Source organism: Nycticebus coucang, chromosome X (assembly GCF_027406575.1).
Source record: "Nycticebus coucang isolate mNycCou1 chromosome X, mNycCou1.pri, whole genome shotgun sequence".
NCBI lineage: Eukaryota > Metazoa > Chordata > Mammalia > Primates > Lorisidae > Nycticebus > Nycticebus coucang.
In genome coordinates this window covers 29706212-29778300 of record NC_069804.1, presented here as the reverse complement: position 1 = coordinate 29778300, position 72089 = coordinate 29706212, and the positions used below count along the sequence as shown (strand labels likewise).

The following is a 72089-nucleotide window of genomic DNA, read 5'->3' as shown; positions in this document are numbered from 1 at the left end:
ACACAGGAAATGGGATTTCCTTTTCCAAGAGACTCTAGAAAGGGAGCAGGACTACAGAAATACAGAAATGGCTACACTGGGTATCTAATCAAATGGGACAGATCGATAGAGAATCACAGAGTAACCCAGAGACTAGAAAGAACAAGAAGACAAAGTCCTTGCACCCACAAATGGAATAGAAAGAGCCGAACTAAAGATGACTTACAGTTTGTAGTAGGCTGTGACACATGGGGACCGATGTATGTATTGGAACATGCCAGAGTACATAGATTACACAAGCCCTGGTCCCTTTCCTATGCCTTGGCAGTGCAGAATCTCACTGTCAATGATACTGAACCCTGAAAATAAATCAGAGATGGGAGAAACAAGTGAATGGCTTAAGATAAATTTCTACTACACACTAGAAATAAAAATAGATAAATAAATAAAAGAAATAAAAGTTCTGTTATCTTTCCAGCACACATGAATATGTGGACTTGGAATTTTACTGGGTACATCTGCTCCATCACAAAACAGATTAGTTTTATAGAAGAGGACTGCAAAGTTGCAAATTAATAACAATCAGCCACACATAAATCCACATTCTTCTTTCTAATGCACGATTGGGGTCTTCAGACTGGCATAAAACTAGAGAAACTTTAAGGAGTAATTATTTAATCCTAATTTTGAAAGGTAAGAATTTTCTAGTTACTTGTGTGTATGAATAGTGCCTAAATGTGCATAAACTGATTTATAAAGTCTCCATTTCTAAAATTATTTCATAGCATATGTTAAAGAAATGTGCTATACCTGCTTTGGTTCAAGCATCATACCTTTCTCAGATCCAAATTTTCAGAAAGAATGAGAACTGTTTCAGTAGCTAGCCCCAAAAGAACTTTGTGGGTACACCACCACAGAAAAGGGTTATTATAAAAGTTTTTAGCAGATATCATTTACTGAAAAGACTGATCTTCATTCCAGTTTGGAATAGGGTATAGCATATCCATATTCCAGTGATTAAATTTCCTTTCTCATCCCCATTGTAGGTCAGCTTTCTTCATGTCCTTAGATGCATAGAACTCTGTTTCTTTTCATCACAGTAATTATATAATGAAGGTCTTCACACCACGCAAGGCTATAATTCCATTAAAGAATGAGCCTTGTCTACTTGGAGTTGCCCTACCAACTCCAAGCCTAGCACAGTAAATATTTACTAAATGAATTGGTGCATCCATTAGCTGTTCATCCTATCCATTTGCTCTTCAAATATAGCACTCGGCAAGAAATTATTCTATCTCCACTTCTCCCCACATTCTGTGCCCTTTTATTCTCTTGGGGGAATAGTTGTAATGATGCCAAACTAATTCCTCAAACTTTTTGTTTTCCTGACTCATATTCTTCCTCTGGGCTAAGGAGCCAAAGTAATCAGAATAAGACAAATGTCTTATATCCCTGTCGATGCCCGTTATGAGTCTCTGGAAGCAGCCCTTTCTCTGATTGCTCTCTCAGGTGTCTTATTTTAATAATATGGTCATAGCAATGGTGCCCATGATGGAGTTCTGAATTTTAATGGTCATCTCAAGGTTGTACGGCAGAGTACAAACTCTACCACTTGTCTTAGAAAAGGACAGGAGTTCTCTGAGGGTCCAGATCTGATATTCTAAATTACTCCTGTCTGCCGGGCTAATGAAATAAGAACAGATCCCTCCATACTGATATATTGTAACATCTTTATGGTAGTGTGTCTACAGAAATTGCTCCTGGAGTGAACTCTTTATAATAATGCAGTAGAGGAGGCTGTGATAGCAGCTGCACGATGCTGAAACCAACCATTTGAAAAGTGAAAAACACATAGAAATACCCTGAAATCCAAAAGATGCATTTATTTGATTTCCCGAATCTGGTAAAAAAAAAAAAAAGCATGCCACTACCAGAAGACTTGGGTTGACTTGGTTGGTCAGTTCAGGCATAAAACAGAATAAAGCAAAAAATTAATTCAGCTTTTTTTCCCCTACTAAATTGCCTTAATGCACCAATGTTTACTGTTATATAAAAATGTATGTCCTAAAAGGTTTTCGATTCTTTTTCAAGCTCCATGCCTCTGATTTCTTATTTTAATGGAGTTATTCAGCTCTTTATTTAATGACCAAAATGACTAACTAGGCATTGTGTAAATGAATATACATGTATACACAGTATATACTATGTATATCTCTATGTATGTAGTATCAATTTCTAGCTCTATGTACCCATATATATCTTCCTATGTGTGTATATATATAATCTTCTTCTCTCCAAAGATTTGTGATTTAATTTAACTCCAGTGAGACTAGCCTATATCACAAAATCTCAAGACCAGAGATGTTGGCGTGGATGTGGAGAAAAGGGAACACTTCTGCACTGCTGGTGGGAATGCAAATTAATACATTCCTTTTGGAAAGATATATGGAGAACACTCAGAGATCTAAAAATAGATCTGCCACTCAATCCTGTAATTCCTCTGCTGGGCATATACCCAGAAGACCAAAAATCACAACATAACAAAGATATTTGTACCAGAATGTTTATTGCAGCCCAATTCATAATTGCTAAGTCTTTGAAAAAGCCCAAGTGCCCATCGATCCACAAATGGATTAATAAATTGTGGTATATGTACACCATGGAATATTATGCAGCCTTAAAGAAAGATGGAGACTTTACCTCTTTCATATTTACATGGATGGAGCTGGAACATATTCTTCTTAGTAAAGTATCTCAAGAATGGAAGAAAAAGTACCCAATGTACTCAGCCCTACTATGAAACTAATTTGGGGCTCTCACATGAAAGCTATAACCCAGTTACAACCTAACAATGGGGGAAGGGGGAAAAGGAGGGGAGGGAGTGGGGTGGTGGGTAGAGGGAGGGGGATTGGTGGGATTATACCTGTGGTGCATCTTACAGGGGTATTTGTGAAACTTGGTAAATGTAGAATGTAAATGTCTTGGCACAGTAACTGAGATAATGCCAGGAAGGCTATGTTAACCATTGTGATGAAAATGTGTCAAATGGTCTATGAATCGAGTGTATGATGCCCCATGATCATATCAATGTACACAGCTATGATTTAATAAAAAAAATAAATAATTACTAGTCCCATGTCTTCCTTCCCATTACCTGTAGGCTGCTGAATATTCCATCAAGGACTTTTATGACCCCTGTGTGGACCATTTAGGGAACACAACAGTGGCTTTTAAACATCTTGCTTCATTGCTCTCTACCAACTTTAGCCTGGGCATGGCGAAGCTTTGAAAGGCAGTTGGGTAACACCATCTGCATTCCAGTGTTAAAGTAATATCTGCATAATTTAATCTCCTCATTCTAAATGCCAAACCCCAGTCCAGAAGTTAATTGGTTTTTTTTTCTTTTTTTAACTTAAACGTATTAAAAGATTTTGTGTGCATTTTAATTTTCTTAGTTTTGGCAAGGTCCACATTTCAATTATAATTATTTGGGCTCACCACGGGATTTATATATTTTAAAGATTACATTAATTAGCTTTTAAGCAAAAATACATTTTATTGCTCATCAAGAGTATTATCAGCAAGCATATCCAAATGATTTTCAGACGGTTTCAGGGCATTTGTAATTCAGAGTACAGCCAAGACCATTGTATTTTTTCTTTTTTTAAAGACTCATTGCATTCACGTTAATTTACTCAATTTGTAAGAACAGAGATAATTTAGATCTAAATATACAGTCTCTGTCTCTCTCTATTTCTCTCTCTCAGGTAACATTAGCCTTAGCTCTAGAATGGCTATAAACTAATATTTTGAGGCTAAACTGTCATTAGGAGAAAAATGGGGTAACTCTAACTCCTATCATAAAAAACATTTGAACTTTAGCTCTCTATAAAGTCCTTCACTTGACCCAATTATTTAGGATCCCTTGGGGGTGTTTCAGGGGTACTCAGGCATTAGTGTGACAACACAGGAATATCTCTTCCCTGCAGTGATACCAGTTGCTGAAACCTCCCAGAATGTTCTTTCCTCCCATAGGAAGGAGGAAAGAACAACTGCTGTGTCACTGCTGCCACTGCCTTCTGCTGCCAACTCCAATGGACATGACTTATCACCCTTGTGCTGTGTTATTTGGCTGCCACATTGGATAAGGCCTCCCCACCGCTGAAGCAACTCTGGTGACTGTGGATTCCTAGCAGAATGAGGTGTAGTTCCTCTGCTGGAAAAGCAGGGATTCCTTCCAACTCCTAGCCTCACATCATGCTTTTTTATGAAGTAGTGTTTCCTGGGCTGCTCCTGATGGCTCACTGAGACTTTTGTGAGAAAACTGCCCCTTTGGCTTTTATCAATGGAAGCCTCTTTTTGCTAGGATCCCAATATCCATTCACAAGAAGCAATAAACCTTTTGCTCTGACTAGCAGTCTTCTCTCTCTAATGGTGGGAACGCCAATAGCAAAGCCAGCCTTTGTCCCCAGTTCTCTTACTTAGGATCTGCTCTTTTTTAATGAAGATCTCCAGATTTCTAAGGCTATTCCTCTAAAGACATACCTGATTATGACAGATGGCAGCCAGATGTGGCGGCTCACATCTGTAATCCTAGCACTCTGGGAGGCCAAGGCAGGAGGATCTTTCAAGCTCAGGAGTTTGAGACCAACCTGAGCAAAAGCGAGACCCTGTCTCTATTGAAACAGAAAAAAAAATGTGCAGCATGGTGACAGGTGCCTGTATTCCCAGTTAATTGGGAGGCCAAGGCAGAAGGATCACTTGGGCTCAGAAGTTTGAGGTTGCTGTGAGCTAGGCTGAGGTCACGGTACTCTAGCCTGGGCAACAGAGCGAGACTCCATCAATAAATGAATAAATAAATAAACAAACAAACTTTAAAATATCAATGCCTTACACATAAAAAGGGCTTTTCTTAAAATAATTGATTTTTATTCTGACATCTATACTTGTGGTATCTTTTTTACTTACTAAACACTATGTTGAATCTACACTATTTCTTTTACATTTTAAATTTGTAAGTACCTTATATCTCATTAATGTTATTTCAGAATGGTGAAGCCAGTAGAGCTAGGCTCAAGGTACATCCTTCTTTACATTAGGGAAATTGTGGAATATGTAAACTATGTTTCCATATTGTGCATGTGTGTATGCAACATGTCAGCAAGACAGATGGCTATAGTGTAGTAGTTCAAAGAATGGATTCTGGAGCCAGACTGCATGGACTCATATCGTAACTCTGTCATTTGCTAACTCTGTGAGCCTAGGTAGGTCACTTAGCCTTTCTATGCCACATGATTCTTATTATTTATTTATTTATTTATTTATTTATTTATTTTTGAGACAGAGTCTTACTATGTTGCCATCGGTAGAGTGCTGTGGGTCACAGCTCACAGCAACCTCAAACTCTTGGGCTTAGGTGATTCTCTTGCCTCAGCCTCCAAGTAGCTGGGACTACAGGTGCCCACCACAATGCCTGGGTATTTTTTTGTTGCAGTTGTTTAGTTGGCCCAGGCCGGGTTCGAACCCACCACCCTCGGTGTATGTGGCTGGAGCCATAACCACTGTGCAATGGGTGCTGAGCCGATTCTTATCTTTTAAAGTTTGAATAATTATAGTACCCTCTTCCCACGGCTGTAATGTAAAGAGACAAACTAATTCATGAAAAATGCTTTAAACAGAACCTGCACATAATAAGCGCTATGTAAGTGTTAGTGGTGATGACAGCAATAGTTCTCTGTGAGTGGTTCAATTATTCACGCTAGTCATCTAAGTAGCAGGGATATAGCTAGTAGACAAAGACCTCGACCTCATGGGAAGGGTATGACAATAATTCAAGAAGTAATAATGCTGGCTCTGTGCCTGTAGCTCAGTGTGTAGAGCACCAGCCACATACACGGAGGCTGGCAGGTTCGAGCCTGGCCCGGGCCTGCTAAACAACAATGACAACTGCAACCAAAAAATAGCTGGGTGTTGTGGTGGGCACCTGTAGTGCCAGCTACTCAGGAGGCTGAGGCAAGAGAATCACTTAAGCCCAAGAGTTAGAGGTTGCTGTGAGCTATGATGCCACAGCACTCTACCGAGGGTGACATAGTGAGACTCTGTCTCAAAAAAAAAAAAAAAAAACAACAAAAAAAACGAGTAATAAATGCTGAGAAACAAAAATTTTTTTTAATGAAATAAAAAGATAAATAAAAAGGTGATGAGGAGCACTGAAGTTGAAAGACATAATTTTGAAGCATTATTCAACAGGTGTCATATTTTGTTTTCAAAGAAATGATGTAATCATTTTTTCTTACATATCACCACTTTTTAAAATTAGATGTATTTAAAAATATAGATAAAACCCACTTTAAAAAGTAGTTTTAGTTTCATTAGGTCATACTGGAAAATCACAGGTCTGGCAATAAGGTTGTCGTTTGTTTCTTGGTGTAGTTCAGATAGTATAGAAAAATCAATTCCAGGGCAGCACCTGTGGCTCAGTGGATAGGGCGCCAGGGTGAGGGTGTCGGGTTCAAACCCAGCCTTGGCCCAACTGCAACAAAAAATAGCCAGCATTCTGGCAGGTGCCTGTAGTCCCAGCTACTCTGGAAGCTGAGGCAAGAGAATCACCTAAGCCCAGGAGTTGGAGGTTGCTGTGAGCTGTGTGATATCATGGCACTCTACTAAGGACGATAAAGTGAGACTCTGTCTCTACAAAAAGAAAGAAAGAAAGAAAGAAAGAAAGAAAGAAAGAAAGAAAGAAAGAAAGAAAGAAAGAAAGAAAGAAAGAAAGAAAGAAAGAAAGAAAGAAAAGAAAGAAAGAAAGAAAGAAAGAAAGAAAGAAAGAAAGAAAGAAAGAAAGAAAGAAAGAAGAAAGAAAGAAAGAAAGAAAGAAAGAAAGAAAGAAAGAAAGAAAGAAAGAAAGAAAGAAAGAAAGAAAGAAAGAAAGAAAGAAAGAAAGAAAGAAAGAAAGAAAGAAAGAAAGAAAGAAAGAAAGAAAGATCAAATTTTTAATTTTATTTTTTTAATTAAGTCTTTTGTACATAGATCATAAATACGTTTATGCCCATTTCAGTGTGTTGATTATTTGTACAGATTGGAGTGCTTACATCATACTAATCAGCATAGCTTTCATCTCATTTACCCATTTATAGCATTAGGACATTTGTGTTCTACACATCATAGAACCAACTTGTACTTGCAATGTGCTCCGTAGTTGTGGTCCCCCTACTATCCCCTACTATTCCTCCCACCCCCTCCCCATTCCATCCCTCACCCTCCCCTTCCCTCCTTCATCATAGCCTAAAGTTGTGTTTCATTTTTCATATGCAAGTGTGAGTTATTATAAATTGGTTTCACAGTAGTGCTGAGTACATTGGATACTTTTTTTCCATTCCTGAGATACTTTGCTAAGAAGAATATTTTCCAGCTCCATCCATGTAAACATAAAGGAGGTAAAGTCTCCATTTTTTTTTACTGCTGCATAATATTCCATGGTACATATATACCACAATCCATTCGTGGGTCGATGGGCACTTGGGCTTCTTCCATGACTTGGTAATTATGAATTGAGCTGCAATGAACAATCTGGTGCAAATATCTTTATTGCCAAATGATTTTTGGTCCTTTGGGTATAGACCTAGTAGAGGAATTGCAGGATCAAACGGCAGGTCTGCATTCAGATCCTGAGTATTCTCCAGACTTCCTTCCAGAAGGAATGTACTAGCTTGCATTCCCACCAGCAGTGTAGAAGTGTTCCCTTTTCTCCATATCCACGCCAACATCTGTTATTTTGGGATTTTGTGATGTGGGCTACTCTTACTAGAGTTAGATGGTATCTCAGAGTAGTTTTGGTTTGCATTCTCTGATGATTAAAGATGATGAGCAATTTTTCATGTGTCTGTAGGTCATGTGCCTGTCTTCTTCAGAGAAGCTTCTGTTCATGTCTCTTGCCCACAATGAAATGGGATCCCTTGTTTTTTGCTCAGTAATACGTTTGAGTTCTCTGTGGATTCTGGTTATTAGACCTTTGTCAGTAGTATAACTTGCAAAAATCCTCTCCCATTCTGAGGGATGTCTATTTGCTTTACTTAGTGTGTTCTTGGCAGTGCAGAAGCTTTTTATTTGATCAGATCCCAGTAATGTATTTTTGATGTTGCTTCAATTACCTGGGGTGTCTTCCTCATGAAGTATTCTCCCAGGCCAATTTTCTCAAGTGTTTCCCCTGCACTCTCTCTAAGAATATTTATAGTTTCATGTCTTAAGTTTAAGTCCTTTAACCAGTGAGAGTCAATTTTTGTTAGAGGAGAAAGGTGTGGGTCCAGTTTCAGTCTTCTACAAGTTGCCAGCCAATTCATCCAGCACCATTTATTGAATAGGGAATCTTTCTCCCAATTTATATTTTTAATAGGCTTATCAAAAATCAAATGATGATAGGTGTCTGGGTTCACCTCTTGGTCTTCAATTCTGTTCCATACATCTACCTCTCTGTTTTTGTGCCAGTACCATGCTGTTTTGATCACTATCGATTTATAATAAAGTCTGAAGTCTGGAAGCCTGATTCCTCCCAATTTGTTTTTATTTCTGAGTAACGTCTTGGCTATTCGAGGTTTTTTCTGTTTCCATATAAAACGAAGTACTATTTTTTCCAGGTCTTTAAAATATGAGAGAGGTGCTTTAATAGGGATCGTGTTAAATCTGTAAATTGCTTTAGGTAGTATAGACATTTTAAAAATGTTGATTCTTCCCAGCCATGAGCATGGTATATTTTTCCATTTGTTAACATCTTCAGCTATTCTTTTCTCAGAGTTTCATATTTCTCTTTATAGAGATCTTTTACGTCCTTAGTTAGATATACTCCCAGATATTTCATCTTCTTTGGGACTATTGTAAAGGGAATAGAATCCTTGATTATTTTTTCCCCTTGACTATTGTTGGTGTATATAAAGGCTACAGATTCATGAGTGTTAATTTTGTATCCTGAGATGTTACTGTATTCTTTGATCACTTCCAGGAGTTTTGTAGTTGATTCTCTGGGGTTTTCCAGATATATAATCATATCGTCTGTGAAGAGTGACAATTTGATCTCCTCTGGTCCTATTTGGATCCCCTTGATTGCCTTTTCTTGCCTGATTGTGGTGGCTAAGACTTCCATTACAATGTTAAAAAGCAGTGGAGATAGTGGGCATCCTTGCCTCGTTCCTGATCTGAGTGGAAATGTTTTCAATTTTACTCCATTCACTATGATATGGGCTATGGGTTTGCTGTAGATGCAGTTTAAGAAATGTTCCTTCTATACCTATTTTCTTAAGTGTTCTGATCAAGAAAGGATGCTGGATATTGTCAAAAGCTTTTTCTGCATCAATTGAGAGACTCATATGGTCTTTGTTTTTTAATTTGTTTATGTGATGTATTATATTTATGGATTTATATATATTGAACCATCCTTGGGACCCTGGGATGAAACCCACCTGATCGTGGTGTATAATTTGTTTGATGTGTTGTTGGATTCTGTTTGCTAGGATCTTATTGAATATTTTTGCATCAATATTCATTAGAGATATTGGTCTATAATTTTCTTTTCTTGTTGGGTCTTTTCCTGGTTTGGGTATCTGGGTGATATTTGCTTCATAGAATGAGTTGGGAAGTATTCCTTCTTTTTCTATGTTTTGGAAAAGATTAAGTAATATAGGTACTAGTTCCTATTTAAAGGTTTGGTAGAATTCTGATGGAAGCCATCTGGTCCTGGGCTTTTCTTTTTGGGGAGATTTTTTATAGTTGATGCTATTTCAGAGCTTGTTATAGGCTTGTTCAACATTTCCACTTCTTTCTGTCTAAGTCTGGGAGGGCGACATGTTTCCAAGTATTGATCTATTTCCTTCAGATTTTCATACTTCTGAGAGTAGAGTTTTATGTAGTATTCATTAAGGATTTGCTGAATTTCTGAGGAGTCCTTTGTTATTTGGCCTTTATCATTTCTGATTGACAAGATTAGGGATTTTACTCTTCTACTTCTGGTTAGGTTAGCTAATGGTTTATCTATTTTATTGCCCTTTTCAAAAAACCAACTCTTTGGTTGATCTGTTGTATGATTCTTTTGTTTTCAATTTCATTAAGTTATGCTCTAATTTTAGTTATTTCTTTTCTTCTGATGGGTTTAGGGTTGGAAAGTTCTTCCTTTTCCAGTTGCTTGAGATGACCCCTTAAGTTATTAACTTCCTCTCTTTCTGTTCTCTTGAGGAAGGCTTGCAACGCTATAAATTTTCCTCTTAGGGCTGCCTTTGCTGTATCCCAGAGGTTCTGATAGTTCATTTCTTCATTATTGTTTTGTTCCAAAAATTTGGCAATTTCCTTCTTAATCTCATCTATGACCCAGCTATCATTTAGCATGAGGTTATTTAGTTTCCATGTTTTTGTATGTGTGTGGAGATTCCTGTTGTTACTGAGTTCAGCTTTTATTCTGTGGTGGTCCAAGAAAATACAAGGAATGATTTCTATTCTTTTAAATTTGCTGAGTGATTTCTAGTCTTTTAAATTTGCTGAGGTTAGACTTGTGACCTAATATGTGATCAATTTTGGGGGATGATCCATGGCTGGTGAGAAGAATGTGTATTTGGTTTTGTTAGGATGAAATATTCTATAGATGTCTATTAGATGCAAATCTTGAATGGTTAAGTTTAATTCTGAAATTTCTTTGCTTAGCTTCTTTTTTGAGGATCTATCCAACACTGCCAGAGGAGTGTTAACATCTCCAACAATTATGGTGCTGGGGGAGATCAAATTGCTCATGTCAGTTAGAGTTTCTCTTATAAATTGAGGCACATTCTGGTTGGGTGAATAGATGTTGATAATTGAAATCTCATCATGTTGAGTGTTGCCCTTAACAAATAAGAAGTAACCATCATTGTCTTTTCTTACTTTGGTTGGTTTAAAGCCTATTGTATCTGCAAATAAAATTGCAGCACCTGCTTTTTTCTGATTTCCATTTGCCTGAATTATAGATGACCATCCCTTCACCCTGAGTCTATATTTATCTTTTAAGGTAAGGTGCGTTTCTTGGATGCAACAGATGTCTGGCCTGAGTTTTTGTATCCAGTCTGCCACCCTGTGTCTCTTTAGAGGGCAATTTAAGCCATTCACATTAATTGAGAGTAATGACAAACCCAACAGAGTTTTGGGTATCGAGTTTTTCAAAAGTCCAGTGGACATTTTTAATCCTTTTGCCACTATGGAAATTAGAATGTGATCAAAAGTTTCTGAGTGATTTTACTTTGGTGGTGGAGGATTGTGTTGTTCATTATGAGGATAGGTCTGAGAATTTCCTGAAGAGCTGATTTAGTTATGGCAAATTTCTTCAACATGTGAATGTCATTAAAGTATTTAATTTCTCCATCATAGATGAAACTCAATTTAGCTGGATACAGGATCCTGGGTTGAAAGTTATTTTGTTTAAGGAGATTAAAGGTCGATGACCACCCTCTTCTAGCTTGAAAGGTTTCAGTGGAGAGATCTGCAGTCATTCTAATGCTCTTCCCCTCGTATGTAATGGTTTTCTTACTTCTTACAGCTTTGAGAATTTTCTCCTTCATATTAACTTTAGCAAAATTAATTATAATATGTCTATGAGAATTTTTATTTGGGTTGTGTTGTGCTAGTGTTCTGAAACCGTCTACTATCTGAATTTCCAAATCTCTGGGCATGTCTAGAAAATTCACTTTAATTATTTCATGAAGCAAAGCATCATCTGTATTCTTTGCAGCAAGCTCATCACTTTCAGGTATTCCTATAAGGCGAATATTAGACCTCTTTGAATTATCCCAGAGCTCTCTGAGATAATGATCCATTTTTGTTCTTCACTTTTTTTCCTCTTTGAGTGTTTGGGAGCGTTCAAAAGCTTTGTCTTCAATATCAGAGATTCTTTCTTCTGCCTGCTCCATTCTGTTACTGAGGGAGTCTACTGTATTTTTTAGATCTTTGAGCAAATTCTTGCTTTAATGTGTCAAAATCTTTGGTCATTTTGTCTTTAAATTCGTTAAATTCTTGAGACATCTTTTGGATTTCTGCTTTAAATTCTAATTTCATCATTTCCTCCATTTTGTTGATCCTATTTGCTATCCAAATTCTGAACTCGATTTCTGTCATCTCAGCCATTTGTTTGGAAATAGGATCTTGTACTGTATCTGCTTTATCGTTTCTTGGGGAAGTTGATCTATTCTGATTGTTTATGTTGCCAGAGTTTTTCTGCTGATTCCACCTCAAGATTGTTTTTCACTGTTGGCTAGGTGGTCTGGTAAGGTGAGATTAGATTGGGGTTTCCTGGGGTTGTGGTCAACCAGCCCTTTGTTAGGGATCTGAGACTGATGACTGCAGATTTTTCCCCTTTAGCTTTGAAAAGGACCTGTACAGTGTTACAGTTTGAGGCTGGGGAAACCTGGTTGGTGTGGCGGGGTTAGGTGGCTCAGTCTTGTATTCAATTGGTTCTTGTCCTATCCTGGTGGATCAGTGACTCTGGACAAGTTTTAGTTGTGAATAAATATAGCAATTAAGAACCCCCACCTCCCCAGATAACAAGTGGAATGGGAAAAATCGACCCTTCCTGTTACTACATAACCAGGGTATCTCCCTAGAGGGTCCTTGGGTAATTGTCCCAAGTTAGGGGTTCCAAACCAATTGACTCTGTCAGTACGAACTCTCAGGTGGGAGAGTTTGTAAGGTCTCCAGCAGCTAGATAGCAGAGGTCTACTGGATGCTCAGATTTGGCTCTCTCTGGTGCTCTACAGAGTCAGAAAGGCCCACCCGGTAACACAGTAGGACTGGGGGCTGAGTCTCTTTCTCCACTTGGTTCCTTTTTCAAGCCTAATCACTGGTGACCCCGCAGGGCTGCAGTCCTGTTTCCTCCAATAATGACAAGTGCCAGGGCTTAGCACCTGTCAGAGTCAAAGGAAGTTCAATGTCCCCAAGGCCTGGCCACAGCCCTTGGCTACCTGCCAGCTGTGGGAGTTGAGGCCTGCCTACCTCGGGTGTTCAATTTCCACTGGCGAGTGTTCCACTTGGGCTCAGTCTAATCCTGGGGGTACCAGGCCTGCAAATGCTTATTTCCCTCAGCTACCGCACCTTTGTCCCTGTCACTCTGCAGCACCAGTATCCCTATAGAGTGACTTCTAGTTTCATCTGGCAGTGCACAGAGTTGGGGGGGGGGGTGTTTATCCAAGATTAGACCCTGTTGTGATCACTCTATTGATGCTTGATCTTTGTGGGAAGTGCCCCTGCACAGTTCCACTGCCACTGCCAAAGCCAGAGAATTCTGGCTGTAGGAGCAGCTCTAGGAGCGTGCTGCACATGGATCTGGCAGCAGGGCGGGGTACACTGCATGGATTCTGGCAGTATCTAGTGCCCTGTGACTTCAGCAAGATCACTACTCCACTGGTGATTCTGGTCCGGTGGGGGCCTGGCGCAGCTTCAGTGGTCTCTGGATGGGTGGGGTGCTGCCACGACCTTGGTGGACTCCTGGTGGGCGGCATGCAGCCTCTGTAGTCCAGGCAGGTGGGACACAGCATGGCCTGGGTGGTCTCCTGGTGGGCAGGGTGCAGATGCAGCGTAAGGCCTTAGTGGTCTCTGGGCAGGCGGGGCGTGGCGCTGGCCTTGGTGGTCGCTGGGTGGGCGAGGCGTGGATGCAGTACAAGGTCTTGGCATTCTCTGGGCAGGTAGGGTGTGGCGCCAGCCTCTGCAGTCTCCAGGTGGGCACAGCACAGCAGAGGCAAGGAGGGAGCAGGGAACGGACCAGGCAGGGGGCGGGGTGCTCATTCAGGCAGGCTGGGGGCGGCACTGCTCATGAGCCTCCTCCTTTAGTCTTTGCAGTGGTTAGGAATCTGGTTTATCTGGTTGGGGGGAAGGGTGGACTGAAAGTTCAGAATGGCAGGGAAAATGTAAGTTCAGTTTTTCTGCCTGGTAAGAGAATGATCAGAGTCACCGCAGGGTCCCTCTGGAGGAAGACGTCCCCACTTCTTACTGCTTTCACCCGTGGGCTGAGACAAGAGGTCCTCAGTTCACTGCTTGCCGGAAGAAATCCCACAGGAGCAAACGTAGAGCAAAAGGAAAAGGAAAAAAGAAAAGAACCCACAGCTTTCTTGGGGGAGGGGGAGGGCATTTTTCCTTTTGGTTGAGTTTGTACCTGGAGATTGTTGTCTTGGAATTGCAGCTTGCCTCGGCAAGGGTGACCTGTAGTTATCTCTCTTCTCTCTCGGTTGGGCTTCCTGTCTTCAGCTCAATTGGATACCCTCTGGACATTATCCTTCTCTCTGGACAGGAGCTTATGTTGGAGGCTGCATCCAGTCGGCCATCTTGCCCCTACTCTAGAAAAATAAATGTCATAGAACTGTTCAGGTGCTTTCAGGAAGGCCTGCAATTTTCATACGGTATTCTATATTTATTTTCTTTCTTAACTATGTTTTTTGTAAAAAAAATCTTTTGCTTCTATCCAAGATTCAAAGCGTACTGCTAAGAACGGAAACCATCTACACTTGGGTGCTGACAACTGAAAGCACCTCTTCGTACACAGCTTACTACTTCCATTAGGAGTTGACAGACTACAGTCCACTGGCTAAATCTTTCTCATTGCTTGCTTTTTTGTAAATGAAGTTTGAAACACAGTCATGCCCATTTTTTTTGTATTATCTATGGTTCTTTCTGTGCTACAATAGCAAAGGGGAGTAGTTGCAAAGACCAAATAGCCTGAAAGCCTAAAATATTTTTACTATCTGACTCCATATAGACATCTTGTCTACACCAGGATTCCTCAGCTTCAGCACTATTGACATTTGGGGCTGGATAATTATTTGCTGTGAAGCTTGTCCTATGAATTGTATAGTATTTAGCCACACCCCTGGCTGGCCTCTCTCTACTAGATGCCAGTAGTTCCTCCCTGCCCCAATTATGACAACTGCCAATGTCTCCCAACTTGACAAATATCCTCAGGGAGGCAAAAAAGCCACAGTGAAGAACCACTGACATGACTTTACTATTCCATTGTCTACCTTAGTATGATTTTATTATTCTAGGAGACTCTTGCCCAGGGAAATAATTGTATCGATCACTACAGGAACTTCTCCAAAGGCTCACCAACTCTTCAATAGAAAACATTAACAGAAAGCTTATACCCTCACTTTAGTGTATTCCCAATTTTCAACTAACAGCGTGATCTTTATTTAATCCTAATTAAGCCATCACATTGAAAAAAAATCTTAGACCAAATTCTCACCAAAAATTCAACCTCATTCTTTCCCCCTTTCCCTTTTGAAACAAGACCAAAACTCTGCCAAGGTAGCTATCTCCCTTACCTTAATAAATAATATGTACAGATGTGGCTTATCAACAGGTTGTATTGGTGATACTTGGGATGCCAGCATTTTATAGTATGTACTGAGCACTTAAAATTCAATGCCTTACACATCTAAAAGGGCTTTTCTTAAAATAACTGATTTTTATTCTGACAGTTATACTTGAGGCATCCTTTTCACTTACTAAACACTGTGTTGAATCTAAATTATTTCTTTTACATTTTAAGATTGCAAGCACCTCTTGTCTCATTGATTTTATAAGATTTATAGTGAATCGGGAAAACATTCAGATGCCACATTTCAATATAAAACATTTTAATGTTATTGGAATGACCAAAATAAATATAATTAAACATATTTCAGAGTAAGTTATCTGCATATTGAATTGGCGTACACCCTAACAAGAGGAAATTGCTGAGTTCTATTTAGGAAAATTTTCATGCTGCTAAGTATATAGAAAAAAAGCAAATTTTTTTTCATTGATTGGGAAAACTTACAATTGATTTGTCTTAGTAACACACACAAAATAATGACTCAAATTGGCCAAATTGGGTAAAACTATAAGTGGATTCTTCATCTACCTGAATCCAATAATCAATATGCCCGTGTTTTCTAGTTTTCTATTAGTTGTTGTAAATACGGTTTATGAAATCCTTCCTGTGTTTTATTCATTGCTTAATCCTCAGAGCAAGAAAATGTTTCTGGCACATAACATGTGTTCTATAAATATTTGTTAAATAAAATGATTAATAACCTCTATATGTAAACAGGAATATGTGAAGCTATCTCTGAGAATTTGTCTACAGTGTATAGTGCTTATCTTGGTTTGAAACTTATTAACATTTAAAAATCCTCAGGCTCACCATGGAGGGTGCTTTCCTGATGTCAGTGAGAGGCAGCTACTTGCTTTTCAAAATTTTTCTCAGGCAAAAGTTATGATACCCCTATGTGGATTCAACCTTTCTGGTTAACAAATTTTATCACTTTATCCTTGGTATTCAATGCCTATCTACAGCTCCTGGTTAGGGAAATGTGATCAGTTTCTTGATAATGAAGAAGTATTAAGATATATGCTTCAGCTTTGGATATATGCATCCATGAAAGAATATTAATTCCATTCTAACAATGAGGAAAAATGGATGGTTTCCAAAATCATACACTTTTTGAGTCCCTTAGAAAGTTGATGCTATAAGACAAGATGAGCTTAATTACAAAGGGTGAAAAGCTCTTCCGAGGAAAATTAAGGACACAGGAATTATTTTCCCTTTGGTAGAACATGGGAAGAAGAGATAATAAAACAGGTATTTAAAGCAAATAATGAAGTAGGTAAGAAAAAAAAAGCATTTAATGAAGTATGAAGTGACACCTGTGTGTTAGTGTGACAATTTAGAAACCTGAAGAATGGCTAACTCTTAAGGCCCACTTGCCAATTCTTTTTTGTGAATGTCCTCTGGTGCTAACAGTAAGGTTGGGGTCAGGCAGGAGATCTGAGACACTTCTTAGTGGTACAGGCATGCAGATCAGGAAAAAGTACCTAAAGAATTTCATCTGTGCTCCAGAACTTGAATGTGTATAAGATGGTGAAGCAGCTGCTACTTAGCCAGACACACACAATCTAACAAACATGCCCATACTTACAATTCCTCTCTTATATGACACAAAGGACATCTGCCAATGGAGAAGAATCAGAAATGCTCCTATATGAAATGCACCCATGTTCTAATGAAAAAAGCCACTTGCCACTGGGGAAGAGGAAGAAACTGTCTACCCACTCCAATGTGGGTAAAGTTTGACTGCTAATGGGTGAGGAATAGAAAACCCACTCACTCTTCCAACTCTGCATTGACCCTTGAAAAGTCATCTGCCACTTGAAAAGCAATAAGAAATCTGCTTGTGTGCAAGATTTTATACTGATGGAAAGCAGAGGTCTTCTGGTAGTGAAAGAATGGCAGGGAATTCACTCATTCTCAAGATCCCCACTGATAGATGGCTGATTTACAGCGCATTACAGATGTTGTACTGAATGGGAGAATGAGATTGTATGCCCTTGGGGGAGGGTTAAAATGTTGAGGTTGAGATGGCCTAAGACATCTGGAGAAGGATTAAGAGAAATTCCCCCTGTACCTACAAGTCTTGCAACATGTAACAGCCTATCACTAGGGAAGGGGAAATGGTAACCAGGAAAACATTCTTCCTCTGTGTTACAAGCATGCAGAGCCAGCTAAAAGCTAAGGGCGAAGAAGGAACACTGAGAGGAACCATAAAGACATCACATTAAAGACAAAGTAGTAGTTCTCCTGGAGAAATTTGAAGCCAAGGCACAATGAAGGCAAGTCAGCCACTTTTAGATAGACTTAATCTTCCACACTAACAGCCTGACAGAAGATGACACAGGGATAAATATTATTTACAGGTATAAATACTATTTACCACTGCCTCTACTATTTTTTATACACTATGTCTGGCATGTAATCAAAATCACAGAAACACATAGAAATAAACAAAAAATGTTTTAGTATCAAGAGATAAAGCAGTCAACAGCAAGTTGAAAGCAAGAAAAATAAAAGATCTTTTGTCAAGAGATAAAAATAGCCAACAGAATGATATGTAAAGGTGTGTCAGATGTTGGATGTTTGAGAAAAAGACTTTAAAATATGTTACTATTCTAAACTATCATTAATAAGCTAAGGGATATAGTAAAAAGATACATGAATGAATAACGAGAAATGTTCATTGAAACCCCAATATGATAGAAGAACCCTTTCCATTGGGTCATCAGCAGAGATTAGAATAGTGAATTTGAGATAGATAAATAAAAATAGTGTCTAGACCCAGTGCTCAGATCTTGGTTTCTAAATACTATTCTCCAGTAAAAGGGACAGGGATCCTCAGAAAAATGGATGGTTATAAGGTTGAGGGAGGGAAAATCCTACCTGAAGCATATTGCAATGCCAGATATAAAGATAAAAGCAAACAATAGTAAATTTTACTTATTTATTTATTTATTTATTTATTGAGATAGAGTCTTGCTTTGACACCCTTGGTAGAGTGCTATGTCATCATAGCTTATTGCAACCTCAAATTTTTGGGCTCAAAGCTATTCTCTTGCCTCAGCCTCCCTGGTAGCTGGGACTACAGGCATCCACCATAATGCCCAGCTATTTTTTAGGGCATGTATTTTCAAAAGGTATATGATACATATAAATATTAAAATAGGTACTGCCAGATGGAAATTTGTATATACACAAAGGAATGAATAATGTGGGGAATTTTTAAAATGCAGGTATTTCAAATATTTCAACTGGCCAGTTGCTGTGGGTCACGCCTGTAATCCTAGGAGTTCCAGATGAGCCTGAGCAACAGTGAGATCTTCTCTAAAAAATCTAGCCAGGTGAGGAGGGGCAAGATGGCCGACTGGAGCCAGCTTTCCACAGAAGCTCCCATCCAGAGGAAGGATAATGACAAGAAAGTACCCAACAATGCTGAAGACAGGGAGCCAAGCTGAGAGAGAAGAGTGATAACTGCATGTCACCTCTGCTGAGGCAAGCTGTGACTCCAAGAAAGCAAATTTCAGGTACAAAACTCATCCCAAAGGAAAAGTATCCTCCCCTAACCCCCCAAATATTGTTTTTTGTTTTTCTTTTTGGCTCACTGTAGGTTTTCTACAGGCGAGCGGTGAACTGAGGACCTCTTGTCTCATCCCATGGGGAGAGAGTTGCAGGAAGTGGAGATTACTCCACAGGGACCCTGCTGTGACCCTGAGCACTCTCTTGCCAGGCATGAAAGTTGAACTAACATTTTCCCTGTCATTTTGAACTTACAGTCCACCGTCCCCCACTTGCCTGACGGTCCAGAAGCCTAACCCCTGCAGAGACAGAAATGTCTGTGGTTTATTGCCAGGTTCGGGCACTGCAAGGGCCATGGTAGAAAAACTACACTGTAACAGTGATCCCAGCAGTAGTGCAGACAAAGGGGGGAGGCTGTCAGGCTTGGCTCTGTGGAAGTGTAAACCAGCTGCGGGAGGAGGCTTGCAAGCCACGTGTTCCACCCTGCCGGAACTAAGTGAACCTTGCCCCACCCTGCCAGAGCTGTGCACCCTGTGCTATGCCTTGCCAGAGCTGCTGGGCACCCCACCCTGCCAGAACCACGTGCAGTGTGCCCTGCCCTGCTGCTGGAACCCTGAGCCCCGTGCTCCCAGAGCAGCCACTACAGCCATCTCCCTAGCTGTGGGAGCCACCTGGGAGCTGTAGGGACACCTTACACAAAGATTCAACAACAGTAGAGCAATCCTACTGGGGTCTAATCTTGGGGAGACACCTCCCCAACTCTGAGGACTGCCAGAGGAAGCAAGTGCTACAGAGTGGCTGGGGCAAAGACACAGTGTCTGAGGGAGAAAATCATTTGCTGGTTTGTTTTCCTCAGGTTCAGACTGAGCTCAGGTAGAACACTCCCCAGTTGCCATTGAATACCTAGGAAGGCAGGCCTCATCTCCCCCAGCTGGCAGGTGGCAGAGGGGGATGGCTGAGCTGAAGGGGCATTGACTTTCCTTTGACTCTGGCAGATGCAAAGCCCTGGCATGTCTTCTTATTGGAGGGAGCAGGACCACAGCCCCATGGGGTAACCAGTGACTGGGCATGAAAGAGGTACAAGGTGCAGAAAGAGATATCAGCCCCCCTGGTTCAACTCTGCTACTGGGTGGGCCTTTCTGACTCCACAGAGCACCAGAATGAGCCACATTTGAGGAGCCAGTAGTACTCTGCTATCTAGTTGCTTGAGACCTTTTGATCTTTCCCACTTGAGAGTTGGTACTGACTGGTCAATTGGTTTGGAACTCCTAACATGGGCCAATCACCCAAGGACCCTCTTGGGTAGTACCCTGGGTGTGTGGCAATGAGAAGGGTTGATTTTCCACTCCAAGTGGTTGCCCATGGGTGGGGGGGGTGTCTTAGTTGCTTGTATTTTTCCATAGCTGAAATTTTAACCCAGAGACACTGATCCACTAGGATCAGAAAAAGACCAGCTGAATACAAGACAGAGCCTCCTACCCTCACCACACCAAGTAGCTCCCCAGGGCCTCAGATTGTAATACTGTACAGATCCTTATCAAAGCTGTAGGGGAAAAAACTACAGTCACCAGTCCCAGATCGTTGGCAAAGAGCTGGTTAATCACAACTACAGGAGCCCCCAATCCAATTTCACCTTACCTGCCCATCTAGCCAAATGGTGAGAAATAATCATGGGCTGGAATCAGTGGAAAAACTCTGGCAACATGACCAATCAGAGTAGATCAACTCCCCCAAGGAATGACAAAACAGACCCACCAGATGATCCCATTCATAAACAAATGGCTGAGAAGTCAGAAATTGAGTTCAGAATTTCTATGGCAAATAAGATCAACAGAATAGAGGTAAAGATGGAATTAGAATTTCAAGGAGTAATTCAAAAGTTGTCTCAATAATTCAATGAATTCAAAGACAAAATCACCAAAGATTTTGACACATTGAGGCAAGAACTTGCAGCCCTCAAAGATCTGAAGAATACAGTAAAATCCCTCAGGAACAGAATAGAGCAGGCAGAAGAAAGGATTTCTAGCACTGAAGACAAAGGTTTTGAAAGCTCCCAAATGCTCAAAGAGGAAGAGAAGTGGAGAGCAAAAATGGATCATTCTCTCAGAGATCTCTGGGATAATTCAAAGAAAACTAATATTCACCTTATAGGAATTTCTGAAGGTGATGAGGTTGCTTGAAAAGGCACAGATGCTCTACAGCAACAAATAATTGACAAGAACTTTCCAAACACGGCAAGAGAGTCTGAAATTCAGACAGCAGACAGTTTCAGAACCCAGCACGACTAAACCTAAATAAAACATCTCCCGGACACATTATAATTAACTTTGCCACAGTTAATATAAAGGAGAAAATTCTGCAAGCAGCCAGATGTAAGAAAACCATAACCTATAAGGGGAAGAATATTAGAATGACTGCAGATCTTTCTACTGAAACCTTTCAAGCTAGAAGAGGGTGGTCATCAACCTTTAATCGTCTAAAACAAAATAACTTTCATAAATGAAATAATTTTTATTTATGATGGAGAAGTTAAATACTTTAATGACATTCACATGTTGAAGAAATTTGCCATAACTAAACCAGCTCTCCAAGATATTTTCAGACCTATCCTCCATAATGACCAGCACAATCCTCTACCACCAAAGTAAACTCACTCAGAAACTTTTGGTCAAACTCCAACTTCCACAGTGGCAAAAGGATTAAAAATGTCCACTGGACTTTTGAAAAACTCGATACCCAAAATACTACCAGGCTTATCAACACTCTCAATTGATGTGAATGGCTTAAATTGTCCTCTAAAGAGTCACAGGTTGGCTGACTGGATACAAAAACTCAGACCAGATATCTGCTGCTTATAAGAATCTCACTTTACCTTAAAAGATATATATAGAGACTCAGGGTGAAGGCATGGTCATTTATAATTCAAGCAAATGGAAATAAGAAAAAAGCAGGTATTGCAATTTTATTCACAGATACAATAGGCTTTAAACCAACAAAAGTAAAGAAAGATAAGGATGGTCACTTCATATTAGTTAAGGGCAATACTCAACATGATGAGATTTCAATTATTAACATTTATGCACCCAACCAGAATGAGCCTCAAAATATAAGAGACTCTAGCAGACATGAGCAACTTGATTTCCTCCAGCACCATAATAGTCAGAGATTTTAACACTCCTTTGGCAGTGTTGGATAGATTCTCCAATAAGAAGCTAAGGAAAAAAATTATAGACTTAAACTTAACCATTCAACAATTGGGTTTAACAGACATCTACAGAACATTTCATCCCAACAAAACTGAATACACATTCTCCTCATCAGCCCATGGAATATCCTCCAAAATTGATCACATCTTAGATCACAAGTCTAACCTCAGCAAATTTAAAAGAATAGAAATTATTCCTTGCATTTTTCTTGGACCATCATGGAATAAAAGTTGAACTGAATAATAACAGGAATCTGCATACTCATACAAAATCATGGAAACTAAATAAACTCATGCTGAATGATAGCTGGGTCATACATGAGATTAAGAAGGAAATTACTAAATTTGGGGGACAAAACAGTAATGAAGACACGAATTATGAGAACCTCTGGGATACTGCAAAGGCCGTCCTAAGAGGGAAATTTATAGCACTACAAGCCTTCCTCAAGAGAACGAAAAGAGAGGAATTCAACAACTTAATGGGAAATCTCAATCAACTGGAAAAGGAAGAACATTCTAACCCCAAACCCAGCAGAAGAAAAGAAATAACCAAAATTAGAGCAGAATTAAATGAAATTGAAAACAAAAGGATGATACAACAGATCGATCAATCAAAAAGTTGGTTTTTTGAAAAGGTCAATAAAGTAGATAAAAATTTGACCAACCTAACCAGAAATAAACGAGTAAAATCACTAATTTCACCAATCAGAAATGATAAAGGTCAAATAACAACAGACTCCTCAGAAATTAAAAAAATCCTTAATGAATATTACAAAAAACTCTATTCTCAGAGGTATGAAAATCTGAAGGAAATAGACCAATACTTGGAAACACGCCCCCTTCCTATACCTAGCCAGAAATAAGTGGAAATATTGAACAAGCCTATATCAAGTTCTGAAATAGCATCAGTTATAAGAAATCCACCCAAAAAGAAAAGCCCAGGACCAGATGGCTTCACATCAGTATTCTACTAAACCTTTAAAGAGGAACTAATACCTATATCACTTAATCTTTTCCAAAACATAGAAAAAGAAGGAATACTCCCCAACACATTCCATGAAGCAAATTATCACCCTGATCCCCAAACCAGGAAAAGACCCAACAAGAAAAGAAAATTATAGAAAATTATAGGCCAAAATCTCTAATGAATATTGATGCAAAAATATTCAATATGATTCTAGCAAACAGAATCCAGCAAATTAAACATCAAACAAATTATACATCATGACCAGGTGGGTTTCTCCCAGGGTCCCAAGGATGGTTCAATATATGCAAATCTATAAATATAATACATCACATAAACAAAATAAAAAACAAAGACCATATGATTCTCTCAATTGATGTGGAAAAAGCTTTTAATAATATCCCACATCCTTTCTTGATTAGAACGCTTAAGAAAATAGGTATAGAAGGAACATTTCTTAAACTGATAGAGGCCATCTACAGCAAACCCACAGTCAGTATCATATTGAATAGAGTAAAATTGAAATAATTTCCTCTCAGATCAGGAACCAGGCAAGGTTGCCCATTGTCTCCACAGCTTTTTAACATTAGACCCCAGTGGGATCCCTCTACTGTTGCTGAATCTTCATGGAAGCTTCCCTGCGCAGCTCCCAGGTGGCTCCCATGGCCAGGGAGGCAGCTGTAGTGGTGGCTCTGGAGCTCAGGGTACATGGGGCACACAACTCACGGTTCTGGCAGGGTGGGGTGCCCGGTGGCTCCAGCAGGGTGAAGCGTATGGCTCACAAGTCCCCTCCCACAGCTGGTTTGCACTTTCACAGAGCCAAGCCTGAAAACTCCCCCCTTTGTCTGAACTACTGCTGGGATCACTGTTATGGTGTAGTTTTTCTACCATGGCCCTTGCAGTGCCAGGACCTGACAATGAACCACAGACATTTCCGTCTCTGCAGGGGTTAGGCTTCTGGACCATCAGGTAATGGGGGAAGGGTGGACTGGAAGTTCAAAATGGCAGGGAAGTCGTTCGTTCAACTTTCATGCCTGGCAAGAGAGTGCTCAGGGTCACAGCAGGGTCCCTGTGGAGAAGTAGTATCCACTTCTTGCAACTCTCTCCCCTTGGGTGAGACAAGAGGTCCTCAGTTTGCCACTCGCCTGTAGAAAACCTACAGTGAGCCAAAAAGAAAAACAAACAAACAAACAAAAAAACCCCCAAAACAACACTCTTGTGGGGGGGCAGACACTTTTCCTTTGGGATGAGTTTTGTGCCTGAAATTTGCTTTCTTGGAGTCGCAGCTTACCTCAGCAGAGATGACATGCAGTTATCACTCTTCTATCTCAGCTCGGCTCCCAGTCTTCAGCTTTATTGGGTACTTTCTGGTCATTAGCCTTCCCTCTGGCTGGGAACTTCTGTGGAAAGCTGGCTCTAATTGGCCATCTTGACCCATTTTAAAATTTTGGTATTTTTAAACTGAAAATTGTTAGCCTCTTAGTGTTTTTCCACAACAATGGAGGCCTGTCCCTGCCCCACTGTTTCAGTTCTTTATAGATTCTTCATAGTTACGCTTTGTCAGATGTATAGCCTGTGAATATTTTTTACTATATTTACTCTGTTGATTATTTCCTTTGTTATGCATAATTTTTTTAATTTAACTATGTTCCATTTATATTCATTTATTTGTTAATAATTATAAAAATATAAAGTAAAAATACATAGAAATGTTTTTTAAGAAAATCTTAAACAAGGGAAAATGTATTTACTGTTCATTAAGTGGACATGAATCTTCATGAAGGTCTTCATTCTTGTCATCTTCACATTGAGTCAGCTAAGGAGTAGAAGGAAAAAAAGAGGCTGTTCCCACTGTCTCAAGGGTGCCAGAGTCAGAAGAAAATTTGCATATAAGTGGACATAGTTCAAACTGGTGTTGTTCAATGGTCAAGTATACATTTAAAGTCTATTCTTCAGTGTAATCACATTCATCAATTAGCTAGATCTTATAGATGATTTGCTATAGTTTCTCCATCAGTACTTGTAGTTTCTCCTTGTACTTGTAGGTTGTGGAAATAGTTTATTTCTTTAAACCTCAGCTAGCTTCCAACTTCTCTTCTGCAGTTTCTTCTCTTCTCTAAAGCCTTCAGAACATTAAAGAGAGTTAGGGCCTTTCTCTGAATTAGACTTTGGCTAAAAGAAATATTGTGACTTGTTTGATCTTCTATTCAGATCACTGAACTTTCTCCATCTCATCAATAAGGCTGTTTCATTTTTCATAATTTGTGTGTTCACTGAAGTAGCACCTTTAATTTCCTTTAAGAATTTTTCTTTTGGATTAACAATTTGGCTGATGGGTTGCATGTAAGAGAGATTTCAGCCTATGTCACCTTTTGACATGCCTTCCTCCCTAAGGTTAGTTATTTCTACATTTTAATTTCAAATGAGATGTGCAACTCTTCCTTTCGCTTGAACACTTGGGGGGGGGCATTGTAGGGGATCAGTTAGCCTAAGTGTAATATTGTAGTGTCTCAGGGAATGAGAATGCCCAAGGAGAGTGAGAGAGACCAGAGAATGGCCAATCCGTTGAGCAGTCAGAACACACACAACATTGGTGGATTAAGTTATTATTATTTTTTTTTGAGTCTTAGTCTGTTACCCCAGGCGCAGTGGTGTCATTATAGCTCACAGCAACCTCAAACCCTCAAGCTCCTTGGGCTGAAGTCATCCTCCTGCTTTTGCCTCTGAAATACCTGAAACTCAGGCATGTTCCATGATGCCCAGCTAATTTTTCTATTTTTAGTAGAGTTGGGGGTCTTGCTCTTGGTAAAGCTGGTCTTGAACTCCTGAGCTCAAATGATCTTCCCACCTTGGCCTCCCAGAGAAGTTCACTTTCTCATATGAGTATAGTTTGTGGTGTCTTAAAACAAGTACTATACTAACATCAAAGACCACTGATCATAGATCATAAGATATATTATAATAATGAAAATGTTTGGAATACTGTGAGAATTACCAAAATGTGATATGAGACATGAAGTGAGCACATGTGTTGGAAAAATAGTGCCAGTAGATTTTCTTGGTGAAGGGTCATCACAAACCTTCAATTTGTAGAAAACAGTATCTGAAAAACACAATAAAGTGAAGCCCAATGTAATGATGTATGTCTCTATATGATAACATATAAAGATCAAGTATTATCATCTTGTCTTTGACTGATTCTTTTTTTGGTAATAAAATTAGGATCGTTAAAGAATACTTTTGCACATAAATTGTCATGGAACTTAGCTGTAGGATACAACTACTCTCCAATATATGAAATTTAGTGAGTTATCTTCATCTTGCTAACTTTCATTTTTTTTAAATTCTGTAAAATGACACCATAAAACAACTAAAGATTAGACTTGCTCAAGATATTCTATACACTAACAAAGGTAATTGAAGTGAAGCATACTGACAATTTGTGAACTTACCACCATACATTTACGCTGGCAGCATTGTCCAAGCAACTCGGTAAGGTTTCAGAACTTTGATATTTCAGTGTCTCATAACTGTGTTCATGTTAACATGTGGTAGTATCTTGCTCAGTGGCCTTCATTATTGCCTTTATGTACTGTCACTAGAATGTGGGAGCTTAAATTAGAGAAATGAACAAATTTGTAAATTTCAACTTGGCAGAAGTGGTAGTGAAATCAGGGACATGTTAGTCCAAGTTTATGGGGATAATGACATGAAGAAAATGTCAGTGTACAAATGGATTAAATGTTTTTCTGAGAGGAAAGATAGCATCAATGGTGGAGAGGTCAGGGCACCACTAATGAGCAGAACTGAGGAAAACATAAAAAAAATTCATTGAATTATGCATCAAAATCATTCACTGACTGTGAAAAGCATAGCAGACCAAGTAAACATTGCTAGAGAAATAGTTAGGAAAATCTTAACTGAAAATCTTGACATGAGAAATGTGTGGCCGTTGCATCACAACAATGTACCAGGTCATACAGCACTGTCTGTGAGGGAGTTGTTTTTTTTTTTTATTGTTGGGGATTCATTGAGGGTACAATAAGCCAGGTTACACTGATTGCAATTGTTAGGTGAAGTCCCTCTTGCAATCATGTCTTGCCCCCATAAAGTGTGACACACACCAAGGCCCCACCCACCTCCCTCCTTCCCTCCTCCTGTTCCCCCCCATAACCATAATTGTCATTAATTGTCCTCATATCAAAATTGAGTACATAGGATTCATGCTTCTCCATTCTTGTGATGCTTCACTAAGAATAATGTCTTCCACGTCCATCCAGGTTAATACGAAGGATGTAAAGTCTCCATTTTTTTAATGGCTGAATAGTATTCCATGGTATACATATACCACAGCTTGTTAATCCATTCCTGGGTTGGTGGGCATTTAGGCTATTTCCACAATTTGCCGATTGTAAATTGAGCTGCAATAAACAGTCTAGTACAAGTGTCCTTATGATAAAAGGATTTCTTCCCTTCTGGGTAGATGCCCAGTAATGGGATTGCAGGATCAAATGGGAGGTCTAGCTTGAGTACTTTGAGGTTTCTCCATACTTCCTTCCAGAAAGGTTGTAATAGTTTGCAGTCCCACCAGCAGTGTAAAAGTGTTCCCTTCTCTCCACATCCACGCCAGCATCTGCAGTTTTGAGATTTTGTGATGTGGGCCATTCTCACTGGGGTTACATGATATCTCAGGGTTGTTTTGATTTGCATTTCTCTAATATATAGAGATGATGAACATTTTTTCATGTGTTTGTTAGCCATTCGTCTGTCGTCTTTAGAGAAAGTTCTATTCGTGTCTCTTGCCCATTGATACAAGGGATTGTTGGCTTTTTTCATGCGGATTCATTTGAGTTCTCTATAGATCCTAGTTATCAAGCTTTTGTCTGATTGAAAATATGCAAATATCTTTTGCCATTGTGTAGGTTGTCTCTTTGCTTTGGTTATTGTCTCCTTAGCTGTACAGAAGCTTTTCAGTTTAATTAAGTCCCATTTGTTTATTTTTGTTGTTGTTGCAATTGCCATGGCAGTCTTCTTCATGAAGTCTTTCCCCAGGCCAATATCTTCCAGTGTTTTTCCTATGCTTTCTTGGAGGATTTTTATTGTTTCATGCCTTAAGTTTAAGTCCTTCATCCATCTTGAATCAATTTTTGTGAGTGGGGAAAGGTGTGGGTCCAGTTTCAGTCTTTTACATGTAGACATCCAGTTCTCCCAACACCATTTATTGAATAGGGAGTCTTTACCCCAAGGTATGTTCTTGTTTGGTTTATCAAAGATTAGGTGGTTGTAAAATGTTAGTTTCATTTCTTGGTATTCAATTCGATTCCAAGTGTCTATGTCTCTGTTTTTGTGCCAGTATCATGCTGTCTTGAGCACTATGGCTTTGTAGTACAGACTAAAATCTGGTATGCTGATGCCCCCAGCTTTATTTTTGTTACTAAGAACTGCCTTAGCTATACGGGGTTTTTTCCGGTTTCATACAAAACGCAGAATCATTTTTTCCAAATCTTGAAAGTACGATGTTGGTATTTTGATAGGAATGGCATTGAATAGGTAGATTGCTTTGGGAAGTATAGACATTTTAACAATGTTGATTCTTCCCATCCATGAGCATGGTATGTTCTTCCATTTGTTAATATCCTCTGCTATTTCCTTTCTGAGGATTTCATAGTTTTCTTCATAGAGGTCCTTCACCTCCTTCGTTAGGTATATTCCTAGGTATTTCATTTTCTTTGAGACTATGGTGAAGGGAGTGGTGTCCTTAATTAGCTTCTCATCTTGACTGTTATTGGTGTACACAAAGGCTAGTGACTTGTGGACATTGATTTTATATCCTGAAACATTACTGTATTTTTTGATGACTTCTAGGAGTCTTGTGGTTGAGTCTTTGGGGTTCTCTAAGTATAAGATCATGTCGTCAGCAAAGAGGGAGAGTTTGACCTCCTCTGCTCCCATTTGGATTCCCTTTATTTCCTTGTCTTGCCTAATTGTATTGGCTAGAACTTCCAGCACTACGTTGAATAGTAAAGGTGACAGAGGACAACCTTGTCTGGTTCCAGTTCTAAGAGGAAAAGCTTTCAGTTTTACTCCATTCAGTAAAATATTGGCTGTGGGTTTGTCATAGATAGCTTCAATCAGTTTTAGAAATGTGCCACCTATGCCTATACTCTTCAGTGTTCTAATTAGAAAAGGATGCTGGATTTTATCAAATGCTTTTTCTGCATCTATTGAGAGGATCATGTGATCTTTATTTTTGCCTCTGTTAATATGGTGGATAACGTTTATGGACTTGCGTATGTTAAACCAGCCTTGCATCCCTGGGATGAAGCCTACTTGATCATGATGAATGACTTTTTTGATGATAAGCTGTAATCTATTGGCTAGGATTTTTTTGAGAATTTTTGCATCTATGTTCATGAGTGAGATTGGTCTGAAATTCTCCTTTTTGTTTGGGTCTTTTCCTGGTTTTGGTATCAGGGTGATGTTTGCTTCATAGAATGTGTTGGGGAAGATTCCTTCTTCCTCAATTTTTTGGAATCATTTCTGCAGTACAGGAATAAGCTCTTCCTTGAAGGTTTGATAGAATTCTGGAGTGAAGCCATCTGGACCAGGGCATTTTTTGGTTGGAAGATTTTTTATTGTTTCTTTGATCTCAGTGCTTGAAATTGGTCTGTTCAGGAGCTCTATTTCTTCCTGGCTGAGTCTAGGGAGAGGGTGCGATTCCAAATATTGATCCATTTCTTTCACATTGTCAAATTTCTGGGCATAGAGTTTCTGGTAGTATTCAGAGATGATCTCTTGTATCTCTGTGGGATCAGTTGTTATTTCCCCTTTATCATTTCTGATTGAGGTTACTAGAGATTTTACTTTGCTATTCCTCGTTAGTCTGGCCAATGGTTTATCTATTTTATTTATTTTTTCAAAAAACCAACTCCTTGTTTCATTAATTTTCTGAATGATTCTTTTGTTTTCAATTTCATTGATCTCTGATTTGATTTTGGATATGTCTTTTCTTCTACTGAGTTTAGGCTTAGATTGTTCTTCTTTTTCCAATTCCATAAGATCTCTTGTGAGATTGTTGATGTGCTCTCTTTCTGTTTTTCGAATGTAGGCATCTAAAGCGATGAATTTTCCTCTCAAAACTGCTTTTGCAGTATCCCACAGGTTTTGGTAGCTTGTGTCTTCATTGTTGTTATGCTCAAGGAAGTTAATGATTTCCTGTTTTATTTCTTCCTTCATCCATCTGTTATTCAACAGAAAATTGTTTAGTTTCCATGCCTTTGGGTGGGGTCTAGCATTTTTGTTAGAGTTGAGTTCCACTTTTAGTGCCTTATGGTCTGAGAAGATACAAGGTAAAATTTCAATTCTTTTGATTCTGTTGATATTTGTTTTGTGTCCCAGGATATGATCAATTTTGGAGAATGTTCCATGCGGTGATGAGAAGAATTTATATTCTTTATCTTTGGGATGGAGGGTTCTATATGCGTCTATCAAGCACAGTTGTTCTAGGGTCTCATTTAAGTCTCTTATATCCTTGTTTAATTTCTGTTTAGAGGATCTGTCCAGCTCTGTAAGAGGAGTGTTAAGGTCCCCTGTTATTATGGTATTATCAGATATCATATTGCTCAGACTGAGTAAGGTCTGTTTCAAGAATCTGGGAGCATTTAAATTGGGTGCATAGATATTTAGAATTGAAATGTCTTCTTGTTTTATTTTTCCCTTGACCAATATAAAGTGACCATCTTTGTCTTTTTTGACTTTAGTTGCTTTAAATCCACATGTATCTGAAAATAAGATCGCAACTCCTCTTTTCTTCTGAATTCCATTTGCCTGAAAAATTGTCTTCCAACTCTTGACTCGGAGCTTTAATTTATCTTTTGAAGCCAGGTGTGTTTCTTGCAGACAGCAAATGGATGGCTTGTGTTTTTTAATCCAGTCAACCAATCTATGTCTCTTCAGTGGGGAATTCAAGCCATTAACATTTATTGAGATAATTGATAAGTGTGGTAGTATTCTATTCATCTTATTTGGTGAGAGTCCATTGCTTAGTTTTATCTTTTGCATCAGTGTGGAGGTTTGGTTCTGTCCTTTAATTTCTGAGTTCTTACTTTGCTGCTGATCCATTGTGGTGGTCAGTGTGCAGAACAGGTTGAAGTATTTCCTGTAGAGCTGGTCTTGTTGTGGCGAATTTCCTCAATGTTTGTATATCCGTAAATGATTTGATTTCTCCGTCAATTTTGAAGCTTAGCTTAGCAGGGTACAGAATTCTGGGCTGAAAATTGTTCTGTTTAAGTAGATTAAAGGTAGATGACCATTGTCTTCTCGCTTGGAAAGTTTCATTAGAGAAGTCTGCAGTCAATCTGATGGATTTGCCCCTGTAGGTCAACTGGCGCTTACTCCTGGCAGCTTGCAGAATCTTTTCTTTTGTCTTAACTTTGGACAGGTTGATCACAATGTGTCTTGGAGAAGCTCGGTTAGAGTTGAGGCGACCTGGGGTCCGATAGCCCTCTGAAAGCAGTGTGTCAGAATCTTTGGTGATATTTGGGAAATTTTCTTTTATAATATTCTCTAGTATGGCTTCCATTCCTCTGGGGCATTCTTCTTCCCCTTCTGGAATTCCTATAACTCGTATGTTGGAACGCTTCATAAAGTCCCATAATTCTGACAGTGAACGTTCTGCTTTCTCTCTCTTCTTTTCTGCCTCTTTTACTATCTGAGTTATCTCAAGAACTTTGTCTTCTGCCTCTGAAAGTCTTTCTTCTGCATGGTCTAACCTGTTGCTGATACTTTCCATTGCTTCTTTAAGTTCCCTGATTGACTGTTTCATTTCCTTCAGCTCTGCTATATCCTTTTTATATTCTTCATATCGTTCATCTCTGATTTGATTCTGTTTTTGGATTTCCTTTTGGTTATTTTCCACTTTATTAGCAGTTTCCTTCATTGTTTCCATCATTTGTTTCATTGTTTTCAACATGTGTATTCTAAATTCCCTTTCTGTCCTTCCTAACATTTCTGTATAGGTGGAATCCTCTGCAGTAGCTACCTCATGGTCCCTTGGCGGGGTTGTTCTGGACTGGTTCTTCATGTTGCCTGGAGTTTTCTGCTGATTCTTCCTCATGGGTGATTTCTTTTATCTGTTTCCTTGCTCTAATTTTCCTTTCACTTCCTCTTGCTCTTTAAGTTCTCGTGCCTGTGGACTAAGGGTTACAGGGCCAGAAGGGTGAGAAGGTTTAAGAGCAAAAAAGGGATGAAAGAAAGGAGGATCGAGTGATAAGGAAAAAAAAAGAAAAATAGAGAAAGGAGAGGGGGTGGGTAAAAGGAATATTGACAAAAAGAAGAGAGGCACAGGAAGAGGGAGACAGAGCAATATAGGTGTACAGTAGGGTACTTTGATACAACCTTAAAAAAAAAAACCACCTTCTGGGGGTGCCCATTTGGGTGGTTCCCTTGAGGTCAGCAGCTCTTTGCTAACCTGATCAGACACAGTACTCCACCTCCACCAAGTAGAGAGGAAAGACAAAAATGCTATAAATCAAACCAAAACAAGCAAACAGAAAACTTTACGGGATAAAATTGGCTGGAAAAACCAAATAATAGCGGTAGAAACACTAACAAAAATGAAGTTCTAATTATTGAAATAGGCAGCAATGGGAAATTATAATTAAACTAGAAAAATTGAGAAAGAAAAAGGATCTGTATGGAAAAGGTTGAACTTAAAAAACAAAACAGCAATCAACAAGATCAAAATAAACAGAAAAAAACAACCAAAACAAACAAACAAAAAAAAAACAGCCAAAAACAAAACAGTATGTATATGTTATTGAATATTGTCTGGGCAACACGTGGTCTTCTGGGGTATGAGATGTTAATCACAGTTCTGATACGACTGGAGGCTGCTAGTTTCTCAAACCCCAGCAGGTGGACACCCTAAATCTCTCTTCAGCCCACTTAAAAGGCACTTTGAACTTGTTCACTTACTGAGCAGAAGCTTTCTCAGGGAAGTGCTTGTCGCTGGAATCACTGCTCAAGTGGCTATCCACTTACCCTGTGTGTCAAAACTGGTCTCCCTCTGCCCCCGAGGGTTAGGGCTGCAAGGCGGCTCCGACCCCGCCCTTAGGCTACTTGGTCGCTGGGTTACCAGCTCCCACCCAATTCCAGCTCTGCGACCCTGAGGGTGGAGCTTGCCGGGGCAGATCGCTCACAATGTCTGCCTGTGACCCAGAGCCAAACACTATTAGCTCCGTCTGGCTCAGCGGCTCAGACTGGGGCCCTAGACAAAGGCCAAAGTTCTCCCCACTCCCGCTCAGGCTCTCCCCAAGGCAGTTCAGCTGAGTGCCAAGTCCAAAGACACCAAAACAGTTCACAGGTAAGGCCTTTCTGGTTTGCAGTCTCGCTGCTACTGAACTTACAATTGCAGGCGGGTTTAGACGGATTGAACACACGCAACCACTTGCTGGTTTTCCACTGTTTTAGTCCTCCTCTTGGGGTCCAGAAGTCTCTCGTTGACTCCCTGTATCCTCTCAGGGGTGATGATAGGCAGATCCCACCAGCCAGAGATGCCTGGAGTCCTATATCCCCAGACTCATGGTGCCCAGGTGCAAGGAAGCTGTTACTCGGCTGCCATCTTGCTCCGCCTCCCTCTGTGAGGGAGTTTTAAGCCGGTAAGCAAGAAACTGAATTGGAACACCCTCCTTAGTCACCTGATCTGGCCTCCAGTGTCTTTTTATTTACCTAAAGGTAAAGGAAATGTTGAAAGGAAGGCATTTTGATGACATTCGGGGCATTAAGGGTAATATGATGATAGCTCTGAAGACCATTCTAGAAAAGGCATTCCAAAATTGCTTTTAAGGGTGGATTAAGTACTGGGATCACTGCATACCTTCCCAAGGAGAGTACTTCAAAGGTGACTGTAGTGATAGTCAGCAATGAGTTATGTAGCACTTTTTCTAGGATGATTTCATGAATTTAATTGTCAAACTTCATATTGAACCTTTTTCATCTTGCTATACTATCATCTTTTTTGTGGTGGAGAGGTTTTACTTGATGCCATATTCCATAACAGTACATTATTTTAATATCATAATATCTCATGACCTCTCAGCATATTCAATATACTCACTTGAGGAATGACAAAAAAATCTATTCCAAAAATGTTGAGATTATATGAGGCTTGACTTTTATAAATTACAACCATACTTAATGGTTATATAGAAGAATTTGGTGATCATGATTGATAACAGAAAGGGTCTTTAAAACATAAATAACTATTTTTATTGTTGTTTTTCAGTACAGATTTTTCTATTCTGAATTTTCCTCAACCAGGGGCTAGCCATTATTTTTTTAAAAGCACCTGTGTTCTTTTTAAAGACAGTATGCAGAATTCAACCTACCTTCTGAAGAAAATAATTGCTTAAATTTCCTTCCCGTTGTGAGTTTCTATTTCTTTATTTTTGTTCTTAAGGATAAACATGAAATCAATGCACTAATTACCTTTCCAATACACTTGCCTCTAAATTTTGTTCCACAACTGTAGCAACATTAAATGACCAGAGCAACCACTCATTGAACTGATTACTGTTGAATGCCATACCTTGTAGCTACTTGATCATAATTCAATGTCTATTGAATATAAAGAAATGTTTTTGTGGTTTAAAGCATGATTCTTGGCTCCTTAATTTCAGTTATACTGCCACATTTACATAGTAAGCTATCTTCAGGTAACTTTGTAATTATTTTAAAATGAACAAAATTACTGCAAAATAGCAATTAACCTGAGTGTCTAGTAAAAGTCTTATTTGGATGTAGTCTCACATAAAGTCCTTCATAATGGGAGGAAAGAAAATGAAGCAACCTGATTTCTAGTAAATATGATTTGGCCTCATGAAGTGCCCTCAGATAAAAATACTCACTGAATATATGGCAACCTAAAGCTAATGCCAGTGTTCAAAAATGCACATATAGGGGTGCTATGATTTGAATGTGTCCCCTGAAGTTCATGTGTTGAAAACTTAATCCTTAGTGAAACGGTGTTGAGAAGAGGGACCTTTAAGAAGTAATATAGGGTATTAGGACTATGCCCTTATAAATAGATTAATCCTGTTAGTGTGGGTGGGGGCTCCCTAAAAAAGAACAAGTTCAGCTCCCTCTTGCTCGCTCTTGCCCTCCAACCATGGAACCATGGAATGACATAGCGAGAAGGCCCTCACTACATGTAACCCCATTATACTGGACTTCCCAGACTCTAGAACTATGAGCTAGTAAATTTCTATTTATTATAAATACCCAGTCTGTGGTATTCTATTGCAACACAATATGGACTAAAACAAGGAGCGTGTGTGTGTGTGTGTGTGTGTGTATCTGGAAATGCATAGAAAATTAAATTTCAAGTTAAGACACATGAACTCTTTGTAGTTTTATTTAAGGGAAGAGAAAATTCTTTATTCTTTTTCACTATTGATATTTTTATGATATATGCACGTATTATTTTTTAATAAATTTTAACCTAATTTAAAAGTAATATTTTTGAAAGCTCAAGAAATTTTAAAACATAATTTTAAAATAAAGGTTTTTGGTATAATGATTACTATTATGTTCCAGTGAAGCCTTTATGGTTATTGGGAAAAAGTGATTGAGTCTAAGGCCATCTCTACAGGATGTTAAACTAGAATGGGTCTATCAGTGTGGTTGAGCACTGGGAAGAAAATGATGTACTAAATTTCACTTTTCAGGGTTTTTGGTAGCCTGTTGTTTCAAATTAGGATAGTCTTGAATTTGTGGGGAATCATTCAAAAAAGCTTTCTCAAAATATCTCTTCTGGAGCCTATTAAGGTTAATCTATTTTAAAATACTTCCCGGGCTTTCAATCTTCTGATACAATGCAAACATGAAGGAGAAATTTGTAGCTCAGATAGAATAAATAGGGCCTAGTAGGATAGGTTCCTTAGGAAGCACCAAAAAGAATAAAGAAAAGTTGAAAGGAAAATAGTCAGATGAATTCAACACCAGACTTTCCTGAATAAGTGACATGTGCTGTGAACACCCTTACTTTTTACAGCAACAACTCCTCCTTTATACCTATTGTTTCACCTCTCCTTTTAGTTTCAGAGGAAGACGTGTCCTCTTCTGGCTTCTAAGAATTCCTGGTCCTATTCATTCTCCTCCCCCATTAAAATCTACCTTTCCTTTTTCATCAGCAACTTGCCTTCTGCATTAAATATGCCAAATTATCCCAGCTGTGGGTAGTCCAGTTCACTGGCTCTAGACCAAGTCATCATCTTTATGTTGCTCAATAGAATAATGACAAATATGATGCAAATAGAGACTCAAAAAGAGCTTTGATTTTGGGATTTACCCTATTTTGCTGTTTTGGGAGAATTTTGTGACCACCACCACGTTAATAAACCCAGATAGGCTGCTGGATGATGACAGATGCATGGCCCAATATTTCCTCTGCTTTGCTGACAGTTAAACATCAAATATGTGAGTCCATGGGTCATCAGCTGACCACAGACTCATGAATGAACCCAGACATCAAATGATGAAGAGATGTGCCATCCAGTTGAACCCACGAAACAATGAAAAAAATATTGTGATAGTTTTTTAGGTGACATAAACTGTTACAGGGTTAAAAATGAAACCAAAGGGATACTGTAATCTCACAGTAACAATGCCAGGAAGCTTAGCTTGCAGATCTATTTGTGCTGGTTTATTTGTTCTCTTCTCACCACAGGGGATGACTCAGTGATCGCTGGATAAATGACATAAAAACTTCAAGATTATATATGACAAGGAACAATCAAGGGGTTCAGGGGTCCACAGGATAGCATGTAGTGTGGGTTATGGACACCCAGGTTGACCAAAAGATTGCCTGTGAAAGAGCCTAAACTCTCCATAACAAGTGGATGATAGTTCTTTAAGGTGAGAATCTGCCATCCTCCCCATTTTCTGGAAAATTAATAAACCTTCCTTTCCTTTTCTCTCAACCTACTTGTTCCCATTCTTTCTTTGTCTTTGGGAGCAGATACTGAGCTTTCATTAACAAAACCTTTACTTAACTATATCATGATTCTTGCTATCATTCTAATTATTTTTTTCAATGTGTTGCCAAGTATTCTATTTCCTAACATATATTCATTTATCCCACAATAGTCACATAGTAATATAAGCAAGCTATGTGGTAGGGATGACATTGAATAATAATATGTAGAATAATAGGCAGTAACAGACATAGGGACCATCTTTATGAAATAAGGAAAATAATGGCAAATAAAATTTATTGAATGTTTTCTATCTCTTAATCTTCCTACATGCATTAGCTCATCACAACAACTTTATTATTGACCCATTTTGCAGATAAGGAATAGAAGCCAGAGAATTTTAAAAGATTTTCTTAAAGTCATAGTAAGTGGTGGATTCAATTCTTTTTTTTTTTTAAAGACTATGCTCTGAAGCATTACATTTTATTTTAAGGACAGATACCAAGAAACATAGGGATTTCGTTTTAATTCAGCAGGTAACTTTTGCATCAATGAAGAGAAAACAAGTCACTTTTCTTTAATAGCCAATATAGCTATCTTTTATTATGATCCACAATAGTCTTCAAGTTGACATCAATCACTAGGCATCTACACCTTGTTTAATGTCTTTTACATCAATCTTTGTCATCCTCTATGTAGAAACTAAAATCTTGAAGGTCATCAATGTTGTTTTTGGAAAATCAAATAGCATATCAGGCTCATTAATTCTGAACTCTCTGGCTTATTTAAATACAATTGGTTATTGCTTTATGTTTAATTATCTCTTTCCCTCCCCACTACTTCTCTAATTCTTTAGTTTTTAAATGGAGCCCCATATCAGAAATTGAATAGATTTATAAATTGATCATACTCATGAGAATCAAAACTGTATATAAGTGCATTTAGGGTGCCCATATTTTCAATCACATTCTCAAACAATCTGTAGGCTAAAATAGGTTCACTCATTCATTCATTTACAGTTACTGAGAACATTCTATGTGCTAGATCCTGTTTTACTTTATGATTAAAACAGATACAAATTGTGGTATATGTACACCATGGAATACTATGCAGCCGTAAAAAGGTTGTAGACTTTACATCTTTTATGTTTACCTGGATGGAACTGAAACATATTCTTTTTAGTAAAGTATCTCAAGAATGTGGAAAAAAGTATCCAATGTACTCAATACTATTATGAAACCAATATATAATCACCTACATGTTCATATAAATGAGAAAACACAACTATAGTCCAGAAAGCAGGAGGGAAGAAGAGAGAGAGGGGAGGGTGGGAGTAGAGAGGGTATTTGATGAGACCTCATCTATATTGTGCACATTGCAATGGTACGTTTCAAATCTATTAAGAGTAGAGTATAAATGTCTGACCACAACAAATAAGTGAGGTGATGCTTATGTTAATCAGTTTGATGTAAGCATTCTACATTGTATATCAAATCAGCACACTGTACCCTATAAATGTACATAGTTATGATTTAATAATTAAAAAACAGAATATCTTTGACTTCATGGAGCTTAGTTCTGAGAAGGTAGGGAATAAAAACTAAGCAAATATATGCCATATTGTCTGATAAAGGACTATACTTTATAAGGAAAAATAAAGCAAAGTAGAAAGATGGAGAATAGAAGAGATTCGTATTTTCAATGGGATGAGAAAGCAAACTCTCAAAGAATTTATATTTAAACAGAAGCCTGAATGAAATGAGAAAGTAAACCATGAGATATGCTGGGAATGTGCATTTCTGGAAGAGATGATGAGGTAGGAGCATACTCTGTCTCCATGCAACACCCAGGAGCTAATATGGCTGGCGAGAGTGAATGAGAGGTTGAGTATTGGGAGATAAGATTAGAGAAGTACCAATAGGAGAGGTTAGACAGGCCTTATAGGGCAGTAACCAAAAGAGTTTGCTCCCATCTCTCAAACTCTGTATAGGAATATTTCCAGCCCACTTTAGTGGGATGAAATTGAGCTGTGGAGTATCACATATCTGACATACCTCAACTGTTGTTGACATCTTGTGTAAATTGTTGATTTCAGGTGTAGAATATTCAGCATATTACCTTTTTGAGTTCTAATTTTGTAATCTTTGCAATTGGTATTCAATTATCTAGCTGATAGTTCTGTTACAGTGTTTTAAGATTGCATAAAAATATATCCACTCAGAGCTGGCATGAAGCCTGCTCAGTAATTATTCACTTTCACGCCATTTACATAACCTTCACTAACAGAATATTGAAGATATGGACTAGAACTATCACTCCTATGAATCAATTCCCAGATCTGTGTCTCAGGTTCTATAATCCATTTTTTTCCACATAGGTATGTGTCCAAACTCATTAAATTGTATATATTAAATAAGTATAGTATATGATAATATCAATTTTACTTCAACAAAAGCATTTTAAAAATGCTTTTTAAAAATACTTTTCATCATTTTCTTTTTTTTTTTTTTGGTAGAGACAGAGTCTCACTTTATGGCCCTCGATAGAGTGCCGTGGCCTCACACAGCTCACAGCAACCTCCAGCTCTTGGGCTTAGGTAATTCTCTTGCCTCAGCCTCCCGAGTATCATTTTCATATTACGTAGAAGTTCCAATAAAAATTTCAAAACAGAGATCAAAATCTCAACTTGTTCAAGTGTAACACAAATGGATACAATACTTGATGTACTGGAAATTGCTCAGTTCCACCTACCTGATCACTTTGTGCCTAGCATTGCAGAACTTCCACCTACACATGTGTGCAATAGCCAGCCATAGGCTTAAGGTAGTTTTCTAAGCAACTTTTCTGGGTAGCTCCCTCCTTTCTGCTACTGTTTCCAAAATTCTAGCCTCCTCAAATTTCTCTTTAGCTCAGAGAAACCACCATAGACTCTGCGTGGGTTCTCCCTCCCAGTACCAAATTCCAGAAAGTGCCTCCTGGTAGAAAGACGAGGTGAATACAGGGCCTGCATCCTTTGTTTTCATGCTCTTGGGTAATCTCCCTAATACTCTGCCTACTGTCCAATTTCCGAAAGGTGCTATTTCATGTATGTTGTCCAGTTACCCTAGGAAGGCAAATTTGTTACCAGCAACTTTGTCAAGGACAGAAGCCCACTGCTACTAATAGAAACCTCTTTCAACATATACAGCATTCAAACATTTTACATGTAGATTTCTTGCAGGATTCTCCAAAGAACAACTTCACGTTTGGGGACAGAACTTTAGGAGGAAGATTTTGTTATACCCCCAGGCTACCCTTGAGAAAATGTACATTCTATGCTAACAAATCTGAGTGTTTGTGCCTTATGTCCATGTCTGTCCACCTGGCACTGGAGTACTCAGGAGGTGCATAGAAATAATTCAAAAAAGAAATTCTACTTCTTTGTCTCTCTTTCCTCACTTCTCTTTCCTTTTTTCCTTCAGGCCTATGAATAAGCTCTTATTTCATTTATTTTATTGTATTTCTCATAATATTGTCCTTAAAGAAGGCTATTATTAGTAATAAGGTGGATAAAGCTTATCCAAGCCTTCCTATAATTTTGAAAGGCAAATTTGATTTTTTTTTCCAAAAAAACTTATACAACTGTAGTCACCCAACTCTATTTTACCTACATGACTAAAAAATGCAGCTCCAGTGTAGGGACATTTTCCAGGCATAGATAAGAAAACATGGGTATTAGAGTCCACGTTTTATATTCACAATGTCAAACTGCCTGCATCTTTACAATTGGTTTATTCCCTTCACGTTGCTGCACATAGTCCAGTGCTTGACAAATATATTTCTAAATCTTATTTCTCTTATTATTTCACAGGTCTTAAATCAGTTCCACGGGTCTTATGAAAAGAAAAAGAATTGTGCTTGCAATAGATTTTGGTGGTGATTTTCACGTTGTTCACTGACTGCTGATATTAGAGTTCTTCGAAATTCCAGATTGAGAAACAGTCATCATGAACAATGGCTCATAAGAAGCTTCTTCACTACTAATGCAATTGTTAAGTGCATTGTTTTGAAAACGAAAACTTATCATTTGCACAAAATTCTCCAATCTGCACTCATGCCACTTTGAATTGCATAAAATAACAGAAAAATGATAGCATGAGTGTTTCTTACGGGAGGTCTTTATTTTCCTTTCCGGAATGCAATATGTATATCTTATTCACACTGAAGTGCCTTGTTCAAAACAGAGGCAATTGTACAATAATTCTCACCCAGAATGAGGTTGCATACAATTGAGCAATATCTCTACTGCTCAGCATGAAGTTAATTTCTGTAATTTGTTACACTTTAAGATAAAAGAATGTCTGTACATATCTACCATACCCACACTCTTTTTAAAAACAAAATTTTAATCCTTGTTAAGACAATGTCCAGTCACTTGGCTTTCACTGCAGTTCAGTTAGCACAGACAATGGCTTCCTGCAGTGTATTACAGCCAAGAGATAGCAGTTCTGTTCTTTTTATACCCACAAATTCTCAGAGACTTTTAAAGTGTAATTTACAGACATATACAGGAGAGAAAAGAAATAAACTCAATTAAAGTCAAATAATACACTTAATGCTTTCCCTTCTTTTTTTTTCTCATTCTTTCTATAATCTGAATAGATGCCTTGGACAGAGAAATGATTTCTTTTCTGTTTTTCTGGAATAATCATAAAAGGTAATATTTCATTTGATTAAATAAGAAAACATACTTCATGTTTAAAGTTAGTCATAAAACTGTTTTCACCAACCACCAAGGCATACCTCATCCAGACAAGCACGGTTTTCTATTCCTTATAAGACACTGAAGACTATAGATCTATTTGAAATTTTCTTATGAACATTTGAACAACCAGTCTTTATTTTTTATAAATTTATTTAGCATGATTTATAACATAACCATTTATTTCTTTTAAAAAATGAAATACTTTATCTTATCTATCAAGTCTATCGTTTACATACATCTTTACTATTTTGTTTTCTGTTCTGTTTTCCCTAACCTTATGGAAAGGTAAATGACTAAGATATGACAATACTTCAACTTAAAAACATAAGAAAGTCAAAACAACATAAACGTAATAATAATACTTTTTCCAAAATGACCACTTTTAAAGATAATGTCTTTAGTATGAGCATTTATCAGGGGCTCATGCTGTTCTTTTATATTTTTACTGAGCCTGAAAGAACTCTTGAATTTATTTCTTCAAAGATTTCTTTCTGCACCCATGAAAATATAGTGCTTACCATATTATATTATAGGTAATTTTTTGTTTAACTGGCTGTTTTTCTTCTGAGTAGTGGACTTCCTGAAGTTAGAAACAATGTCTTACTAGTCATTGTAAACAGAAACTGAATCATGCAACTTTTGACACATCCCCAAGCATTTGTTAAATAAATAGATGTTGACTAACAAAATCCACACACAATTTTTGCTGCCTTTTTGATCCATTCTACCGTCTGTCTTGCCGCACAAAAACAGCCCCATTCCTCCTATCAGTGTTATAATAGAAATTCTGTAAATGAGTCTTTTGAAGTTTCCTTTGAAAAGTCTTTGTTAATAATTTTCCTATACAGAGAAGTCAATGAGGAAAGATATCACTTGTTTTGAGCACTGAGAAGAGGGAAGGACTGATTTAACCATAGTTTCCTAGTTCTTTAGTCTCATTCTATAGCTTTCTATAAACTGAGGCTCCAAGAAAGCACACAAAGGAGAAACTGCATCAAACTTGAGTCTGTAAAATCCTTTTCTGAGGAAGATGCATCATCATTACTCACACCATAGGGGTATTAATCATATTATTCTGAGGAACCATGAAGTTTATATAATTATCTTGAAAGCCACTGCCTGCTATAGGGGAATATATTATCATGGGAGTTACATTCAATTGGAAGTTAGGAGGCTAAGTCAGCAAAACTCACCCACCTCTATCCTCCCACACACCTCCTACTCTCTTCACTCTCCACCTTTTGAATCCACAGTAGGAACCAGAAATATTCTAAGTGGGAAGTAGGTTTTTAAAAACAACTACCAAAATTCGCATGCATTTAAACTAGCCCTCGGGCAGAGGCAAATTTTCAGTCCCAGTGCAAGGAACCTAAGGTATAAATGGTTCCACTACTGGATGGCTAAGTGACCTGGGGCTCAGAATAAATGGGAGTGTCCGGCTGGTCACAAGGACTGCAGTCCTTGAGCAATCCTTAGTTTTGCACTGGTCACGGAGGTGGCTGACTCGGGATACAAATTACCCAAGGCAACACCAGTTGTGGTAGCCAAAGAAATGCCTCTGTCACCCCTCTGCTAATTCCAGGCACTGCAGCTCTGGGAGAATCTTTCCACTTGGAGAAAAGAGAAGGAAGAGTACGGAGGAATTCCTCTTGCAAGCTGGATAACAGCTCACACATAGGAAAATAAAGCACAGGCAGAATCCTAAGGCCACCAACTCTAGGCCTTTGATCCTGGATGACATTTCTGTACACTCTGGGCCAGAAGGGAATCTGTTGCCTTGGTGGAGACAAATCCAGTCCTAGAAGGAGTCACCACCTGCAGACTAAAGCACCCTTGGGCCTTGAATAAACTTCAGGGGTAATTAGGCAGTAGTCACCACAGTTCTTGGGTGAGACCCAATACTGTACTAATCTGCAAGACCTCAGTTGTGACTCAGAGCAGTGCTAGCTGTGGTGGCCATGCTTGTATCAGGGCATGCTTGTATCACCCCTTCCTCTACTCAAGGCATCCCAATGTAAAGAGAGATTCCTTCTGATTGGGGGAAAGAAAGGAAAGAGAGCTAGAGACTTTATCTGGTAACCCAGGGAATTCTTCCAGATCTTACCCAAACCCATCAAGGTGGTTTATCTAGGAGCCAGAGAGAATCACAGTTCATGCTTAGGGAACCCCCTAGTGTGAATATGGACACAGTGACCACAGGCTTAGATTACAATAATCAGTTTTGAATACATGGAAAGCCTTCTTTAAAAGAATGGGTACAAACAAGCTTAGAGTGCAAACAATGGAATAAATACCTAATTCTTCAGTGCCTAGACATTGATGAATGACCACAAGCATCAAGAATATCCAGGAAAAGGGTGAAGTTGAATAACATTCTTCTTCGTAAAGTATCAGAAAAATGGAAAAGCAAGTATCCAGTGTGTGCCATACTAATATGAAACCAACAGATAAACAACTACACCCCCCAAATGAGAGAAAAACAGAATTAAATCCAAGTGGGGGAAAGGAGGGAAGGGAGAGGAGAGGAGGGAGAAGGATTGGTGTGCTTTCACCCAAGATACACAATGTAAGGGTATACAGCACATCCTCTGGGTGAAGGGCTCAACTAAAACTTAAACTTTACTTAACAAACATAGTGTAACCGAATCATTTGTACTCTCATATTAATCTGAAATTTTTTTAAAAAAAGAATATCCAGGAAAAATTTTTATATTTAAAAACAAATAGTGAATCATGTTTTCAAGAACTAGAAAGTAGCTTCAAAAGAATAAATCTAAAAGTTATTGGCCTTAAGGAGAATGTAGAGAGAGATTGGTGTAAAATGTTTATTTTAAGTAATAGTAAAAGAACACTTCCAATGACTAATGGAATGATGACTAATGACCAATGACTAATCCAGGAAAGATGGAGACATGTGAACTTTCAGACAGAGAATTCAAAATAGTTGTCTTTTTTGAATTTTTATATTTAAAAATTTTGAGGAGTACAAATGTTTTTGTTACATAGATAGCTTTCACAGTGCTTGAGTGTGCCCATCACTCAAAGAGTGTTCATTGTACCTATCAGGTCACCTTTTATTCTCCCTTTCTCTCTCTTCCCCCTTCTTGATTTCCAAGAAATTTTACTTCTTTCTGTGCCCATGTGTGCCCATCAATTGGTTAAAAATTCTTAAAGAGTGAATGTGGCGTTTGTTTTTTTTATCATTGAGATATTGTACTTAGGATAATGGTCTCTAGTTCCATGTAAATTGCTGCAAAAGATATTAATTTATTTCCTTTTACAGCTGAGTGGTACTCCATGGTGTGTGTGTGTGTGTGTGCGTGTGCGTGTGCGTGTGTGTGTGTGTGTGTGCCCCACAGAAAGCTTAACAAAATTCAAGATAACACAGGGAAGGAATCATAAATTTTATCAGAGGAATTTAACGAAGAGATTAAAATAATTTAAAAACTACAGTAGAAACATTCTGGAGCAGAAAAAATTGAGTTGACAAACTGAAAAATCCATCAGACTCTCTCAAAAGCAGAATTGATTAAACAAAAGAAAGAATTGATGAGCTTAAAGATTATGTGAGAATACACAGTCAGATTAGGTAAAAGAAAAACAAAGAGTGAATCATGTTTTCAAGAACTAGAAAGTAGCTTCAAAAGAATAAATCTAAACGTTATTGGCCTTAAGGAGAATGTAGAGAGAGATTGGTGTAAAATGTTTATTTTAAGTAATAAAAGAACACTTCCCAAACCTAGAGAAAGTTATGAATATTCAGGCAGAAGAAGGTAAGTGAACACCAAACATATTCAACCTAAATCAGACTACTTCAGCCATAAAATAACCATCCGTTCAAAGGTGAAGGATGAAGAAAGAATTTTAAAAGCAGCAAGAGAAAAGAAGCAAATAACATATATGGTGACGATACATCTGGCATCAGGCTTCTCAGTGGGAACTTCACAGGCCAGCAGAGCATTGTATGACATATTTAAAATACTGAATAAAAAATGCTTTCAACTGTAAATATTATATCCAGCAAAAGTATGCTGCATGTATGAAGAAGTGAAGACTTTCTGAGACAAACAAGAGGTGAGGGACTTTGCCAACACCAGACTTCTCTTAGAGTTAATTCTAAAAGGAATTATTTAATCTGAAAAAAGGAATGAAAAAAGAAAAGGATGTTAGTGAACAATAAAAATCATCTGAAGGTATAAAACTCACTGGTAATGTAAGTAAATAGACAAATACAGAATATCTTAACACTGTAATTTTAATGTATGTAAAAACCACTCATATATATATATTTCTTTCTTTTTTTTTGCAGTTTTTGGCCGGGGCTGGGTTTGAACCCACCACCTCCAGTATATGGGGCTGGTGCCCTACTCCTTTGAGCCACAGACACTGCCCACCACTCCTATATTTTAACAAATAAGACTAAGAAACCAAACTATCAAAAAATAATGACTACAAAAATTTTTAAAAGATCAACATGCTTAAAAGATATAGATATTGACAATAAAGGTCAAAAAGCTGGAAAGATGGAGGTAACATGTAGACTTTTTTAGTTTTCTCTTTGCTTGTATCTTAGCTTTTTCCTAATCACTATAGTTAGAGACATAAGCTGCTATCACTTTTAAATAGTTGGTTATGTTATATGCAAGCCTCATGGTAAACACAAAACAAAAAATAGAACAGAGAAACAAAACATAAAAAGCAAGAAGTTAAAATATCACTTCAGAGGAAACCACTTTTACACAAAAGAAAATAGGAAGGAAAGAAGAAGGGGGAAAAAGGACTAATAAAACAACAACGACAACAACAAAAAATCAAATCAAATGTCAGGAGCCAATAATAGAAGCATGGAATGTAAATGAACTAAATTATTTAATCAAAAGACATAGAGAGGCCGAATGGATTAACAAGACGAAACTGTAAGCTAGCTACAAAAAACTTACTTCCCCTACAAAGACACACACAGACTGAAAATAAAGTGATAGAAAAAGATATTCCATGTAAACAAAAGCCAAAATAGAGCAGAAATAGCCATACTTCTATTAAATAAATAGACTTCAAGGTGAAAACTACAAAATGAGACCAAGAAATTCATCATACAATGATAAAAGGGTCAATTTAGCAAAAAAGATTTAATAATTATATATGTACCTAACATTGGTGCACACACAGATATAAAGCAAATTTTAGAGATAATGTGAGATAGAATCTAATACTACATTAGCTGAAGACTTCAACACCCCACTTTTAGCACTGGGAAAGTCATCTAAACAGAAAATTAACAAAAAAAAAAATCAGAATTAATCTGCACTGTAGAGAACCAGGAAAGAACCAGAAAACCAAATACTAGTAGAATAAATAATAAAGTCTAAAGTAGAAATGAATAAAATTTAGACTAACAGAAAAATTAAAAGATTAATGTAATGAAAAGTCAGTTTTTTAAAAGGATAAACCAAATAAATCTGTAGCTGGACCAATTAAAAAAGGAAAAGATCCAAATAAATGAAACAGAGATTAAAAAGGAACTTTACAACTGATACCACAGAAATTCAAAGGATCATTAGAAACTATAATGGACAACTTAATTTGACAATAAATTGGAAAATCTAAGAGAAATGGATAAATTCCCAGTCATATAAAATCTATCATGATTGAATCACAAAGAAATCCAAAACCTGAATAGACCAATAAAAAGTAACAAGATATAAGCAGTAATAAATGTCTCCCATCAAAGAAAAGCCCAGATTTCACTGCTGAATTATACCAGATATTTAAAGAAGACCTAATAACAATCCTACTTAAACCATTCCAAAAAATCAAGGAGGAGGATGTACTTCCAAACTCATTCTGTGAAGCCATTATTATGCTTATACAAAAGGCAAAGACACAACAACAACAACATACACACACACACACACACACCCCCAAACTAGAGAATATGTCTTTGATGAAATAAATGGAAAAATCCTCAGCAAAATACTAGCAAACTGAATTTGACAACACATTAAAAAAAACCGTACATATGATCAAGTGGAATTCATCCCAAGAATGAAAGGAGGATTCAATATACACAAATCAATAAATTTGATACATCAGAACAGAATGAAGGACAGAAATCATATAATTGTTTCAGTAGGTGCCGAAAAAGCATGTGGTAAAATTCAACATTGCCTCATGATGAAAGCTCTAATTAAACTGAGTATAGAAAAAACATCACCTGTGGCTCAAGGAGTAGGGCACTGGCCCCATATGCCGGAGGTGGTGGGTTCAAACCCAGCCCTGGCCAAAAACTGCAAAAAACAAACAAACAAACAAACAAATAATCAGAAAAACATCACCCAACATGGTAAAAGCCATGCATGACAAACCCACAGATAGTATCATGCTGAATGGGGAAAATTGAAAACCTTAATTTCAAGATGTGAAACAATACAAGGATGTCCACTTTCACCATGTTTATTTAACGTAGTACTAGAAGTTACGGCCAGGGCAATTAGACAAGAGAAAAAAAACTCATTCAAATCGGAAAGGAAAGAGTCAGGTTATCTTTGTTTGCAGTCAATATAATCCTATATTTAGAAAAACCTAAGACTTCACCAAAAATATTTTGGAACATATAAACAAATTTAGTAAAGTTGCAGGGTGTAAAATTAACATACAGCAATTAGTAGCACTTCTTTTATGTCAACAGCAAATAACCCAAAAAAGAAACCAAGAAAGTTCTCATTTATAATAGCTACAAATGAAATAAAATATCCAGGAGTAAATTTAATTAGTAAGTGAAAGATCTCTACAGTGAAAATGATAAAACATTGATAAAAGAAATTGAAGAGGGAACAAATAAATGGAAAGCTATTTCATGTTCATGGATTGGAAGAATCAAATTGTTAAAATATCCATATTACCCAAAGCAGTCTACAGATTCAGTGCAATCCCTATCAAAATAACAAAGGTATTCTTTACAGAAATAGAAAAACAAAAACGTTAAAATTCGTATGGAACCAGAAAATATCCAGAATAGCCAAAGCCATCCTGAGCTAAAAGAACACAATTGGAAGAATTACATTTCCCGACTTCAAATTATACTTCAAATTTGTAATAACCAAAACAGCACAATGATGGTATAATAACAGATACATAGTCCAAAAAACAGAATAGAGAACCTGGAAATGAATCCACACATTCACAGTCAACTTATTATCAATGAAGGTGCCAAGAAAGCACATTAGGGACAGAATAGTTTTCTTTAATAAATGGTAGGGAAAAAATGAGATATCCATAGGCAAAAATGAAACTAGAATCTTCTCTCTCAACATATTCAAATGGATTAAGGACTTAAATCTGAGACCTGATACTATAAAACTACTTGAAGGAAACTTTAGACAAATGCTTTAAGATGTTGACCTTGTCAAAGATCTCTTGAATAATATCTCAAAAGCATAGTCAATCAGAGCAAAAATGGGAAAATGGAATCACAACAAGCTAAAAAACTTATACACAGCAAACAAAACAACAAAGCAAAGGGTTACCCCCAGAATAGGAGGAAATATTTTTAAAATACTCATTTGACACTGGATTAACAATCAGAATATATAAGAAAGTCAAACAACTAAATGGGAAAATAACCCAAGTAATCCAATTTTCTAAATGGGCAAAGATATGTATAGAAATTTCTCAAAAGAAGACATACAAGTAGCCAAAAGATATATGAAAAAATGCTCAACATCACATCATGAAAGAAATGTGAATCAAAACTATAATGAACATCATCTCATTGCAATTAAAATGGCTTATATCCAAAGGTAGGAAATAGAGAATGCCGGCAAGGATCAGGAGAAAGGGAACCCTTGTGTATTGTTGGAGGGAGTGTAAATCAGTGCAACCACTACAGAGAACAGTATGGAGGCTCCTCAAAACTAAAAATAGAACTATACCATGTCATTCAGCAATTCTCTGCTGGGTACACATCCAAAAGAAAGGAAATAAATACGTTAGAGATATATAGGTGCTCCCATGTTTATTGCAGCAGTATTCACAATAGTCAAAATTTGAAATCAATCTAACTGTCCATCACTGGATGAATGAATTTTTAAAAATGTGGTAAATACATATGTTAAGTAAAATAAGCCAGGCACAGCAAGACAAGTGTCACATGTTCTCAACTCATACATGAAAGCTGAAAAATAAATTGAACTCATGGAAATGGAAAAGAATTATGATTACCAGAGGATGGTAAGGGTACCGGGAAGGAGGGAATAAAAAGGAAATAGTTAGTGGGTACAAAAATGCTGTTAGAAAAGATAAAATCCAGTAGTTGGCAGCACTATAGGATGACTGTAGTAAATAACAATTTATTGTATAACTTAAAAGAGTGCAATGGGAATGTTTCTAACACAAGGAAATGATAAATGTGTGAGGTTCCAGATACCTCAGTTACCCTGATTAAATCATCAAACACTGAATGCGTCTATCAAAACATCATAAGTACTCCATAAATACGTATAACTATTATGTATCCATAATAATTAAAATTAAATATTTTTAAAAATAGTCTATTAATTAAGTAGGAATTACTTAAATTATCTGTAGAAGAAAAATAATTAAATTCTGTTTAGTAACAAGACGAAATACTATGCAATAACAAGAAAATTATATTTCTGAGAAAAATATAATCTGTAGTCTAATTCTGAAAGAGCACATTTAGGCAAAAGGGAGGGAGACACCCCAAACTAACTTCTCTGTGAGGAGATCTACTCAGTTAGAAGAGAAATAAAAAGTACTATGTATAGGGAGGGGAGACAAGATGGCGGACTGAAGCCAGCTTTCAACAAAGGCTCCCGTCCAGAAGGAGAGTTAAGGGACAGGAATTTAGTAAGTATCCTGGTGGACTTGAGCCTCACCAAGAGAGAAGGCTGAAGAACGCACATCAACACCGCTGAGGCAAGTTGTGATCACAAGGACGCAAACAAAAGGTACAAAATCCACCACCAAGCGGACGGGAGTCCCCCTCCCCCATGAGACCGGCTCTGGAGCCCCACAATTGAACAAGCGGGCAGAAATTAAAGCCCCTCCCACTACACTCCACGGGAGAGACCTTCTAAAAACTGGACCTACCTCCCCTACTGGGGTGCCGTGGCGTTCTCCTGCCGGACATAGGGCTGAATAAAACTTTGGGAATCCTTTGCCGGCAACCCTGAATCCCCGGCGCTCCCCTCCCGCCCACTGAGGTCTGGAGGCCTGTCCCCCAGGACTTCGGATCCTTGGGTGATTTCTCAAGGGGAGTGGACAGTCCCCGAGTTGCGACTGGTCAGCATTGACTCTGAGGCGCGCGAGTGAGGAGAGGGCACCGGGCTGAGGGGGAGTCACGCCTCGCGGCACTTCCCTGCGGTGCAGTGCACCGACCCTCCCCGGGCATACGGGGCCCAAGACTGAATCAGACTCTGGCCTCCCCGCTGAGAGCTGAGAACCCCTACTCTCACTCGGGGTCTGAGGGCCTATCCCCCAGGAGTTCGGCTCCTTGGGTGATTTCTCCAGGGGAGTGCACAGTGCCTGAGCTGCGTCAGGTCAGCGCTGACTCTGGGATACGTGAGCGAGGAGAGGGCACTCTGCTGAGGGGAAATCAAGCCTTGGCGGCACTTCCCTGCGGTGCAGTGCAGCAACCCTCCCCGGGCATACGGGGCCCAAGACTGAATCAGACTCTGGCCTCCCCGCTGAGAGCTGAGAGCCCCTACTCTCACTCGGGGTCTGAGGGCCTATCCCCCAGGAGTTCGGCTCCTTGGGTGATTTCTCGAGGGGAGTGCACAGTGCCTGAGCTGCGTCAGGTCAGCGCTGACTCTGGGACACGTGAGCGAGGAGAGGGCACTCTGCTGAGGGGAAATCAAGCCTTGGCGGCACTTCCCTGCGGTGCAGTGCAGGAGCCCTCCCGGACCATAGTATTGCGTGAAACTGAATGAAACTCTAGCTTCCCCCCGCCCCACTCCCAATCCGGGTCTGGGGGCCCATCCCCCAAGAGTTCTGATTCTTGGGGGATCTCTTAAGGGGTGTGGACCCAGCACAAACTGCGGCCGCTCAATGCTGACTCTGGGGCGCGGGACAGAGGAGAAAAGGGTCGCCTGAGTGCCCACACCAGAGCAGCAGTTCCCTGGAGGTAGATCAACAGCCGTTTTTTCTTTAACAGCAGAACGCTCACTTCTGGATATTCTGAGGCCACACCCCCTGTCTCCCTGGGCAACCAGAGGAGGCCACCGGTGACACGGCTCACAAACCCGGAAGCCTCCAGGGCGGGGCCGACCCAGAGAGGTGTTCAGACGCAATTCTCCAGCAGCAAAGACGTTTGAACTCAAAACAGCCCGTCTCCTGTAGGCGACGACAGGAACAGAGACAGAACCTCACAAAGTTGTCTGTTCTGTTCTGTTCCGTTAGCAACCCCCATCAGGGACGGGGCTAAGCCTGAGTGAACACCTCCTTCCCATCGACCTGCATCAAACACTCAAAGATGTCAGGCCCCATCTCCTCCTGCTAGATAGCGGCAGTCTGCGGGGGCCTGGCAGACTTCCTCGCGATTCAGGCAGGTGCAAACCCCTGGAGTGTCTGTTCACTGCAGGCAACTGGGTTAGCCATCTGCAGAGATACCAGTGACTGGGTCCGACGGAGGGGCAAAGTGGGGAAGGAGACGTCAACCTTCCCAGACTGCTCTGTTTGCAGGGTGGCTCCTCCTGACTCCACGCTGCATTGGGGTGAGCTGTCTCAGAGGAGTCACCAGGCCCCTGTGATCCAGTTCCCAGAGACCTCTTGAACCCTTCCACCCGAGACAAGTGCCGATTGAGACAGTTGATTCGGACCTTTTGAACTGGGCTAATAGACTGAGGACTTTTCAGGTGGTGCCCTGGGTGTGCGATTGTAGGAAGGTTTGATTCTCCTTTTCCAACTGGGGCCAGAGGTGGGCAGGCGGGGTGACTTAATTGCTGATTTTTCCACACAGCTGAGACTTCAAGCCAGAGTAGAAGTTGCAATAGGATCGAACAGAAACCAGCTGAAAACAAGACAGAACCACTTTGCTCCACCACACCAGACAGGGCCCCAGTTTCTCAGGCCACAACACTGTACGGGCCCTCGATAAAACCCCAGGGGAAAAACCAAAGGGAGTAAACCATGGGGCGGAATCAGCGGAAAAACTCTGGTAACATGAATAACCAGAATAGATCAACCCCCCCAAGAAAAGATACGGCAGATGTGATTGAAGATCCCATTCATAAACAACTGGCTGAGATGTCAGAAGTCGAATTCAGAATTTGGTTTGCAGACAAGATTAATAAAATGGAATTAGGAATTCGAGGAGAAATTCAAAAACTGTCTCAAGAATTTAACGAATTTAAAGACAAAACCACCAAAGACTTAGACACACTGAAACAAGAACTTACAGCCCTCAAAGATATGAAAAATACAGTAGAATCCCTCAGTAACAGAATGGAGCAAGCAGAAGAAAGGATTTCTGACATTGAAGATAAAGTCTTCGAACGCTCCCAATCTCTCAAAGAGGAAGAGAAATGGAGAGCAAAAACGGATCACTCACTCAGAGAGCTCTCAGATAATTCGAAAAAAAAATAACATAAGAGTTATAGGAATTTCGGAGACTGATGACGTGGCAGCCAAGGGCACAGAGGCCCTTCTACATGAAATTATGAAAGAAAATTTTCCAGACATGCCTAGAGAATCTGAAATTCAGATAGCAGACAGCTTCAGAACCCCAGCACGATTCAACCCCAATAAGCCATCTCCCAGACATATCATAATTAGCTTCACTAAAGTTAACATGAAAGAGAAGATTCTCAAAGCAGCCCGGCGAAAGAAAACTATAACGTACAAAGGTAAGAATATTAGAATAACTGCAGATCTCTCTGCTGAAACTTTTCAAGCAAGAAGAGGCTGGTCATCAACTTTTAATCTCCTAAAGCAAAAAAACTTTCAACCCAGGATCTTGTATCCAGCTAAACTGAGTTTCATCTATGATGGAGAAATTAAATACTTCAATGACATTCATATGTTGAAAAAATTTGCCATAAGTAAACCAGCTCTTCAGGATGTTCTCAGACCTATCCTCCACAATGACCAACCCAATCCTATACCACAAAAGTAAACTCACTCAGAAACTTCGGATCAAACTCCAACTTCCACACTGGCGAAAGGATTAAAAATGTCCACTGGACCTTTGAAAAACTCGATACCCAAAATTCCACCAGACTTATCCTTACTCTCCATCAATGTGAATGGCTTAAACTGTCCTCTAAAGAGGCATAGGTTAGCTGACTGGATACAAAAACTTAAGCCAGATATTTGTTGCATACAAGAGTCACATCTCAACTTAAAAGACAAATACAGACTCAGGGTGAAAGGATGGTCATCCATATTTCAGGCAAATGGTAATCAGAAAAAAGCAGGTGTTGCAATTTTATTTGCAGATACAGTAGGCTTTAAACCATCAAAAGTAAGGAAGGACAAGAATGGTCACTTCATATTTGTTAAGGGTAATACTCAATATGACGAGATCTCAATTATTAATATCTATGCACCCAACCAGAATGCACCTCAATTTATAAGAGAAACTCTAACAGACATGAGTAACTTGATTTCCTCCAGCTCCATAATCGTTGGAGATTTCAACACTCCCTTGGCAGTGTTGGATCGATCCTCCAGAAAGAAGCTGAGCAAAGAAATCTTAGATTTAAACCTAACCATCCAATATTTAGATTTAGCAGACATCTACAGAACATTTCATCCCAACAAAACTGAATACACATACTTCTCATCAGCCCACGGAACTTACTCCAAAATTGATCACATTTTAGGTCACAAGTCTAACCTCAGTAAATTTAAAGGAATAGAAATTATTCCATGCATCTTCTCGGACCATCATGGAATAAAACTTGAATTGAGTAACAACAGGAATCTGCATACCCATACAAAAACATGGAAGTTAAATAACCTTATGCTGAATGATAGCTGGGCCAGAGATGAGATTAAGAAAGAAATCACCAATTTTTTGGAACAAAATGACAATGAAGACACAAGCTATCAGAACCTCTGGGACACTGCAAAGGCAGTTCTAAGAGGGAAATTTATAGCACTGCAAGCCTTCCTCAAGAGAACGGAAAGAGAGGAAGTTAACAACTTAATGGGACATCTCACGCAACTGGAAAAGGAAGAACATTCCAACCCCAAACCCAGTAGAAGAAAAGAAATAACCAAAATTAGAGCAGAATTAAATGAAATTGAAAACAAAAGAATAATACAACAGATCAATAAATCAAAAAGCTGGTTTTTTGAAAAGGTCAATAAAATAGATAAACCTCTGGCCAACCTAATCAGGAAAAAAAGAGTAAAATCTCTAATAACATCAATCAGAAACAACAAAGACAAAATAACCACAGACTCATCAGAAATCCAAAAAATCCTTAATGAATATTACAAGAAACTTTATTCTCAGAAATATGAAAATCTGAAGGAAATAGACCGATACTTGGAAGCACGCCACCTTCCAAGACTTAACCAGAATCAAGTGGAAATGTTGAACAGACCCATATCAAGTTCAGAAATAGCATCAACTATACAAAACCTCCCTAAAAAGAAAAGCCCGGGACCAGATGGTTTCACGTCAGAATTCTACCAAACCTTTAAAGAGGAATTAGTACCTATATTACTCAACCTGTTCCAAAATGTAGAAAAAGAAGGAAGACTACCCAACACGTTCTATGAAGCAAATATCACCCTGATCCCCAAACCAGGAAAAGACCCAACAAGAAAAGAAAATTATAGACCAATATCACTAATGAATATAGATGCAAAAATATTCAACAAGATCCTAACAAACAGAATCCAGCAACACATCAAACAAATTATACATCATGACCAAGTTGGTTTTATCCCAGGGTCTCAAGGCTGGTTCAATATACGTAAGTCTATAAATGTAATTCAGCACATAAACAAATTAAAAAACAAAGACCATATGATTCTCTCAATTGATGCAGAAAAAGCTTTTGATAATATCCAGCATCCCTTCATGATCAGAACACTCAAGAAAATTGGTCTAGAAGGGACTTTTCTTAAACTGATAGAGGCTATCTACAGCAAACCCACAGCCAATATCATATTGAATGGAGTTAAATTGGAATCATTTCCACTCAGATCAGGAACCAGACAAGGCTGCCCATTGTCTCCATTGCTTTTCAACATTGTAATGGAAGTTTTAGCCACCGCAATTAGGGAAGAAAAGGCGATCAAGGGTATCCATATAGGGTCAGAAGAGATCAAACTCTCGCTCTTCGCAGATGATATGATTGTGTATCTGGAAAACACTAGGGACTCTACTACAAAACTCCTAGAAGTGATCAAGGAATACAGCAGCGTCTCAGGTTACAAAATCAACATTCATAAATCGGTAGCCTTTATATACACCAACAACAGTCAAACTGAAAAAGCAGTTAAGGACTCTATCCCATTCACAGTAGTGCCAAAGAAGATGAAATATTTGGGAATTTACCTAACAAAAGACGTGAAAGATCTCTATAAAGAGAACTATGAAACTCTAAGAAAAGAAATAGCTGAAAATGTTAACAAATGGAAAAACATACCATGCTCATGGCTAGGAAGAATCAACATTATCAAAATGTCCATACTACCCAAAGCAATATATAATTTCAACGCACTCCCTATTAAAGCTCCACTGTCATATTTTAAAGATCTTGAAAAAACATTACTTCGTTTTATATGGAATCAGAAAAAACCTCGAATAGCCAAGACATTACTCAGAAATAAAAACAAAACAGGAGGAATCACACTACCAGACCTCAGACTTTACTACAAATCGATAGTGATCAAAACAGCATGGTATTGGCACAAAAACAGAGAAGTAGATATCTGGAATAGAATAGAGAACCAAGAGATGAATCCAGCTACTTACCGCTATTTGATTTTTGACAAGCCAATTAAAAACATTCAGTGGGGAAAAGATTCCCTATTTAACAAATGGTGCTGGGTGAACTGGCTGGCAACCTGCAGAAGACTGAAATTGGACCCACACCTTTCACCATTAACTAAGATAGACTCTCATTGGATTAAAGATTTAAACTTAAGACATGAAACTATAAAAATACTAGAGGAGAATGCAGGGAAAACCCTTGAAGAAATTGGTCTGGGTGAGTATTTCATGAGGAGAACCCCCCGGGCAATTGAAGCAGCTTCAAAAATACACTACTGGGACTTGATCAAACTAAAAAGCTTCTGCACAGCTAAGAACACAGTAAGCAGAGCAAGCAGACAGCCCTCAGAATGGGAGAAGATATTTGCAGGGTATAACTCTGACAAAGGTTTAATAACCAGAATCCACAGAGAACTCAAACGCATCAGCAAGAAAAAAACAAGGGATCCCATCGCAGGCTGGGCAAGGGATTTGAAGAGAAACTTCTCTGAAGAAGACAGGCGCACGGCCTTCAGACATATGAAAAAATGCTCATCATCTTTAATCATCAGAGAAATGCAAATCAAAACTACTTTGAGATATCATCTAACTCCAATGAGACTAGCCTATATCACAAAATCTCTAGACCAGAGATGTTGGCGTGGATGCGGAGAAAAGGGAACACTTCTGCACTGCTGGTGGGAATGCAAATTAATACATTCCTTTTGGAAAGATATATGGAGAACACTCAGAGATCTAAAAATAGATCTGCCATTCAATCCTGTAATTCCTCTGCTGGGCATATACCCAGAAGACCAAAAATCACAACATAACAAAGATATTTGTACCAGAATGTTTATTGCAGCCCAATTCATAATTGCTAAGTCATGGAAAAAGCCGAAGTGCCCATCGATCCACGAATGGATTAATAAATTGTGGTATATGTATACCATGGAATACTATGCAGCCTTAAAGAAAGATGGAGACTTTACCTCTTTCATGTTTACATGGATGGAGCTGGAACATATTCTTCTTAGTAAAGTATCCCAAGAATGGAAGAAAAAATACCCAATGTACACAGCCCTACTATGAAACTAATTTGGGACTCTCACATGAAAGCTATAACCCAGCTACAACTTAACAACAGGGGGAAGTGGGAAAGGGGGGGTGGGTAGAGGGAGGGGAATCGGTGGGATCACACCTGTGGTGCATATTACAGGGGTATTTGCGAAACTTGGTAAATGTAGAATGTAAATGTTTTGGCACAGTAACTGAGATAACGCCGGAAAGGCTATGTTAACCACTGTGATAAAAATGTGTCAAATGGTTTATGAAGTGAGTGTATGATGCCCCATAATCATATCATTGTATACAGTTATGATTTAATAAAAAAATTAAAAAAAAAATTAATTTAGCCTCTGTTTTCTCACATTCCTCAATTGTGTAGGCAATGGAAACTTGTTATATATATGAATAAATGACAATTTTATGTGAATGGTTTTGCATGAAAATGGAGATAGTACTGGATGATAGTGACTTAATAATAACATATATGGATATGATATTTTTCTATAGAGATGCTATATGTTAATGGTAGAAATCATTCTTTTGAGATTTTCTTTATGCTTATATTAGAAGCCAAGCTTTAATCATTTCAATCAACACATTACACAATATAATTTTGCTTGTCACCTAGTTTAACTATGCCCATGTTCTGTTCAAAGATACATATATATGTAAAAGAATCCATATTTCTATCATAGAATTCAAAATATTCATGTTAATGAATCTTAAAAAAATAAATAAATAAAATAAAAAGTACTATGTATAAGCAAAGAGCTAATAAAGTGGTCTTGCCATCATTTAATTAGACATGGACTTGTCCCAGGCAAGTGTCAGTGGAGTAGAAACAGGTGAACTGATTCCAGATATTGTGGAGATAAAATGGATCAGCCTCAGTGATACATTGGATGTAGATGTGGAGGGGGAAAATGATGTCAAGGATGACTCAGAAGCTTTTCCCATCTCAGTTCCTGAAAGAGAGGCTGGAGATAAATAGTTCTGTTTTAACAGCTTAATTATGAGCTGCCTGTGAGGCATTGATGGAGGGATTTCAAATATACTTTCAAAATCATATAAAAGTGGCCTGAACTAGAGATAAAAAATTTCAGAGTCCTATGTGTATTGGTGGCATTGACAAACCATGAGTGTATGAGTATACATTCAAAGAGGCTGAAATGAAGATAAGAGATACATTAAAGAAATTGTTTTGCTATGTGAGGAAGAGCCAATAAAGGAAACTAGGAATGAGTAGCAAAGTAAGGTGAAGACCTCAAAATTGTGGCGTCATATTATAGAAACAAGAAGTATTTATACAAAGAGAGAGATGTCAGTCATGTTAATAGATGTGTATAATGGACTATCTATGACTTCTAACTTTAGAATTTGGCTTCTTGGTCATAAACTATACTACTTATTAGTCATGTGAGTTTAAGAAAATAATTTATCCTTACCATGCTTTGGATTCTACATTTGTAAAATTAGATGAGAATATTACCTATCCAATAGACTTTTTGGAACAATTAAGTACAATACTTAGGAGGATCAGGGCAGCCAGTAGTACTGGTGGTGGGAGGCAGTAGATCCTTTTCCTTTCGGCAGATGGGAGAGTTAGCTAGCCACCCAAGAAAACACAATGAAAGACATCAGTATCAAGAGACTATTGTATAGCCATATTTTATGCATATTTTTAATTATACTAAGCATTTTCATTTCATCATTCTTTTTGAATAACTTCTCAATATTGGAAACACACTTGATATGGTTGTACATCTGTTCTGTTTTTGTAACTACTATCAATCCAGTATTATATTTAGTGGCAGAAGCAAATGCATAATCTAAAAGAGGTTCATAATCACAAGGTAACCAGATTTTTGGAATGCTGTTTATACTTTATTATGTCTTGTTTCTCCTTTCACGTAACTTTTGTGCTATACGGAGCACCACTAATAGAGTTTATGTTGGAAACATTTTTATTTGCAGTTATTTTGCCTACTTTTACTGCTGTACTTTGTTTATGTTTGTTAGAACCAAACCTCAAAGCATAAGTTTTCAGTAGAAACAGAGTTACATTCATTTGGAAGAATAGCCTCCAGACCACTACAATTTCTAGTTTTGTAGGAATATGACTTGGAGTACTTTTCTATTCCCTTGGATTGGAAAAGACCATGGCAGATAAGGAAACTGACACCTAGAGGACATGTAACATTCCCAAGGTCACTGAGCTAGTAAATATGGTCCACCTCCTGTATGCTTAGGACAAATTTTGGTTATGTGGCTATTCTTGTTATTTCATCACTCTGAATATACCGTAATAGAAAGCAACTTACACAGAAGTACAATTAATACAAAACAAGAAGATACTTCTTTGGGCAGATATCATGAAAACTATGCAAAATGTACACAGTCAAAGCCAAGCAGTTTCATTAGCAGTATATTTTTTAATGTAGTTATGTGATATAATTTTAACTTTGTAAACTATGAAACCCCTTGAGAGACTGTTGGCATTTTGCTCCTACAGATGAAGCAGTGAGGGGATGGCATGAAAAGTAAGCTCTCTGGGTATATACCTAGTAGAGGAATTATAGGATGGAATGGCAGGTCTATTTTTAGATCCCTAAGTGTTCTCCAAACATCTTTCCAAAAGGAACGTATTCGTTTGCATTCCCACCAGCAATGTAGAAGTCTCTTTTCTCCACGTCCATGCCAACATCTCTGGATTTTTGTGGGCTGATCTTACTGGAGTCTGATGATACGTCAAAGTAGTTTTGATTTGCTTTTCTCTGATGATTAAGAATGATGAACATTTTGTATATGTCTGTAGGCCATGCACCTGTCTTCTTCAGAGAAGTTTCTCTTCAAGTCCCTTGCCCACCCTGAGATGGGATCACTTGTTCTTTTCTTGCTAATATGTTTGAGTTCTCTGTGAATTTTGGTTATTAAACTTTTGTCGGAGACTTGCCATTTGATCCTATAATTCCTCTACTAGGTATATGTCCAGAAGACCAAAAATCACATTATAACAAAGATATTTGTACCAGAATGTTTACTGCAGCCCAATTCATAATTGCTAAGTCATGGAAGAAGCCCAAATGCCCATCGACCCATGAATGGATTAATAAATTGTAGTATATGTACACGATGGAATATTATGCAGCCTTAAAAAGGATGGAAATTTTGTCTCCTTAATGTTTACATGGATGGAGCTACAACATATTCTTCTTAGCAAAGTATCTCAAGAATGAAAGAAAAAGTATCCAATGTACTCAGCCCTACTATGAAACCAAGTTATAGCTTTCATATTAAAGCTATAACCAATTATAGCCCAAGAATATGGGGAAAGAGGATAGGAGGGGAAGGGAGAGGGGAGGATGGGTGGAGGGAGGATAATTGGTGGGACCACACCTATGGTGCATCTTACAAGGGTACATGTGAAATTTACTAAATGTAGAATATAAATGTCTTAACACAATAACTAAGAAAATGCTGTGAAGGCTATGTTAACCAGTTTGATGAAAATATTTCAAATTGTATATAAAACCAACACATTGTATCCAACAATTGTATTAATGTACACAGCTATGATTTAATAAAAAAAAAGCAGTTAGGTTATAGTTTCCATTTCTTTCTTCATCTATAAAAGGTAGTATTTATAACAAAAGAAAAAGAAAAAAGAAAAGAAACTCTCCTACTTGGGAAGCTGAGGCAAGAGAATCGCTTAAGTCCTAGAGTTGGAGGTTGCTATGAGTTGTGATGCCATGGCACTCTACTAAGGGCAACAAAGCAAGACTCTGTCTCAACAACAACAAAAAAAAAAAAAAGAAGAAGAAAGAAAAGTAAACTCTCACACAAAAGTATTTTCAAAGAAATAAAGTATGAGGCACAGAGACACAAGCCACTTCACATGCCAAGTGGTAGCAAGTGGTGACCTGAACACAAACCTCAAGGGTCTTTTACTGAATCTGGAAAAATCCCTACATGCAAGACGTACGGAAAATACAAAGTTAATTATAGATAGAAAGAAATGAAGTTTTGTAACATCAGTGAATTGAGGAAACAATGGAAAGAAAGACAGATGAGATTAACATAAGCTTATAAAATAAAAAAGAAATGGTTACAATGCCTCAGTGATGAACTTTAAACTTTCCTATTCTATACTGCTAATCTATATCTTATCCCTTAAGAGATTTCAATCTTTGAACCTTTCCAGCATGCAACCCTTAGATCTATGTATAAATTGCTGAACACTTCTGACCTCCTGGCAGTGTCCTATAGGTACTGTGTTCAGTACAGAGTGTGTGTGGGGGGAGTAAGGAATCTGAGCTGTGGCCAGAAGATCCTCGGGAATGCTAGCCTATGCCAAACTCTAATCCTCAAGAGATTGTGCCCTCTAGCTTAAATTCTTGTTTAAATAAAATATTTATAATGGAAAACCAAATGCAACACCATAACAGTGCCTGATAAACTATTAAGCTAAGACCAAGTTAGCTATTAACATCACTAAACAGTTTGTTAATTTGGCAATATGGAAGGTATTGGTGACATAGTAAAGTCTGGGTTAGCAGAACAGCTGAGGCAGAATGCAGGTTGGAATGAGTTAAGGAGTAAATTCTCTATTGATAAAATTGTTCTCATAGCTCTGGAATACATCCAGTGACATGAAGATACTCACCACCACCTGAAGCCACAATTCAACTGGAAATGTCTATATTTACAATGACCATCTGGTCTCCACAATTATAACCCCATTGATCACCGTGCTTGGTTTTTCACTGATCTTCTCAATTCTAATTGTGAGAAAGTTCCTCCTCGTGTTGAACCAAGACCTTCAATTCAGCTACTTTATGTCATTTGGGGCCAAGGTATTATACATGGGTTACTCTATAACAAACTTTTTTTTTTCAACATACCTTTATCAGTAATTTATTTATATTAACCGTAGGCCTTCTTCGATTCACCTAGTTTATGAATTCTCAAAACTTAATGGAGAAGATGGGGGACTAGAAACATTTTCCTACTAGCCTGTTCCTGGCAAGAAAGGGGGGGAAAAAACCCAACTGTCTCTGGTGAGGGGAACATACCTGGAGTCATCCTTTCAGGGGCACACTGAGACAGTGGTGGACTACAGGAGCAAGCAAAGAGGTCAGTAGCTGAGGAAAGTTGGCATGGAGGAATAGTTAGTTCCTGGAAAGAGGTGGGACCAGCTGTGCAGCCCTCCCACAGAGAACTGGAGACAGGAAGGGGCCATCCTGCAGGTTGTCGATTGTGGGCTGGGCTGCACATTGGAAATGCCTTGGAGGGCTTAGATGAGTGGTGTGGCTCTGGCATGCCTGATGAACTTGGGCATTCACCCTTGGGGTGAGCTAAGCAGCTCCTGCATCCCTGAGAATTGTTGTTAGAGACACTGTGAGACATATCTCCTAAGGATTCTGGTGAGAACTTTTAGACCCCCAACCTCATGGGGACTGAATGCTGACCACAAACAGGCACTGACAGAGGGCAAGTAAGTCAGGAAGACAGGACCCAATCTTCTCAGCAAATAGAGTGGTTTCTGGTGTGTGTTCTCCATCTCCTAACACCCCAGTGTCACCTGATGTCCATGTAAGATATTGCAATATATACATATTTAGTTAAACATATATGCATATATTTCTATTATTTTTGCTCCCTTTCCAAATTTTTTTAGTTTATTTTTTTTTCTCCTGGGGTTGTTGTAGTTTTTACTTTTGGGGTGTTTTGTTTTGTTTTTGTTTGCTTGGTTATATTCTTAACCTTCATTTTTGTTTTCTTCAATAGTAAGGGCTCCTCCATTTTTGTTATGTTACTTTAGACCCTTTTATTTTATCTTTGTTCTTTATTTATCTCATTTTTCTTTCTCTAGGTTGAGATATTTCTACTTTGCTTATCTTACCCACAAGAATTTCTCATACAACAGCTAAGATATAACATTTTTTCCTTTGTTAATCTTATATCATTGTATTTTTAATTTTCTTTATCTATTTGTATTTTTTCTTTTCTCTGAGTGCTGGAGGGTCATGACATTGGTTTGGCTGGGAGGTCACAGCAGTGGTCAGCTCAAGGCGGTCACAAGCTCATGGTGCAGAGTGTCCTTCTAACTTTGTACTTTGGAAAGTCAGTTTTGGCAGGTCCCCACTGCAACATACTGTTGAATTTTTCTTTCTTTTCTTGAGTTTTTTTTTTTTCTTTTGATCTTCCTATAATTGGTGGAGGTAGAGTATTGTTTTTGCCCAAACTGGTAAGGAGCTCAAAATTTCAAAAGACTCACCCAGCTGAGCACCCCAATATCCTGGAGTTGCAGGTGTAGCCATAGCACTGTGCTGAACAATACTATTTCCCTGGTAACTCTCTGTCTTTCTGTCCTTCTCTTATTTTCTACACTTGTTTTCTTTTAATTCTCTTATTTTTTATTTTTATTTGTTTCTTTCTTAAAGTACTCTTTCTCACTGCTGGCTCTTTATTCTTTTCTTCCTTTTGGACTTATGTCAAGAGGCCACTTCAATACCTAAGTTCTGAGAGAAGGTAATTCAAAGTGAAGGAGGAAGTGAGAAGGAAAAAGTAGGGGAAGGAAGTAAACAAGAAGAAAACACACACAAGAAGGAATCAACAAGAAAATTCTGGCATCATGAATAACCAAAACAGAGCAACACCCCCATGGGACCATGAGGCAGCTACTGCAGAGGACTCCACCTGTAAAGAAGTAATAGAAATGACATAAAGGGAATGTGAAATTTGGATGGTAAAGGCAATAAAGGGAATTGATGAGAAAGTAAAAAATAGAACCAAAAATTGGATGGAAGATATGAAAAATATTGAAAGGATATGGTGGAGCTTAAGGAAATAAAGGAATCAATCAGGGAACTTGAAGATGCAGTAGAAAGTTTCAAAAACAGATTAGACCATGGAGAAGAAAGAATCTTAGAACTAGAGGCTAAAGTTCATGAGCTAACCCAGGCAGACGAAGAGGTGGAAAAGAAGAAAGAGAAAGCAGAACATTCACTCAGAGAATTAAGGGACTTCACAAAACATTCAAACATATGAATTAAAGGGATCTTGGAAGGGGAAGAGTGGCCCAAATAATGGAAGCCCCATTGGAGTATATCACAAATGAAAAACTTCTATCACAAGGACATTTGCACTACACTGTTTATTGTAGCTCAATTTACAATCACCAAAATATGAAAACAACCTAAATGCCCACCAACCCAGGAATGGATTAACAAATTGTGGTATATGTATACCATGGAATACTATTCAGCCATTAAAAAGATGGAGACTTAACATCTTTTATATTAACCTGGATTGAGTTAGAACACATTCTTCTTAGTAAATCATCACAAGAATAGAGAAGCAAGAATCCAATGTACTCAATTCTAGTATGAAGACAGTGATCTAATACGAGGTGGGGAGTAGGGGAATGAGGGAATTGGTAGAGGGCAGGAGAGAGGAGCATGGGTGTCATAGTGTATGCCATACCCTTTGGGGGCAGGACATAATTATGAGAGAGACTTTACCTAACACATGCAATCAGTGTAACCTAATTCATTGTACCCTCAATGAATCCTAAACAATAAAAAAAGAGAAAACTCCCCAAGTTTCACTAAAGATTTCAAAACTTTACTTTCAGAGGGATATCAAACCCCAGGTCATCTCAACACAAACAGAGCATCTCCAAGACACATTCTAAATAACCTGTCCAAAGTCAAGACAAAAGAGAAAATTCTGCAAACATCCAGGAGTAAGTGCCAACTGACCTACAGGAGTAGATCCATCAGGGTGATAGCAGATTTCTCTGCTGAAAGAAGAGAAATCATCTCCCTTTAACCTTCTTAAAACAATTTTCAGCCCAGAATTCTGTATCCTGCTAAACAAAGCTTCAAAAATGATGGAGAAATCAAGTTTTTTGCTGATATGCAAATATTGAGTAAATCAGCTGTATAGGAAATACTTAGACCCAGTCTAAATATGGACCATCACAATGGGCCACCAGTAAAGTCATCATCCAGAAAGTAATGGACAAAACCTAATTACTACAATGGTGCAAAGGATAAAACTAAGCAATGGACTCTTAAAAAATAAGATGAATTGAACTCCACCACATTTATCAATTATCTCCTTAAATATTAATGGATTGAATTTCCCACTGAAGATGGGATGATTGATCAAATCTTGAAGGACAAACCAAGACTTAGGATAAAGGGATGGAAAACACTATTTCAGGCAAATGGAAATCAGAAGAAAGGAGGGGATCACAGTTTTATTTTCAGGTATCAGTGGATTTAAAGCAACTAAAATTAAGAAAGACAAAGATGGTCACTTCATACTGGTAAAGGGAAAAAATACAACAAGAGGACATATCAATTCTAAATATTTATGTACCCAACTTAAATGTGCCCAGATTTATGAAACAGACCTTGATTGGTCTGAGTAATATGATATCCCATAACACCCTAATAGGGGACTTTAACACACCTCTGATAGACCTGGATAGATCCTCTGAGGAGAATCTAAACAAGATACAAGAGACTTAAATGTGACCCTACAACAAATGGGCTTAATAGAAATATACAGAACACATAATCCCAAAACTGAGGAAATATACGTTCTTCTCATCAGCATATGGAACATGCTCCAAAACAGATCATACCCTAGGATACAAATCAAACCTCAGTAAAGTTAAAAAATTGAAATTTTATCTTGTATCTTCTAGACTACAAGGCAATAAAGGTGGAACTCAACTCCAACAAAAACTTTCACCCCACATGAAGGCATGGAAATTAAACAACCTTATGCTGAATGGCAGTTGGGTCAAGGAAGAGACAAAGGAGGAAATTGCTAAATTCCTCAAACATAACAATAATGAAGCTACAAGTTACCAAAATCTGTGGGATACTGCAAAAGTAGTCTTAACAGGGAAATTTATTGCTTTCAGTGCCTACATCTGAAAAACAGAAAGGGCTTACATCAACAAACTAATGAACCATCTTCAGGAAATGGAAAAGGAAGAACAATCTAATCCCCAACCTAGCAGAATGAAAGAAATAACCAAAATTAAATCATAAATAAATGAAACTGAAAACAAAAGAATCATTCAGAAAATTAATGAAACAAAATGTTTGTTCTTTGAAAAGGTAAATAAAATTGATATATCTGTGGCCAGATTAACTAGGAACAGAGCAGTAAAATCTCTAACAACCTCAATCAGAAATGAAAAAGGGGAAATAACAACTGATATCACAGAGATATAAGACATTATCTCTGACTACTATAAGAAATGCTATACTTACAAGTTTGACAATGTGGAGAAAAGGGACAAATACCAGGAATCATATCTTCTCCCTAGACTTAACCAAGAAGAAACAGATCTCTTGAACATAGCAATATCAAACACTGAAGTCAAAGAAACAATAAAAAATATTCCAACAAAGAAATGGCCTGGACCAGATGGCTTCACATGAGAATTCTATCAAACCTTCAAAGGAGAGTTTACATTCATACTGCAGAAACTATTTCAAAACATTGAGAAGGAAGGAATCTTCCCCAACTCATTCTATGAAGCAAACATCATCCTAATACTAAAACCAATAAAAGACCCTACTAAAAAGGAGAACTACAGTCCAATTTCACTAATGAGTATTGATGCAAAAATACTCAATATAAACTTAGCCAATAGATTACAGGTACACGTTTAAAAAAATTATACATACTTCACTATCAAGTAGGCTTCATCCCAGGGATGCAAGGCTGGTTGAACATATGCATATCCATAAGTGAAATTTGCCATATCAATAGAAGCAAACACAAGGACCATATAATCTCAATAGATGTAGAAAAAGCATTGATAAAATTCAGTGTCCTTTTCTAATAAGAACGCTTAAGAATAGAGGCATAGGTAGCACATTTCTTTTTTCTCTCTCTTTTTTTAAAATTAAATCATAGCTGTGTACATTAGTGCAATCGTGGGGTACAATGTGCTGGTTTTATATACAATTTGAAATATTTTCATCAAACAGGTTAACATAGCCTTCACAGCATTTTCTTAGTTATTGTGTTAAGACATTTGTATTCTACATTTAGTAAATTTCACATGTATCTTTGTAAGATTCTTAAACTGATTGAAGCCATCTATGACAAACCCACAGCTAATGTCATACTCAGTGGAGTAAAACTGAAAACTTTTCCACTTAGAACTGGAAACAGACAAGGATTTCCTCTATCACCACTGCTATTCAACCTAGCGCTGGAAGTGCTAACCAATGCAATCAGGCAAGAGAAGAATATAAAGGGCATCCAACTGGGGGCAGAGGAGGTCAAACTCTCGCCCTTTCCTGATTATATGATCTTATGCTTACAGAATCCCAGAGACTCAATCACAAGACTCCTGAAAGTGATCAAGAAATACAGCAACATCTCAGAGTCTCAATGTCCACAAATCAGTAGCCTTTGTATATGTCAATAATAGCCTAGTTGAATAACTAATCAGAGACACAATTCCCTTCATAGTAGCTTCAAAGAAAGTGAAATGCCTAGGAATAAACCTAACAAAAGATGTGAAGGACCTCTGCAAAGACAATTATGAAACCCTAAGAAAAGAAATAGCAGAAGACATTAACAAATGGAAGAGCATGCCATGCTCCTGGGTGGGAAGAATCAACATTGTTAAAATGTCTGTACTTCCCAAAGTAATCTACAGATTCAGTGCAATCCCCATTAAAATACTATCATCATATTTCAAAGATTTGGAAAAAATACTTCTTCATTTTGTATGGAACCAGAGAAAACCCTGTATAGCTAAAGCTATTCTTAGTAATGAAAACAAAGCTGGAGGCATCATCCTACCAGAGTTTAGGCTATGTTACAAGTTCACAGTGATCAAAACACCATGGTATTGGCACAAAAATAGAGACATAGACATTTGGAACCAAGTAGAAAACCAAGAGATAAAGCCAATCTCTTTTAGTCATCCTATCTTTGATAAACCAAACAAAAGCATAAAGGATCTGTATTTAATGAATGCTTCTGGGAGAACTGGATCTGGATCACCATATGTAAAAGACTGAAAGTTGTCCTGCAACTTTCACCACTTATAAAAAATGATTTAAGATGATAAAAGATTTAAATCTAAGACATGAACTGATAAAAATAGCCGGGCGTTGTGGCGGGTGCCTGTAGTCCCAGCTACTTGGGAGGCTGAGGCAGGAGAATTGCCTAAGCCCAGGAGTTGGAGGTTGCTGTGAGCTGTGTGACGCCATGGCACTCTACCGAGGGCAATAAAATGAAACTCTGTCTCTACAAAAAAAAAAAAAAAAATCCTAGAAGAAAGTATGGAAAAAATTCCTGAAGATGTTGGCCTGGGTAAAGATTTTATGAAGAAGATTTCCATGGCAAGTGCAACAGCAAAAGTTAACAAATGGGACTTAAGTAAACTGAAAAACTTCTGCACAGCTAAAGACACAACAATCAAAGCAAATAGACAACCTTCAGAATGGGCAAAGATATTTGTGTATTATGAATCTGACAAAGCCTTGATAACTAGGATCTATAGAGAACTCAAATTAATCAACAACAACAAAAAAGAGCGAACAACCCCATCTCTCACTGGGCAAGAGACATGAACAGAACCTTCTCTGAGGAAGACAGATGAATGGCTAACAAACATCTGAAAAAATTCTCATCATCCTTCATCATCAGAGAAATGCAAATCAAAACCACTCTAAGATATCACCTAACCCCAGTACAATTAGCCCACATCAAAATCCTAAAGTTGCAGGTGCTGATGTGAATGTGAAGATGGGGGAACACTTTTACACTGTTGGTGGGACTAAAAACCAATACAGCCTCGGGCAGCGCCTGTGGCTCAAGGAGTAGGGCGCTGGTCCCATATGCCAGAGGTGGTGGGTTCAAACCCAGCCCCGGCCAAAAAAAAACAAAAAAAAACTAATACAGCCTCTTTGGAAAGAAGTGTGGAGAATCCTCAAAGAACTCAAATTAGATCTCCCATTTCACCCTACAATCCCACTACTAGACACCTAACCAGAAGGAAAAGAATCATTTTATCCTAAGGACATTTGCATTAGACTGTTTATAGTAGTTTAATATACAAATTGCCAAGATGTGGAAACAACCTAAATGCCCATCAACTCAGAATGGATTAACAAGCTGTATTATATGTATACTATGGAATACTATTCAGCCATAAAAAGATGGTGATATTACATCTTTTGTATTAACCTGGATGAAGTTGAAACACATTCTTCTCAGTAAAGTGTCACAAGAATGGACTGGTTTTAGGTCTCAATTTATGTAAGAATCTTACACAGCATTGCTAATATAAATTTCAGTCTCCCACCCCCACCCTGGACAAACAATTACCAAAATATGCAACTTTTTTTGGTGGGAAGAGAGATAGTTAGTCCTGTGATTTCTACCCATTTTCTGAGGCCTGTGGAAATAAACCTTTATGTACTTAAAGTTATACAGAAAATTGAATAAAGTTAATACCAAAAAAAAAAAAAAGGATCACAAGAATGGAAAAGCAATTATCCAGTGTACTCAATACTAATATGAAGCCAGTAGACAATCTAATTCATACCCACTGAGGAGAAAAACTCATTTCAATTCAAGTTGGGGGGAGGGAGACCAAGGTACGGGGCAGAGGGGAAAGGAGCTTGGAGTGCTCTCTCTTAATGGGCACAATGTAGGATTGTGTGGCACATCTTCTGGGTGCAGGCCATAATAACAACAGGAACTGGGCCTAACAAATTCCAATATTGTGACTTCGTTGTTTTTACTCTCACATTAACCTGAAATAATTAAAAAGGCAATTGCAAAACTGACTGCCTAACAGAATTACTTCAGATTAAAAATATATATAAAGTCTGGATCTCAAATTTATCAATGCAGAATCTTTTTTTTAATTAATTAATTAATTTATTTTTTGATAAATCATAGCTGTGTACATTAATGCGATCATGGGGCACCATACACTAGTTTCATAGACCGTTTGACACATTTTCATCACACTGGTTAACATAGCCTTCCTGGCATTTTCTTAGTTATTGTGCTAAGACATTTACATTCCACATTTACTAAGTTTCACATATACCTTGTAAGATGCACCGCAGGCATAATCCCACCAATCACCCTCCCTCTGCCCTCCTCCCCCTTTCCTCCCCTCCCCTTCCCCCTTCTCCCTATTCTTAGGTTGTAACTGGGTTATAGCTTTCATGTGAAAGCCATAAATTAGATTCATAGTAGGGCTGAGTACATTGGATACTTTTTCTTCCATTCTTGAGATACTTTACTTAGAAGAATATGTTCCAGCTCCATCCACATAAACATGAAAGAATCTTGAAGAGGTAGAGCCCAGGAATCAGTGACTTAAATGTTTTGTTGGCAAATTTGACATGCAGGTAAGTAAATGAACCATTGCTCACAGGGGTGGTTGAATGAGGGCCACATGAGGTGGTGTGAATTGTATTTGTTCCCGTTTTGTTTTTTTTACTTCAAAATAAGATATGTGCAGTGTGCATAGGAATTTGTTCATAGTTTTGTTTTTTTTTTTAAACTATAGTCTGGCCCTACAATGGTCTGAGGGACAGTCAATTGGCCCCCTGTTTAAAAAGTTTGAGGATGCCAGTGAGTATCTCTGTGACAAAAAATACCTTTAATGGTCTGAGTTTTTTTCTCTGAGATTCCAAAGTCACCACATGTCACTTTTACCAGAACCATTACTTTAATATTTCACATTTCAAACTTGAAAACATATAGCATTTTTCAGAGATATCAATTACTCCCAATTTATGATCACTTAACAGGTAAGTACAATGCACAAGATTTTGGCACCCAGATGGTGTGGGCCTGGGTGTGCCCATTTGGATTGAAAACTTTGCCAGTTTCTTCATTTTTCTGCTAGATAGAAACTGTGTGTGGTTGGTATAGCACAGAGCACAGGTAATGCCCTCTCTGCTCTAGCAATGTATATAAAGTTCATTGTGAAATTATTTTCACCCTTCCACCATCACCAACTCATAGTTATTGCACTGCTCTTTGAATCGGCTGTCATCAGCACTTTCTAACCAATGGGGCAAGTGGTGGTAGAAGCTAGGCAGTTACCTGAAAACTGAAGTTCAGGTTGAATTCACACTTTTGAAATTAGATTCATGTGGGCGGCACCTGTGGCTCAGTCGGTAAGGCACCAGTCCCATATACTGAGGGTGGTGGGTTCAAACCCGGCCCCGGCCAAACTGCAACCAAAAAAAAAAAAAAAATAGCTGGGCGTTGTGGCGGACGCCTGTAGTCCCAGCTACTTGGGAGG

The 72089-nt window shown here is 38.3% G+C and overlaps 1 pseudogene; it reads left to right on the top strand.

Moving 5' to 3' along the window:
• The first annotated feature begins 59390 nt into the window (after positions 1–59390).
• LOC128578560 (phosphatidylinositol-glycan biosynthesis class F protein-like) lies at positions 59391–60100 on the top strand (annotated as a pseudogene).
• The last annotated feature ends 11989 nt before the right edge of the window (positions 60101–72089 follow it).